This window comes from Castor canadensis, chromosome 9 (genome assembly GCF_047511655.1).
Source record: "Castor canadensis chromosome 9, mCasCan1.hap1v2, whole genome shotgun sequence".
NCBI classification, from domain to species: Eukaryota; Metazoa; Chordata; class Mammalia; order Rodentia; family Castoridae; genus Castor; species Castor canadensis.
In genome coordinates, this window is record NC_133394.1 from 77,238,784 (window position 1) to 77,310,872 (window position 72,089).

Genomic DNA, 72,089 nt, shown 5'->3' on the forward strand with positions numbered 1-72,089 from the left:
CTTTTCCTCTTTTTTATTTTAGAATCCATTGCAGGCTTCCAACCAAAACCTTTGAGGCTTATGACTTTTGGCTATGCTACATTTTACATGACCATAGGAACCTGATGACTGCATTTTAGAAAACAGTGTGATTTCACTGTAGCAGAATTTTTTACAAGTGCATAACTGATGATGGCTGGTAGAAAACTGATATCTTCTGGCAGTTTTCTGGTCCCTCCACACATAGCCACCAGTGCTCCTGGTTTTCATTTCATGAGCTGTGAATTTTGATCGCTCATATTTCTTGTTTCCTCACTATGTACATTTCTTTGAGAAAGGGACTTGAATCTGTAAGTCTGGATAGGAGAGGGTGGCTGGCTGGGCAGGATATGTAATATTAATACATTCTGGCCTTGCCAATCCAATTGCTGAAAAGTCAGGAGGGAAATAGAACTTTTGGAAAGACCACAGATAAATTGCAAATTGACTGTGAACCTTCTCAGAGTTTTGCACTTTTATTTTGTTCTTCCTCTTTTGGCATCTTTCTGCTTTGCTCTGGCATGTCCTTTTCTTTTTTGGATTTCTTTTCTAGGGCAATGGTTCTCAAACTTTTGATCACCCGGAGGACTGTGACAATACAGATTATGGCACTTTATTCCAGAACTTCTAATTCAGTAGATCTCAGGTGGGGGCTTGAGGATTTGCATTTCTAGCATATTCCCAGCTGAAGCCTATGCTACCAGCACAGGGCCACACTTTGAGAACCACTGGTCTGGAAACTGCTGCATCACTGTAATATTTTCATCATTCATTCACTTATTCAACATTTACTGAGCCATTACCTAGCCAAGCAGTACCTTAGAAATTGTATATCCTTCACAGATCCCAGATAGGCATTTAGTAGTTTTTATTTATTTTTAAATTTTGTTTTGGTGGTACTGGGGATTGAACTCAGGGTCTTGTACTTCCTAGGCAGATGCTCTACCACTTGAACCATACTCCCAGCCTTTTTGCTTTTAGTTTGTTTTTCAGATAGAGTCTCATACTTTTTGCCTGGGCTGTCCTTGAACTGAGATCCTCCTACCTCCACCTCTGAAGTAGCTGGGATTACAGGTATGACCACCAAGACTGGTCCAGTAGTCTTTAAATAAATGTTAAATGGCTTGGTTATCTATGAGTTCCCAAATCTCACTAGCACTCTTTAGCAGGAGTGAAACTGCACTGATTCACTGTTTCCTGTATAAGGCAAGACCAATGGCACCTCTCAATAAAGCAGTCACTTGCATCTCAGGGTACCAGGGCTTGTCACTGTCCTGCTTATAATCCTGTCAGTTCTGGTTACCACGTACAAGTCTCACTTATGATTGTTCTCTCTCCATACAGCTGCATAAGGGCAACTTGCCACTGTGCCTGCTGCTGCTGCCACCTTGTACGGGACCTGAAGGTAAGCCAATACCAGAAGTGCCTGGACAGTACTGGGGAGAAAGAGATGCTCCCACATCCTGCATCATGTCTCCTTACCCGAAAACCAGTGCATCTTGCTGGTGTCTCCACATGTCACAAGATAATATAGGAAAGTGTCTCTGGCAGTGTTTTCCTATAGTTCATCTTTTACAGTGTTTAAATCTATTAGGGCTGAGAGGTGGGAATGGGTGGGTGGCAGCAATGTGATATTAACACACTCTGTCTTTCCTAATCCTCTATCAGTTCATAAAGCACATGTTTATGGTTACATACCCCCGCAAGTTACCAGACGTGCCACACTTGTCTGAATCACCTCAGGGACATGACGGAGTTTCAGAACTTCTAGATACAAATAGAGGATTCTGACTTCTCTCTTCCTTATTCTGCTGCACTTGTGTTGTGTAATTCTAATGCACTTATAACATGCCAAATTTAATGTGGAATAGCCAGGGGGCCTTCCTCATTTTAAATCTAGCTCCAAAGCTTAGTTTCTTTCCTTAGTAAACAGAGAAAAGATAACTTGCAGCTTGGCACTAGTTTCCTTCAGGAAACCCAAGGATCGAGATGGCTTTGTCCAGTCTTCGCTCATCCTCAAAGGCATGAACTTCTGTTGCATGTGTTGTTCCATCTAAGCCCAAAATGACCGGTGACCAGTGAGTCTGTGCTGTTTTCTTCTCTGTCTGTGTAAGTGGGGGTTGGGGCAGCATAGTTAAGGCTCAGTGCCCACTTCTGAAATACAGAAGTTTAGTTATCTATATCTGCTGAAGGCTTTTAGTAAAAACTCAGGGTAACCTCCAATTTACCTAATCTTTTAAAAAAAATTCTCCAATAGCTAAGGCATTAGGACTTAGAACTATAGTGTAGTAAGACATGTTAATCTTTTTTGTTGTTAGTGGTAGTACTAGGGTTTGAACTCAGGACTTTTCACTTGCAAGGCAGGTGCTTCACCACTTCAGCCATGCCCCCAGAAGGTCTTAGAATGTTAAAACAAATGCTGATCTTTCTAATATTCATAAATCACCTAATTATTAAGGGTGAAATAACAAAAAGTAGCAAAAAGTTTGTTATTTCAAATACAAGTCTAATCAGCTGCTATGCATTTCCTGAGTCTGTTATATTATGGTCTGCTCATGCAAATATTGCTCAGTGTCTGCTCATGTGGCAGAAACATCTTGACTCAAAAACAACTTTAAAGAAATGGAATAAACGTTTCCAAGGAAATGAGGCTGAATGGGTTATTGTAGACTTCATATTGGGAGAGGGCAGTGAGCCTCACTGTGTTCTTAACCAGGATTAGTAGTAGACAGAGAACACCCAATACAATGAAATGGCAGGCATTGCATCCCCCGAATCATGCCTTCTTGGTGCTCTCTTAGTCACATGTGAGAGATCAAGCTATGGCATTCAGTGTTATTTCATAGATTTGCAAAGCTGCCACTAAGGAAATAGGTGTTTCTCCACTTAGATTAATTGTATAGATCAATAGGAAAGGCATCTTTTGGGGTGAGGATCACATGTCATATGAATGTACCCATGTTTCTGTAAAACAATGTAATATATGTAACCTTATTACATGCAGATTAAAAGACAGACAAAATATGAACCACTGTTTAAAGAATTATGAGCTCCTTAATACCAATGAAATACCTTTATGACAAAATTTTAAGTATTAGGGTAAGAGGTTTTCAGTGGCAGGACAGGGCAGTTTGGTGCTATCCTGGCCTGGTGACAGAATGAATAGTAATTGTGTGAGCAAATCCCATGTGGCAAGCAGTACAGAGTTTGTACATTATATAGTCATTGTGCTATAGTTCTAGAAGGGACATGGGTCCTAGAGATTAGGAGGGTGGTAAATCAGGGTTAGGGAGCCAGTGGAAGGGTCTGGTCAGCACAGAACCAGCAACAGGGTGTCCATCTGTAAATTGGCAATCTGCAACCAGCAAGGGTCAACTATAGCAAGGGAAAGTTTAATACTTGGCTTCCCAGCTAGTTGAAGTCCTTATATCTTCTTCTTCACTTTCCCAATGGCTTTCCAGTAGTGGAAAAACTTGAGCCCACAGAGGTAGCAAGTGACACACTTGATGTGAGTGGGGGAAATGAGGGTGGATAGGAAATTTGAAGCCCTGGAGTTGTTCCAGGCTGAAGGCAGAACAGAAACACTTGGAACTAAGAACTAGAAGTCTTGAAGAGTTTAGACTTCATTGCCAGTGAAAACCAAGATTTACCATTCAATTGTAAAAAGGTGTTAATTTGCTTCTGGAATTAGCCTTTTAATTCCCAGAACAGTGACGTATAACCCTGCACATCAGAGGCTTTTAAAAGTACGAATTCCTGGGCTCCACTCAGATCAACTAAATTAGAACTTTTGGAAAAGTGGATGGGCCTTGGGATCCACATACCTTTCTTTAACTTGCATCTCTTAATGACTAAAGCAATAGAACTCCTTTCCTACTCTGTCTTTACATAGATGCATAAAATGTGCAAGGTATAAACAATACATAAAATGAATATCTCATCACTTATCACCTCTTTCAGTTTTATTGAATGGTAAGATATATATGGAAATGTACACATATCGAAAATGTAAGGCTAGTGAATTGTCTCCAAATGAACATACTTTGGTAAAAGATGAAAGATTTATACAATCTGAAGAGAAACCAGAGTATAAAAATTTGAATGAAATGTATAATGATGCATTTTTTATTAATTATTTTTTGTTGGAACTAGGGTTTAAACTCAGGGCCTTGGGCTTGCTAGATAGGTGTTCTACCACTTGAGCCATACGCCCAGCCCCAAATAAACACACTTTAATCGGTGCTATATAAATGAGGAAATAGAGCTGAGCTTCCATCACTACTCCTGCTGCAGTGTATAAGAAGGTCCCTAGACAGTGCTAATGCGATGCACATTTGTCTCACTGTCTACTTTTTGACCTTATTTCCCTTGTAGGTTTTCTTTGTGATGGAGAGAAAATGCTTTAGGTGTGAAGTTTATTAGCCTCTCTGATCTAATAATTTTAATAACAATTGTTAATATTTGGAGTGCTATATGTATGCTTATAGACTATATTGTAAGTTACATTGTGCTAACAAGTTTTCGGACTCTTCATTCACTCACCAGTGAAGGAATTAAGCTTTGTTATTGCTAAAACTGAATTAAGCTTCTCTTGAGTTTCATGCTACCTGATAGCAGAAGCACTATCGTTGGTTTCAAGACAGATAGTGAGTGATAGGTGGCAAATGTTCCATGTTTTTGTAAAGAGGCGTGAATCTACCATATCAAGGGAAGTGGATTGGTATATTGGGAAGCCTGACGATGCTGAGGCAAAGATGGTGGCTGTGCCCACTGGACTCCTTGTGAAGCCCAAGTGAGAAGGAAGCTTGTTGGTTATCTTAAAAGCTGCCCTGGAGAACCAGCTGGAAGGATGAGGGAAGCTTAACAAAACAGTAGGCTGCCTGATTCCAATGGATGAGGAGACACCAGCTGCTTTGATAGTGGTGCCTTTGAAGTGACTATAACATACCCATCAGTTATAGTTTTACACATAGTACATACATACATATAGTTTACACATCCGTCATGCCCAGGGCGTTTCTAAGCCAATTAACACAGTGTCAAAGGAGTAGAAAGAACTTTTCTGCTATTACCACTAGTCTTACCCAGTACCCTTTCACCTTGGTGTAATTACAGCCAGACTCAACGTGGGTGAGTGGGTGAGAAATAGAGCCTCTAGATAAGAACAAAAGATTCCCACGTGGAGCTCCTCTTCCCCTTTTCAGTAGGTTTTGACTTGTTTTCTTTTTGTTTCAGGGCCTCGAGCATGGCAGGCAAGTGCTTTACCACTGAGCTGCACCCTAGCTCCTGGCTGTGCTTTTTGGGAGAGTGCTCACCAGGAGAGTAGAAATGATTTAACTTTAAAAGAAATTCAAAGGTGGGAGTATGCCTGTAATTCCAGCTACTCAGGAGGTGAAAATTAGAGCAAGGCCAGCCAGGGAAAAAGCATGCTACTTTTCAGAAAAAACATACTAAAAGAAAAATGACTGTAGGTATGAAAGAAGAGATAGAGGGCTTGCCTAGCAAGCATGGAGCCCTAGGACAAAACCCCAATAGTACCAGAAAAAAAATTCAAAAGTTTTGACTATTTTACAGAGTTAAATATGCTAATTAGTTTATATACCTGTGTGTACACATCTAGGACTAACATTGAGTCATGGTGCCAGCCTGAATTTTCATCCAAGGATGTTGAAAACAGTGAATTCCCCCAGAGCAGTGAGAAGGCATCCTGTGAGCCCCATTTACCCACTGTATGGGTTTTACCATTGTGTTGGCTACACCAATCATTCCACATGCTTGTTCCCAATACAGCCATGACAGCTTTGCCTTGATGCAGTGGGTTGAGAAGTGCAGTGAGGTGTGTGCATTGGGGGAGATAAAGACAAGCCAATTGACAATGGTTCCAAATGATCCTTCCATCAGCACAATTGCCTTTAGTTATCACAGAAAACCTACGTGATGAGAGCTAGTAACACTGCTATTAGAGATGGGGAAGCTGAGGTTGGGCAGGTACAATTACTTACCATAAGGAACCCCATCTAGCAAGCGAAGACCACCCCCAGCCAGGCTTTGTTCTTCCGCAGCCCATTCTTCATTCTCTAATCATCATATGCTTTAGTGTTGTGCACTAATCCCTATTGTGCTTACAAGAAGAGACAATCTATCGGTCTTACTCTAATAAGGAGACATTTTTTTTTTTATGGTACTGAGGTTTGAACTCAACGCTTTGTGCTTGCGAGGCTTGAGCCACACTTCCAGCCATTTTTGCTCTGGTTATGTTGGATATAGATTCTTACTTTTTGCCCAGGCTGGTCTGGTCTGTGATCCTCCTATTTTTTTTAAGCTTCCTGCCATCACTGGGATGACAGGTATGTGCCACCACGCCGAGCTTTTTTCCATTGAGATGGAGTCTTGCCAACTTTTTTTGCCTTGGCTGGCCTGGAGCTGCAATCCTCCTAATCCTAGCCTCCCTGGTAGCTTGGAATGACAGGTGCACACCAACGGTCAGCTTACTGGTTGCAATGAGGTCTCACTAACTTTTGCCCTGGCTGATTTTGAAGAATCTCAGCCTTCCAAGTAGCTAGGATTACAGGCGTGGACGACCCTGTTTAAGGGGCACCCGGTTTAAGGGGTCATTTTGATAACCAAAGTTACCAATTTGCATAACTCTTCACTGCTTCCTAAGCATTTCTCCACCACAAATATTTCTTTAAAAGGTGCTGGAAGAGGAGCCCAGTGTGGTGGGACATTCTTGTAATGGTAGCATACAAGAGGTTGAAGCAGGAGGATCATGAGTTCCAGGCCAGTCTGAGCTATGTAGTTTCAAAACACCAAAAAGAAAAAAAAAAAAAGTCTAGAGGATGCTTCTGCTTATTATAATCTGGCTTCTGCCAAAAACTTTAAATTTTGTGGGAGGGGTTACTGGGCATGGAACCTAGGGCCTCCTGCATGCTAGGCAAGTGTTCTATCACTAGCCACGCCCCCAGTCCTTAGTTTTAATTTTTAAAAAGACAGTTATTCTTTGAATTTGTGAAAAACATAAAATAGCTAGAACAAAGGAGCTCTTCTATGGTTTCCTTTCAAGAAATTCATATTTACTCTCTGGAAAATAATTCTGTGCTTGTAGAAGTGTGTGCTTTCACAATGTTGGAGAACAAAGAAAATGGCTTTGTGATTGTGGTACTCAAATTCTCAGAAAGTTCAGCTAAAATCTACAGGTACTCCTGTCAATACTGGAGTTCTCCTTCTCTTTCCACTGTGTGGCAGAACTTTTAAAGAGAAGGAAGGTCTGAGTTTAAGAGTGCTGGAATAACACTCCTATTGTAATTTTTGGCATTTTACCATTTGGAAGTTTATTTTCTCCTTTTATGTATATTCCAATTCCTTGCTCTGGTTTTGCAACATTAAATGTAGGATTTAAGGATTTTACACTGTATTCTAATCCCCCTGCCCCCCAGTATCACAACCTTCTTTTCTAATGGGGGTCACCCCGTCTCCCTTTGTGCCCTTCTGGCCTCCTGATTCCATATAGAGTAAGCCTAGTGAGACCCAAGGTCATCAGCTCCTGCCTTTGTGCTAGGACAGGCAAACAACCCAGGCCAATCGCTAACCTGGTTTTTAAAAACCTCCAATCAGAGAAGACCCACAACTGCTTTTTGTGCACTGGTGCCCTGTGCAACTGCACACTGGAAATGTCTTTCCCTAGCTCTGTGCATCCTTATCTCACTGTTCTATTTTCTTCCTCATGTGAACTAACCCTTTCTTAGTTTTCGCTGAACTTCTAGGCCTTCTCTTCCTAGAAATGGTGGAGGACGAATGTTCTCTGTGAACAGCCAAGATAGCAAGGTGAGTAGTACATCCTGGGACCAACGCTCTGTCGTCCAGCTAACACGGAATGGGCAGATGGGTGACGGCCTTCTTTATTTCGTAAGGTATTTATTCTGGAGCACCAAGCCACCAAGCTAAGTAAACACTAGATCCCTTTTAACTTCACAGGACTGACATTTCAGAGTTTGCAAACAGGACACTAGAGGGCTCCCAGGGGTTAAAAATAAGTGGGAAGTTGTTTAAATGGAAACTGATTCTGTACGGCATTTGCTTTTTCAGAATTTAAAATTAAGGATTATTTTTTTAAATCATCATTAAAAAAACCCTCACATGTCTGAAAAACTGTGAAGTGTCTAGTTTACAAATAACCATTTTACTTCACCATCAGTAGAAGGGAGCTTTTTAAAGCTGAGCTGAAATGTTTGAAATGTGGAACACTCTTGACCATGAAATATGTTGTACTTAAACGCCTCAGCCTTTAAAAGTTCTTTGCATTAGAGGCAGGGATTGCATTCTTGCTGGAGCCAAGCTCCCGGCTAGCTGTGTAAGTAAGGTTGCTCACAACTTTCTTCTTCTATTTAATAATGTGAAAGAATGAAACTGGAGATTCTTTTATTCTCTTTCACCTGACTTTGGTGGAAAGAAAAAGGAATAAAATGCAGCTGAATTTGTGGTGTGTGTGTGTGTGTGTGTGTGTGTGTGTGTGAGAGAGAGAGAGAGAGAGAGAGAGAGAGAGAGCGAGAGAGAGCGAGAGAGTGACAGAGACAGTGAAAGAGAGAATAAATGTAGCTGCTTTCAAGCTATATAGACATTTATGCCTTTATACTAAACTAAGTTAATGTAAGACAATGGGACATATTATAAAGACAACTCTGCAATATTAGATTAAGAAATTATGTTTCTGAATTTGAATGTTAATACTTGGTGCTTCTGCCCAATTAGTTAATGTAAAACGTGAGATAGCTACAAGATTTTAAAAACCATCTATTATTTGTCTTATTTCTGAATTGCAAAATGGAAAAGTCCAGATTGATCAAATTTTAATGCTTTGCTTCAGAATCAAATTAAATGACTCTAGCTATAAGTCATAAAAACTTCTTGGATTTTGTGGCTTCTTTTCAATACTTTAAACTGAATATTAAGCCTACAGATTTCTCTTGCTTTCATTTTTTAAACTTTGTATCAAATTCAGTGGTGCTATTTATGGAAGGAAAGGGTTACTTTTTTCATTCCTCTTCTAGAGGAACTGAAATGGTCTGAGATGGTGACTCAGTGAACTTTGTTTCCATTCACCCCCAGAATCAACCCTCATTTTTCCTTGGGAAGGCTGATAGTTTAAAAGGTTTGTTGTGGCTCTGTCAAAAACATTCCCAGCTTGTCACCAACTCTTCTCTTCTACTGCTACCCTCTGGAGACCACTTGGACTCCGAAACGGACAGGACAGAGAATTCAGGAAACCATGCATCATGTCAGCGGGGGCCGAGTGCAGACTTTAAGCTCTGTTCGGCATGTGCACGCCTCAGAGAAATGACCTGTCGGGACAAGCCTGGGCGACTTATAAACTGGTTCTTCTGCGCCCTGTGCGGCCCGCGGGCGCGGAAGCTCTGGAGCAGCCGGCGTCCCAGGACCCGGCGGAACCTGTTGCTGGGCACGGCCTGTGCGATCTACCTGGGCTTCCTGGTGAGCCAGGTGGGGAGAGCCTCTGTCCAGCACCCGCAGGCAGTTGACAAGGGGCCATCCCGCGGCCGGGACACCGCCGAGGCCCCCTTCCCAGAGATCCCTCTGGATGGGACTCTGGCCCCGCCCGAGACCCAGGGCAATGGGACCACCCTGCAACCCAACGTGGTGTACATTACCCTACGCTCCAAGCGCAGCAAGCCTGCCAATATCCGTGGCACGGTGAAACCCAAGCGCAGGAGGAAGCATGGGGTGGCAGCTGTGGGCCCTGGGCAGGAGGCAGTGGCTGGACCATCCCTTCAGCCTCAGGAAGCCGCAAAAGCAGCCGACGCTGAAGTGCCTGGGTACGTGCAGGGAGGACCCCTAGTCAAGGCTGGAGAGCGACCCTGGAGGTTGGTGCGAGGTCCTGGAGTTCGAGTGGCCAGTTCCCCCTTGCAGCTGCCCAGGGCCAGAGAGAGCAACATCAGGATCTACAGCGAGAGCGCCCCCTCGTGGCTGAGCAAAGATGACATCCGCAAGATGCGCCTGCTGGCAGACCAAGCGGTGGCCGGGCTCCAGCCAGTGTCCTCTAAGAGTGGTGCCCGCCTGCTGGTGATGGAGGGGAGCAGCGCTGGCTCTGTGCCCCGCTGTGGCCCTAGTCCCTGTGCGCTGCTCAAGCAGCCTTTGGACATGAGTGAGGTGTTTGCCTTCCACCTGGACAGGATCCTGGGGCTCAACAGGACCCTGCCATCTGTGAGCAGGAAATCAGAGTTCATCCAAGGTAACAGATTCACGCGCTCCCCTACTTGCAGCTGTTGGGGATTCGGGTTCATTTTCTCTTTCCCCTCACTCTCTTTTTCTAAATGATTTCTCTCCACCCACGTTTCACATTTGGACAGCAGCAGCATGTCTTTCCATATGCTTGGCAGTCTTTATTTTCCCAGCCTGGGAGGATGTGAAAGTTCCATGCAAGAGTAAGCCCACACTGTGTAATCTTTGCTGGCCATTTCCCTCGCTGCACTTCCCAGCGGCTTATTAAATCTAATTAAAGCCAATGGCAATTTGCATGATGAGGAAAGGAAGCCAGGGAGGAGACAGAACCTGCTGACAGGCAGGCATATTATTATAGGTTACTATGGCAGCAGAATTTCCTTCTTTGGAAATTTTTAAGATTAAGAGGGAAATAAGTTATCTTTCTTCAGCACACAGAATCTTTGTAAGAGGCCCATAACCAGACCATGTTACCTTTCTTTTTTTTTCCCTTCTACAATGAATCTAACCCCTAAAAACTTAAGCAAATAAAGAACACGGGCAAAGTAGTTGATGTGTTCAGTATGTATACTAACTTGCCATGTGACTTCTTCAAGCTTCATGACTGTGGCTTACTGTGTCAGATTTCCAAGGTCCTCTCTTGTTAGGAGACAAACGTTTTGGAAGGTTCTAAGAGGGTATGTAGCCAGTTACTGCCGGGCAAGGTGGTAGTGTGTGCCCATGCCACACAAAAACATTCTCTGAATGCTGAGGCTATGCCAAGGGCTGGAATCCAAAGTACAGTGAATGTGTTTGACTGCAGAATGATCCCAGAAGTTACAACTAGGAATTCAGGTTGCCCCAAGAGGATGTAAAGGACCTCAACGCGGTTTTACGCTCACAGAAGTTTTCCTCTTTCCTCATCCTCATAAAACTCAACATTTCAGTGAGGTTCCCTGGAGTGGAATCGATTAAAGGTCTTGGAATGTGGGAGGACGGAAGCACATTTCCATTGGCTTTGAGATTATAATTTAGTTTTGGATTGGCTCCTCTTTGAAATATTAGCGATTGACTTATTGGTATTCCTTCCTTATTCTGGTTCATGTCTAAGTGCTCCAGATTCACAGGTATGTTGTGATCATTCAGGTTCACATATTGGGCCAGTGCAAGAAAGCCTCCTGAACATTTAATTAACGTTGCTGAGTGCTCACTGTTTGCTAAGCAATGTACCAATCCACCCCTATAGTTCATCTATGCATGGGCTCCTGTAGTTCTCACAGCGATGCTTTGGGGTGGGTACTATTAGTATTTCAGTTTGGTAGATGAGAAAATTGAGGCTTATTCAGGCAAAGTAAATGGCCCAGCAAGTATCAGACCCTCAACTCTTGAGTTATTTTGCCATTAATTTTCACGTCATAAGGGCTCCAGGGAAGAGATGGTGAACTCTTGGAAATAGTTTGAGGAGGGGTATTCTGTACATCCTTTGAGCTTTCTTAGGATGCCCTTGGATGAAAGTTGAGAGAATGCTCCAAGTAGCGGTTGAGAGGGTGGGCTCTGGATCCGGACTCCCAAACGACCTGGAAATGTTGCAGTGTCTCTGTCTGCCTCAGTTTCCTTAGCTATAAAATGACAGTACTGTCCACCTCCTGAGGGAGTTGGCAGGTCATACAGGAAAACACTTAGTTCTTGGCACAAAGTAAAACCTCAGTAAGTAGTAGCTGTTATTGTTGCTGCAGTAAGCCCATGAAGGGCAAAGCCCATTGAGTTACTCACGTAGCTGTCAATCCTCAAAATCATTTTATTAAAAAAAAACAAAACTATGACTAAACTCCCAGTCTCCTGACTGTTTAAATAATCCTGTTGCCAGGATTCCTCTTAGATATTTAATTCTGTGCTCTGAGTTTCCAACATTGTTGAGAGTAAAGATTTAATTATAATCTCCATATGGCCCGAGTGTTGCTCTCTCCATCAGACCTCTGTGGTAATGGAAAGAAATCAAAAGGATCATAGTTGATAGAACTCAATGTGATGAATTAAATCTCTAAGATTATTTCTTGAGCAGTGCCAGACCTTCCGTTCTCTTTGATATCTTCTCCCATTTAGTTATGTGGTTATAAAGTCAAGCCAGTTTCCTCTAGAGCCTATGGAGTGATTCACGTGTAGGTGTGAACACTCTTTGCAATTTAATTCTATGTGTGTAGATTGTTATTGTGATGCAAAGTAAATAAACAGACCAGTTCTGGTCATGATATAGACAATCCTAGGTTCTCAGCATCTCTATCCGCCTGTTTCTTGACCTGCCTTTTTTTCTCCTGATTTCCATATAAGTGTGAATTTTCCTTCTCAGGCCCTACTATCAGGCTTAGCTTTATTCCAGCCTCTCTTGCCACCCAAGGAGACAATAGATATTATTCAGTTACCCCGAGCCTCTTTTGTGGCTTATTCTATTTCATCATATTACTTGCATCTGTGTTATAATTGTTTGTTTAATTAGCTCTTCCTTCTCCTCCTAGTTTCTAGGTCTGGCCAGAGACATTTTCTGTGTTCTTTGTCATTGTTTTTCTGGATCCTAGAGTCTGGCACATAGTAGGTACTCAATATATATGTTAAGTGAATGCAGGAATTCATTCCTTGCTTGTTTCACTGACTCTAAACAATAGATCTATATTTGTCTTCGCTTCCAGTATTCAGGATAAGTACCACCATTTTTAGTTCTAAATCCAAGTTGGGATTTCTTCTGGAGGATCTCATAAGAAGTTTATTGTGGAGGTAATGAAAAATGTTCATAGGAGCCTCCTTGTAGAGCAAATGGTAAGGTTACAGAGCCTATTATGCTGAGGACCATCAGTGTGTCTGCTGGCGTTATGCTGTATTATAATTCCACAATGGCTTTTCTGTAGGAAGAACAATAGAATTTGTCTTAGGTAAGTATTTCTTTGGTGATCTGGCTCAATTTTGGAGCAAATCTTTTAATATTGGGGAGTGTGGGTAGCCTGCAAACCCTGTAAGTAATATGTCCTAAATGTTGTTTTTGTTCTCTGACTTTTAACTAATGTTTCGGAAAATAAACTCATGTCTACTACAAAGAAGGTAGCTGGTCTGTATTGCAAGTCAAATGTATCTACTTGGATTATCTTAATCTTTCCAAGAATGCTGTGCAGGAGGTGTTTCTTTTAAAACAAAACCTCAGTTTAGAGATTAAAGAAAGCTAAGAAGACTGCCAAAGGTCACGCATTGAGAATGCATTCCTGAGCCTGTCAAGAATTAAGGAACTTGTTTTGTTTCTTCAAATTTCCATGTCTTCTCCATTTTCGTCACTCTGCTTCCCTCCCCAAATCCTGTTTTCTTTCTTCTTCTTCATAGCCGATAGCATATTTAGTTATTTCATGTAGTAATCACAGTGGCCAACGCTGACTCAATGGGAACGTTTTTTCTCAGGGGACAAGGACCTCTGTCATAGCTGAGAGTTGCTGACTGTTTTCTTTATACCAGGCACCATTCTGTTCTAAGAACTGTGTTTCCATGGTCTCATTAAGTCCCCATAAAAATTCTAGGAGGTACAACCAGGTGTCATAGAGCCTGGGGACTCTATGACAGGTCCAGATGTTTAATGGCTATAGAAGTTGAGGCGCAGGTAATTACGTACCTTGCTTCAAGACATACAAAATGCCTAGATAAAAAGGAGTGGATGAGATACAAATGGAGATGCAAAAGAGAGTCAAATGCTATCACCTGAAGGATTCACCTGCCCTCAGTCTCTCAGGTGAAGCTCTTATTTGGTTCAGTACGGGGTCCCTGTTTCAGATGCCTTTTGACTTACAATGGGGTTATGTCTCAATAAATATCATAAGTTGAGAATGCACCTAACACCCCGTCATGGTATAGCCCGTACAGTCTTACACATGATAAGGTAGCTTGCAGGAGCACTTGCATTAGCAAAACCATCTAGCACAAAACCTGATTTATAATAAAGACCCATGTGCACACACGGGAATTTGGTACACATGACGGGATGTGAAAATATAAAATATGATATCCAAAAAACACTGGCAACGCGGCCTGATTGTCTATCTTTGTGATTGTGTGGCTGACTTGCTGCTGGACATCACAGGAGAGCCTCACATGCAAGGAAGCTTAAAACTCAAAATACATAGGGCAGTTTCTACCGAATGCTTTTGCACCATACTAAAGTTGAAAAGCCGAGAGGTGAACTTATGGTAAATTCAGAACTGTCAGTATACAGCCAATATACTGAGTTTTTAAATGGATAAAACTGATGTGGGTGATAGAATCAGTGTAGTTGCTAGCTCAAGTTACTCTGGGACCAGTTCTTTGTTGTAAATGATCTTCCTTGAATACTAAAAGATGTGTTTGAAATTCACAGGCTTGCTAATATTGTACTGTATACCAGACCATTTTCTGGCAGCTGTTACTCCAAAGGTATCCTAGAAAATGAGAAGGGTGAGCTTGGGAAGAGCAAGGTTGTAACCAAGTAGGGAGTGACAGTGTCCCACAATACAAAATCCAGTGACTATCACTGTGCAGATTCTCATCCTGTGTGTATCTGCTTGGGAGGGGCAAACATAAAATGAAGCATCCAGGGTCCTTCCTCACATTTTTGTTGTAAGATTTAATTGTGAATTTATAGGAATAGAGTGGTGTGCACCACACAGGGACAGTTGCACTCCATAGCAATTCTACATAGCAGATATTACTGCTGTTTTAACCAGTGTAATTCTGAGGCTCAGTGAGGTTATGAAAATTTCCCTGAGTCACCTGGCTACTGAGCACTGGAACTGGAGTTTGTACCCAGTTCTGTCACTTACTAACACCTCCACATGTTGCTTCTGTTAACACACACCTTCACTCAAATCTAACGGCATAATTATTGGGAGATCAACAAAACTGTACAAATTGTAGTGTGGTGGTTTCACCATGCCAATATTCCTATTTAATTATTTTTTCAATTCAGCAACCTAACTTTGGTAATTTTTTACCCTAGGAAAATATTACTATACTACTCTGAACACCACTGCAAGTTTTTTTTTTTTTTTAATGCAAGCCAAAGCTCCAATATTTAACAGATTTTCTTATTTACTATGTATGCAAACATGACTGGACATTTTAGTTTGTTTTCTGCCTCTCTATCCTTAATAAGAGTCTCAGATCATTCCAGATGGCACCAGACACTGTGTGGTGCTGATAACATTTAAATGATCTTTTTGAACAAAATATTTTCAAGTACTTATGTAGGATAAGATAAAGCAGACTATGTTCATGTAAAAGTCAAGAGTGTAAGAAAAGAAAACCTGGTACCTCTCCGTGATCTTTGACTTGGTAGATTTTCCAAAGCTTCCCTCACAGCCCATGCAAAAATGTGAGTAGATCTCAAGGGACGAAATATTGGTAGCGTTTAGGCATCCTCCTATTTTTCATGCCCAGCATGGAAGATCCATTATGCTTGCTTTATTTTTAGGATGGTGCTCTATTGCCACAGAGCTGTCATACTGAATTAAGGTAGCCTATTTCCAGGGATTCTGTAGGCAGGCTGCTTACATGACAAAGTCCAGGCACCCCACAAACTTCCATTTATATTCATTGTAGATCCATGGCTGCCCACCTCTTCCAACTTGCCTCCCTTCTCTTACTGCAGAGTAGAGAAGTAAGTTCTGTGTTCCTGTCTTTTCAAGCCCACTCAAGCAGCACTGTGAGCTCTTGGGGACCCTGTAGCTGCCGGCCAGAGGGGTGGCAGCTCTGTGTTCCATAATCAGTATGGGCTGAGTCCTTAGGCCCAGAGGTTTGAGGATAGCACAGATGCCCTCACAACTTGGAAGCATACTGACTTCCAGTTCCTACAAATCTTTGACATTATCTGTAAACTTCCTTAAAATATTTATTTGGGAGTATACAATCATGTTTTATTTTGGAAAACCTGGATTGAAAGCACACTGTGTTCTGGATCAGAAAAGCCCTCAGGCTATTTCTCTAGCAAGCAAATTGAGCTGATCAGCTAAATGCTTGCATTCATTTGGGGAACAAAAGTGTATTGAGCCTGGGTTCTAAGCAGCTCTGCTGCAGTGTCTCTCTTTGAGTACTACATACCTTCCCGGGTCCACTGGGGGACCTAGCAACCTTTTCTAGGACTCTGGAATTTCTGCCTGATCTCACACATGACTGGGGTAGAAGGCACACAGAATGGTTGCCACAGTACTCAGTGTCAGGGATGCATCATGTATCTTAACCCCATGCAATCTGTTCCGGTCCATGGGATCACGTTTATCTTCGTTTTCTTTACCAAATATTTATCGAGCAGCTGCTATGTGTCAGCCATGCTTGTAGTCACTGGGGCCATGTCATCGGGTAATAGCTTTCAGAATCCCCGCTCCAGTGATATGGAACTGACATTGGTGGGTACAGTGAGTTCAGCGACCCGGAAGGAATCTTCTGTCACTGATTGCAGGCTTCCCTCAGCACTTTCTGAGCTCATGGCCACGAGCTCATGGGGACTGAAGCAGCTACAGCTGTAGGTTGGCCTAAGGACCCCATAGGTGTGGCAGAACTGGGCAGCCCTTTCTCCCTCAGCTAATGGGCACATATTCCTGTGTCAGTCCAGTTCACCTATAATCAGTCCAATTCAGTGACATTTACTTGTGTGGGTGCAGCCCAGTCCCAGTATGGGGGAAGATAGCGCAACCTCTAATTCAACTAGCTCTGTGGTTGGCAGTACAGACTCCCCAAGTTTGAATCTTGATTTTGTGACTTGCTGCTGGGTGACCTGGGGTAAGTTACTTAATCTCGTTGTACTTATTTTTTCACTACAGTAACAGGCATGATGATGATGATATAATAGTGATGATAACAGTACTTACTTCAGATTTGCCATGAGAATTGAGTTGATATGAAATATTTGTTACAGTGCTTCCTACTGCATAATAATACTCATATATACCACCTTTTATTTTATACAGTTTCTAAGCTGATTTAGCTCTTTGTGATGCGTTTCTTTAGAGTTTTTTAGTTTGTCTAGATTGATGTTTACTTGAACTAACTAAATAGGTACCTGAAATTTTCACTTGAAAAAAATCCTTGGCATCTATATTGGATAACAACAATCTGTCTCATTTGTGGAATACTAAGCTCTTTCTATTCATTATCTAATTAAGTTCCACACAGTTCCATACATTTGATATTCTTCTTCAGATTTCCTGTAGGGAAACTGAGGCTTAGAGAATAACAAGTGTCCTCCACAGGCCCCCAGGTAGTGTGTAGTGAGGCTGAGCTACAGACATGAGTTGGGGTGACCCAGTAGCCTCATTTTTCATCACTGTAACTTGCTATCCCTGTTATCTCTTCATACCACATGTTGGCCTCCCAGGCTGCAGCTTAGGCTTTCCCTGTTACTTAACCACCTGGATTGCAATCCTATCTTCTCTGCTGCCTGTTATTCCCTTTCCCTTGATTGTGACCTGAGGTTGGGATGCAAGAGGCAGTGGTGTTACCACATCCTTGTTTTCATTGCTCCTGTGTCACACAGAATTGTGGTTACTTGGGAGTGGATAGATGAGCAGCAACTGGACTGAATGAGGGCATTCAACCTTTGCACATCCCTGTCTGTTTCTCAACTTTCTCTCTAATCTTTCTCAGTTCCTTTACCCTGAAATGGAAACTGAAATTGCAGATTGCTAGGATGTCATGCTAATGACATGTTTATTCCGAGTCTATTGTTCATTTCTTACAACTTAAGGTCTGTACAAGAACACCTTGTTGGGGGAGGTTCTGAAAAATTTGTTCATTCATTCGTCAAACATTTTGAGTGCTTGGTTTGGTTTAGATATTGCTCAGGAGTTGAAGATGAAAAGATGACTAAGAACTTGTGTCCTAGGGTTCCTTCTTACCTTGTAAGAAGGTATGGTAAGTACCTCACTGGAGATGGCCCTGCAGACCCAGAAAGAGAGAGAGAGGTGGTGGGGGAGAGAAAGAGAGAGAGAATTTAGCCTAGAAATGTGTAAGTAGAGGTATGGATGGATATAGACATTACAAAACTTTTGGAAGAGGTCATACTAGAATTGGCTTTTTAAAGTCACTGTGTGTGGAGCAACAGACAGGATAGGCACAGGATGGGTAGAGAGGATAGACATAGGAGAAGCTTGTGAGGCAGAAGTGCTTAGAAAACAGAATAATTCGGAGACCCTGCAGATTAGGGTTTGGGGATGAAGTGAGATAAGTCTGTGTAAATGGACAGTGAGTATGTTCTATGTCAAGTAAGGAGCAAGGGCTTTATCTGGCAGATGATGGTGAGTAACCAAAGGGTTTGAAGGAAGGGAGTGGTACAGTGGCTTCTGCATTGTAAGTAGGTTACTCTGGCCAGGAATTTGGAGCTCCTACATTAATAAATAATCACTCAGGACTGGGTCACCCTAGTGTAACTAAGAATTCATCTGTACAGTGTGATTATGGAGCCTGGCACAGTTACCACATCATCCAAATTGCTCCAAGGTCAAATTTTATTCTTGTTTTTTTGAGTGGAACATGGAGATGGGAAGAGTCTGGGAGTTCCATTTATATAGCAGAAGGCTTCATGTAGTGAATGACTGGGGCAGACCTCGAAAGTAGAAGTTCCTGACCATTAGTCAAAGGTTCAGAACAAAGAAGAGCACTGTGTTTAAAGTACAGTTGATGATGTAGATTGCTTCGGTAACTCATCATGGAGAAAGTCACAAGATGTTCTTCCTTCCATCCTCAGCTTCACACTCACCTAACTCTTGAGGAGACATGGGATGATTTTAACTCAGTTTAACTTACAGAAGACCAGCTAGAAAGTGAAAAACAGTTGTATAAAAAAATACATTTACTTTCTGGTTAATGAAGTATATTCTAAATCACTTAAATAGTAATCGATTGCTTCTTTAATTTTACTTTTGATTGGTAATTATGTATACTTGAGGTGCACAGTGTGATATTTTGATATATTTTTTATATGGAATGATTAAATCAGGCTAATTAAATTCGTTATTCCACACATTTATCATCTTTGTGGTGAAAACATGAAAAATTTCTTTTAGCAATTTTGAAATATACAAGGCACTATTATTATTTATTATTGTCACCTAATCGTATTTCTCCTGTAAAACTGCACTTTTTTTTAGGATTGAACCCAGGGCCTCTCTTGATCCACACCCCAGCCTTTTTATTTTTATTATTTTTGAGATAGTGTCTTGCTAACTTTGCCTAGGCTGGCCTCAACTTTGTGATCTACCTGCTTCAACCTCCCTAGTAGCTGAGAATGCAGGTGTGCACCATTATACCCAGCTGCTTTCTAAATTTTGATCAACATTTTCCCTTTCTTTTTCTATCCCCTCTCCCAGACTCTGGTAACCATCACTCTGTTCTCTGCTTCTACAAGTTCAACATTGCTAGATTCTGCTCTGTACTCCTGTTTCATCCATGTGTCCCTGGTAACAGAATTTCCCCTCTTTTGTAGACTGAATAGTGTTGCATTGTGTCTACATATCACATTTTCCTTACCATCCATCTGATGATGGATACTTAGCTTCCTTCTGTAATGTGGCTATTGTGACTAGTGCTGCAACGAACATGGGAGAGCATACTGATTTCAATTCCTTTGGATATTTACCCAGCAGTGGGATTATTGGACCATATCTTTCACTGCTTTGCAGACCCTTCATACTATTTTCCATAATGACTACAATAATTTACATTCTCCTCAATCCTGTATGAAGTTTCCCTTTTCCTCACACTCTTGCCAACACTTATCATTCTTCTTTTTGATAATGGCCATTCTAAAAAGGTGTGAGGCCGTGTCTCACTGTGGTTTTAATTCGCATACAAATCCATTTCTAAGACAAGTCCTTATATGTAGGACGTGGTTGGCTACACAGAATCAATGCATATAGAACTGACAGAATCTTACCTCTCTACCCATCCTCCTTTTTGAAAAAGCCATAAACCTTATTTAGATTTATTCATTTTTAAGATTTCTGCTGCTATACTTTCACTGTGTTACTGGATTATCCCAGAGCCTGACAGGTAGATATGAAAGGTACTCTTTGTGCAGATTTGGGAACACAGTGCCTTAAGTCAAAATGGCTGAAGACTAGCCTCAGGTCCTACAGAGACCAGCGATGGCCTCAGAAATGAATCCACAATGGTCCCATAGCATCTAACCACCTTCTGGAGGTACAGCATTTCTTAATCCCTTTGTTTCATGCCTAGAGCTCAGTCTTCAGTTCTTCACCACTCCCTTTGAAATATTTGTTCACCTGGCAAACACACACGTGTGTTAGTCTGTTTCTACTGAACACTAAGACCTGTCAGATTCGGCTCTTGCCTGGGACCGGGGCCTTAGAAAGCCTCCATCTTTAGTACACATCACTCTAAATCCTTTCTATCCAAATCTCAGGAACCAAATAGTCCAGATAGTAAGGGGTACCTTTAAACACTAGTTTAATGAATAAAGTGAATTAATATCTAAAATCCTGAGCATATGTAAAATTTCGTCTAATTCTTCAAACTCAGTCCTCCTTGGAGGTCGTCACAACTTCTGCATCTTGTTCTTCCCTGTTTTCCTCATATTCATCCACTTCAAGCCAGGATATTTTACCTGCCTTTTCACCTCAGCCTAATGTATTTTAATGGCCCAAATCATACTGTGATGAGCACTGAAGAAAATTAGAGCAGAAGTAATTAATACCTAGACACTTGCTCCAATATCATTGGAACTGCATGAGCATTCGCAGTTGCCTTTGCATGGGAGAACTGCAGCATGAATGTGTTCTGTTAATGCCTTGCTGACAGTTGTGATGGAGTCCAAAAGAATCTGTTTCCTGCAACAAAGACGCTCCACAAACTTTGACCGGCCTTTGTTTCCACACAGAGTTTTGTAGAGTTGTTTTTAATGAAGGCCTCTGAGCTAGACTGTCACTTCTGTTGTGTCTTATTCACATGGAGTCTTGGAAGTTGGCCCATGTAATAGAAAGAACTTTTGATTGCAGAGCTCAGAATAATCTTATTTATTTTTGCTCAGTGACAAATACAGACTGACATTCACACTCTACCCAACATGCTTAGCATTCACCTATAGTTAAACAAAACTAGTTGGCTGTGGTTCAGAGTGAAGGGTACTTAATAAATCTAGACAAAGGAGATTTTGTAAAGCATGCATTCTTGGTTAATTTTCATGTTCATCTTCTCAGAAGAATGTCTTCTTTGTGCTTTTGAATAAAGAATGACTTGCTTAACCTCAAGATTCAGGAGAAATATTCAGATATTGGGGAAAAAACAAGTTTACTGGCAAGTCTTATTTTCTAATACAATTGTGTAACCTTTAATTCACATGAACACCCACATATCTTTTAAAACCTGCTTTCTCACCAGTCTGACAGAATTTTATCTTTTCACTGCTAAAATTTCTCTGGAGAGTAGAGTACTGCATCATTTTGATAAAGCAGAATGTGACGAGAGGAATGTCCCTCATTTCTGAAACACTTCAGGGTAAGTTGCTCCAACTGAGCGCCTGTGTTCAGAGGTTATTTTGTCTGCCATCACTTCTGATCTATCAAAGTTCATTTAATTCTTTTAAAAACCATATTTTATAAGAAGTGGGATTCTCCTCAGACTGGTAATCATTTCTCTGAGTTCTGGAGTCTCGGTGACTGCTATCACCATATGCAAGGCTGCACACACTCAGACGTGGCAAGAAGTCCTGGAAAGGAACCTGAAGGAGGCCCAGACACACACAGCTCAGTCTGAGCATGACACTTACTTGCTTTCCTCTGCTCTCTGGGAATCCTATTTCCTGTTACACATCCATGAATTTTTGTTTGGCAGGAAACAGTGTCTTTCCATAGTCAGCAGCCTTCAGAATATTTTGCTGGATGGCTATGGAGAAAACCACAGGATGCTAATTCAAAACCAGTTATACCTATCAGCTGAATGCCACTTTTTGCAATTTGAGGATAACATTTTAATTACTAGTGTAGAAAATGTGTCATTCAAACAGTTTGGTGATCTAAAATAGAGAAATGGTAGGGGAAAGACAGTAAGCTCATAGCCTTGTATGGGTTACTATCTGTGGGCCAAAGATGGCCCCTAGCAGTCTGCGAACTACAATTTTAAATGGTCGACACTTGAAAGTCACATGAAATCCAAATTTCAGTGCTCATAATAAAATTTTATTGGGACAGTGTTGACCAACTGTTATTATCTGCAACTGCTTTTATACCACAGTGACGACATGGAACGACAGTTGCATGGTTAAATGTCTGTGATGGAGGCGTTATGGCTTTATAGCATCACAACCACAGTGGTGGTACTTAAATGTTTATGATACAATTATGGCAAATTACATATACAAGATGATCCTGAAGAGTTTTTATTTGTATAATTTTTTGCTTTGTTCTGATAGAAATGCAAGCTCCATGAATGAAAGCAAAAAAAAAGGAAAAGAAATTGACATTTATTTATTTATGCATTTAGCTTCAGGTTCTAGCTTGTACATAGTACATGGTTGCTAGGCAATTAAGGTCAGCTGAAGACTGATGCACTGTGTGATCTTTTTATTATCTGTGTCCTAATCGTCATTGCCAAACACTTCTGGAGCATGTGTTTACGTTAGGCACCAGGTTGAGAGTTTTATTTATTTGTTTGTTTTTATATTTTTCTCTCTTTACTAACTGATACATGAAAACATAAAAATTTTGCATGTTAACTGGTGTGCTATGTGATGTTTTGATATATTTGGACATTGTGTAATGTTTAAATCGAGTTCAACACATATGTCTGCTGTTGCACAGTAGGGTGACCACAGATAAGTCACTTACTGCATGCTTCCATGCATGCTTACTGCATGTTTTCATTGTAAAGATAAGAGTTTGAGGAGAGAATTTTGAGTGCATGACCTTATTTAATCCTAGCAGTGTCAGTTTGGGAAGGTAGTACACAGGATCATGCCCGTTTTACAGAGGAACAAAGAAAGGTTTAGAACTTGTCTATTGTTACTAAGCTGAGCAATGCAACCAGAATTCAAAAGGTCATGTTGGGTTCCATAATCCAAACTCTAACCATAAGTGAGAGTAGTCTTTTCTTAGATTTCTAAAGCCATTTACATATTCAGCTGAGAATAAAAGGGATAAGAAAATACTGGAGGCAAACGTACAAATAACGAACTAATTACTGGGGTATTGATGATTTTGCTTTTTTTAGCTATATGTTTTTATGCTTTTACACTGTTTCCTAAAATGAGAGAATTTACTTTTAATTAGTTTTACAATAAGAAACAAATGTTTCTAAGGGAATGGGAATATAACCCAGGAGGTTTTGATTGCTTTTGTAGAATAATTTCTTTGTTTCTCTAAGGGCCTGTGTGAATTGCCAAGGAAGCAGTGATGTCTTGTCTGTCCCCTGCATTGACTTGTGTCATTGAATTCAGTATTAGGTGCCAACCCCCTTTTAATATTTCCTAGTCCTGAGAGTGCAAACTTTGGCCCAAGACACTGATCGGTAGCTTCTTGGTGTTTATCTTCAGATGTCTGAAGCACATGTCTTTGGAAGCTGTGTGGTGTTTCTGTTCAAATCTGGCTCACCACATGATAGACTGGTTTGTACCTGGATTTATTTCCTTTCTTTTTAATCGTCATAGTATGGGGATATACACATTTATTATGATCTTATATCTAAGAAAATAATCAGGTCCCAGCAATTTCAGATCATTTAGTAAAGAAAAAAGAAATAGAAAGGAGGGAGTTAATGGTACAAATAAAGTTCTTTGGTGCTGGTTCATGCTGCTTTCCCTATTTTTCTATTAATTGTGTGTCAGTGACTATGGCATATTTTGCATAACCCACAGGACTTCCCACTTGCCCTGGTTCGCATTGCAAGGTGAAAGAGAGAACAAAACTGGAATGAAGGTGATTAGTGTGATTAAATGAATGTCATTAAAATTATCAGGGTTAGTGTGACACCAGACTCGAGAATGGTTAGGACGGATAACTGTTTCCTATAGATAAGAGATCCATAAGGAGGCTAGCAAGAGCGGTGGTGAAATAAAGGTTTCTAGAAACACTGAAGAAGGCTGTGGGTTGAGAACATCTGAGCCTTTTTACAAGGGCTTTTAAAAATTCCTGGGACATGTCTGGACATTCCAGTTGTAATTTCAGAGGCCTGTATTGTTCAGACTTGCTCAGAATGAGTTAAGTGGGCCTTTCAGATCTTTGTAATTTAGTTGGATTGTTTTTTCAAGAGCATCACACCAGTTTTTGAGTTATAAGCAAGGCTGTTCAGCACCATCTCTCTGTGCTTTTATTTGGCAGAAATGGGGGCTTGAGAGGGATGTTATTGGTTTTAAGCCTGAAGTGTTGTTCAATGGGTCACATCATGGTTTTCCTGTTCAGGATGACTTCACTCAGGCTTATCACTCTTTATACAGTTTAGCAATAAAAGAAATTGCATTTCTAAACTATCAAGAGTAAGTGACACAAAAACAACTTGAGTGACAGATTTTAAAAGTATCTATACACACATGCTGTTGAAGAAGTGACGTTTTACTTAAATATACTTTGTGAGATAGTGATCCATTCCCACAAGCACTGTTGTGCTTACATGGTCTCTATCTGAAAAAGGAAAAAACAAAAGTCTTGCGCTGGTTTCCTTCTTTGGAGACTACAGTGATTGGTGTAAACCATACAATTTCTCTTTGAAATTTGTGACTTCTAAAAATTCTTTTTCTTCCTGACAGCCTAATGTGGCCTCAGAAAATCAGACAGTTGTTATTACAAATAGAGAGCAGCTCCACTCAGACGTTGAATAGACAATTATAAATGTCTGGATTCTTTCCTTTTTTGTGGTGACTGCTTTTAGATGTGGAATGAAACCACATTAACTAGAGGACGTTGTTACTCGTGGTTAGTAGCCTATTCCTGCCACAACTATAAAGTGCCTTGTTTAAAACAGTTTTTTCATTGTCTACAGTAATTTCTACTTTGTAAGACTTATAGCAGAAACTGTCACTTAGGGATTAAAACTTCAAAAGACAAGAGGACCATGAAATGTGGTTAATCAGTCTCTCACATCAGACAGTGGGGCTGTGACGGAGTGACTGAGCAGCCCACGGCACATGTGGAGTATGCAGCAATTGCACGCTGAAAACGCTTGTTTTTCTGATTCTGTAGATGGCCGCCCGTGTCCTGTCATTCTCTGGGACTCATCTTTAGCTCCAGCAAGCAATGATACCCACTCTTCGGTTAAGATCACCTGGGGAACTTATCAGCAATTGTTGAAACAGAGGTGCTGGCTGAATGGCCGAGTCCCCAAACCTGAGTGGGGCTGCACTGCAGTACATCACCATGAGTGGTCCAAGATGGCTCTCTTTGATTTTTTGTTACAGGTAAGTTTATGAGGTCAAGTAAGTCATTATCTAAGATTGACCTGGGAGTTTTGTAAGCACAGTCCTAAGGAATTTTCAGCACCTGGAGTTTTTATGAAGCCAGAGTTTAAGTTCTACAATGTTGTATTTGGCAGGTATAGTATGCATGCTGTAAAATCTTATATTCTTTGGGAAGTAATCATAAATGTGTTTCAGTCTTTTTATTAGTTTCTGAAGAAGTAATTTTGTCCCGCCTGTTGTGGTCATGCCCATCAGTTTATTGAGCTATGGGGCATTGTCTTATCCTAGAGGATAAGTTAGAGGTGGAGCTCGGATTCTATGGCACTTGTTTTTGGTTAAGATTTGTCTTCCTTCCATCATCCTGCACGGTTTTTTAATGGTCACTTGGCCCTATACCTTACAGCTGTCATTTTCCTTATTTTCTTTTGCATTTTTTATTAAGATAAGTCATTGAACAGTAATAAATGTTCACCAGCTGCATAACTGAGCGACTCTTGATATCTTATATGCTTCCTGTGACTCTCCTGATAAAGGTCTCACGACTCTCTCCACGTCCTCATTCTGATTAGTGTCTTTCCCTTCCCCCGTTTTTGAAAAACTGGCTTTCTGTTACTGTATTGTGAAGTACTATCTTGTGGAAATTTAGCTCTGTTTTTAGGAGATTTGCAAAACCTTCTTTTGCTGTTAGTTCTTTTCTTGTATGTGTGACTAGCAGGAACTAGAAAGGGACAAAAATGTAGGGAGAAAACCAGCTTAGTTGAGAGTCACAGTCTAGGGAATAGAGTTACAATGAGGGAGAGGAATGACCATGGTGTTGGTGGTACAGAGTGGTCAGAGAGGACTGAGCTATGGTACACACAATTTGAGTGAGGGAGGAGGCAGTCAGCAGTCACCAGACATTGCCTCTGTGAAGAGGGTTCCAAGAGTTGAATTAAGAAGCTTCCACTGGCTTTGTGCATTGCTTATGCACATCTCATTCTTCTGTTTAATTAGCATATTTGCTTTATGAGGTAGATGCCTTCCTTCCAATTTACATCTAGGGAAACTGAGGCATGGGGAAGTTATTACCAAGAAGTATGAAAATCTGAGCAATTACTGTACTTGCAGGTTAACAAGTTAAGACTGCCACAGACAGACAGGTAGCAAAAGACACAAAGTTACTGGGTCAGAGACACATGACTTTATTACTTGTGACATAGCAAGTACACTTCATGCTCCCTTGCTCCTCTTGTTTCATTGGGAGGATACATTTAATTCTGGAACATTCAATTGCATCTCATCCTGCCTTACAATGATCATCATTTTCCTCTCCATTGCAGGAAGCTCCAATTATTATTCAACCAATGGAAATGTCTGCTGTGCATTATGCTGTAAAAAACAACCACAGAAGTAGCAAAGTAGTATAAGATGATTATCCCCACTACCAAATTCCAAGTTTATAAAAAAGTACTTAGTTAGGAAAATACAAGATATGAAACAAAAGATAGGTCCATTTAAGAATGGTTGGCTGAATACAAGTTCTAATTGTTCTGAGGTCAAAAGGGAAAGAATGCTGTGCTTGAAGTAGTGAAGGAAGAAAAGCTTGAGTTGGTGTTCAGGCTATGAAAGAGAGAGGACAGGGAAAAGCACGAGGAAGATTACGGAACAAACAAACAATGTTCACATGGTAATTAAGACATCCTATGCCACATAAGGCAGAGAGGTGGTGTAAGGGAGTATTGGTGCTTCTTGCCTCTAAGATACATGATGAAACACAAAGGAAGATATGTGTTGACTGTGCATTTACCTTGACTGAGCCAGAACAAATTCCAGCTGAGCCACAGTTTCCTTCTGAGAGAATCAGAAGCTTTTATCACGTTGTCTGTGGTCTTGAGGATAGGTCTGGGCATGTGAAATCACTACTGAGTTTTCAGCAGAGATATGGACTTCAAATACCTTGAAATAATAATGTGAATAATCTGACATTCATAGAACACTTGCCTTATGCCAGGCACTGTTCTAGGTATTTTGATGCTAAGATAATAGCTCATTTGCTCCTTCTATCAATGCTATGAAGTAGGTACTATCATTATTTCTATTTTAGAGATGAGGAAACTAAGGCAAAGAGAAATTAGGTAACTTGGCCAGGGCCACAGGAGTAATGTGCTATATTGCCTGGATTAAAACTCAGGAGTTCTGGCTTAAGAATCAAATTTCTAAGCAATGCTGCCTTTTGTTCATTATATGAAGTGTAGTCCTATCATCATCCAGTTTTCCCAGTCAAAAATTTGGGAGCCATCTAAGAGCTTTGGTGATACTCCCACACCCATAAAGTGACCAAAATCTTGGTATCTCTCAATTCCACCTTCTTGTAGGTAGAGCTTGTACCCCTGTCTTAGTTTAGTTTTTATCCTTTCTTAGCTGGATGACTCCTTCCAATCCACTCAAACCATGTGAGCAGACATCCAGCACCTGCAAGGCATGGTTCCATGGGTAGATCAGTTTTTGTAGGGTACCCTGTTGCTCCCTCTGTTTGGGGTAAGGAAGTCTTTCTCCTTCTTGGTAATCCATGAGGATCTTTTTCTTATTGACTGTTGAAAGCTTTTTATGTATTATAAACGTTAGCCTTTATCAAGTCTGTTTTCTGTGTTAGTCTACTTTTCATGATAATAAATTTATAAAGAAAAAAGGGTTATTTTGATTCTTAGTTTTCATATTTCAGGCCATGGCTGATTGGCCTGTAGCTTTGGGCCTGTGTCAGGGTGGTGCAGCATGGCAGAAGTGTGTGATGGAGCAGAACCACTTGCTTGTGCCATGCCAGGGAGTGAAAGAGAGAAAGAGGAAGAGATCAGGGTTCCATAGTCCCTTTGCGTTCACACCACCAATGACCCAAAGACCTGCCACTAAACCCACCTTTTAAAGATTCTTGGTTTCCCAATGGCGCCACCCTGGGGACCAAGCCTTTAACACATGGACCTTTAGGAGAAATTTGAGATTCAAACTATAGCAATGTCTCAAGTAATTTTTCTTAATTTGTTGTTTTACTCTTGACTTTGCTTATGGTAGATTTATTCCAGAGGAGGTTTACATTTTTATTTAAGATACATCTTGACTGATTTTTTTACTTCCTGTATTTAACATCATAAAATGTTTATAAAAGACATTAAGTGAAAGAGTTTGTGGAACAAACAAAGAATAAACAACTTAGGATATTTTTCATGAGTATCATAGTAAAGACTCACTGATTTTTATATGAGTCTATCTTTTTCTGATCTGTGACACTGGAAATTTTGTTTCGAAATCAGAAATAAGCCTTATTTAAGTGGTGGTCAGGAATGTGTTGGATAGGTTTTGTGAACAATCTTAGGCAAGTTATTCCTGAAGCAATCTAAAAATCACTTGCTCTATGATGCTGAAGCAAGGACAAGGGAATACAGAACACAGTTGTTAATTTCTGTATACAGCATTCTTTTTGTTTCACCCATCTAACAAATCTACATTCACAAAGGCTTTGCCATTTTACTGGCTCTGTAAAATGCAAAAGAGGCACAACTAATCTTTTCTTCTTCAAGCGTGGGGGTATAAACCGGCATAGACCAAAATTTGTCGCCATTAGGATGACAAAGAGAAGTATTCTAGAGAACATTTGAGGTTCTAAGATTTGGATAAAATAACAGGAACAAATTCAGGATATGGAATACTTAGAAACACTGTGCATGGCTGTTAGGAACTGAGTCTGTGAATTCAGTCTACAAAATACAAAACCCAACTCTGCTGCTAGCAATTTCTCAATCCTGAGAATAAGGACTTTGCTTTGCTTTGGTTTCCAGCTGTAAAATAAGACAATTGCAATGCATAGACAGAAGGCTGATGAGAGAGCCAAATGTTTTTATACATACAAAGCATTTAGAATGATGCCTGGTATGTAAGAATGCCAATAAGTATTAGTTATTAATTAAGCAAATTAAACATGCAGAAAAAAGGAGAAGATAAAAAAGACTTAAATAAACTAATTTTACATTATTTTTATTAATTAAATTCTGAGACATTCCCAAATTGTTTCATTTCTTTGTTCTCTTCTGGGCTTTCATACTTATATTGTAAGACATAGCCTTTAAGAGTTAGTTGTTTTTGACTTGTCTGTCTTCTTCGATAAACTGAATTTCTCCAGGACAAGTCACTGTCTTATTAGGTTTTGTAACCTTTCTGTTAGCAGCAGAAATGTCTGAAAATGTCACAGGTATTCAGGGCATTGATTTTTGTTTAAAGAAAATTATTTATTTATAATAACATGTTAGATTCAAAGTGTGAAACTAGAACTGTTAAAAGTGGAAAAAAATAAAAGTGTATTAGTAATATAGAAATAACTAATTTTGTTAAGGGAATAAAGTTAGAAGTTTAGAAAATAAAATAAACAAAAAGAAAATATTTAGTATTTTTCTTGTTTGATGAAGTCCTTCATGTACTTATATTTTCAATAATATTTATTCAATGAGAAATTAATAGATGTTTACATAGAGGGGGATCAAAAAAGTTGTCTGTGGGAGATCCTTGCTTCTACTATAAGCAGCAACAAAATTACTCATATTTCTTTCCACTTTAATTTAGCAGTCTTTTTTGAGCTCTTGTCTGTTCTGCACATTGAATAGGTTTAGTGCTGGTGATAAAAAGTCGAAAGAGGCCATCCTTCTATCTGCAAAAGTTACATAATTTATATAAGAGGGAGATAATCATAGCAGAATGTGTTAAGCACCATTATGATTAAGTTAACTTCAAAATTCTACAGAAAGAAGAATTGTTGTGGAATTGAAAGTCACAGAGAATGTGACATTTAATCTAAAAATGGAAGAACCTGCAAAAATCAGTTGAGAACAAGGAACAGGAGGAGAGTTTAAGAGAGAAGGACACTTGCAAAAAGCTGCAAGTATGAAAGAGTTCATTTGATGGTAAAAATGATAGTTACAGAAACTTCCCATTTGGAAAGGTAGTTTTCTGTCAGATGACTGTGAGTAATGAACTTATGTTCACAAATTCAACAAGCAACCACCGTATGAACTGGCCTCAATAACTGTCTCTGCAGTTAGCTCTTCCCTCTTCTATTCCGGCTCTTAGAATTGTCTCCTAACCCTAATGAATTCCAGTAAGAGGTGTAAGTCTTTGACCTATTCCCTCCTGCTTTTATCTTGTGTGTTATTTTTTTTCCACTAAAGATGTGATAAAGTAAAAACAAAAATTTCAACCAATATCTTCTAAATAAGAAGAAACTTAGTACTTTTTATGAAAAGGATATTTGATTGTTTAGGAACAGGCTACATTATTAGGTAAAGGAAGATTTAGAGTCTGGCTCCCTTGATAGTACTTGAGAGTCTCCCAAACTCACCCCCCCCCCCTTTTTTTCCCCTACTGCTCAGTGATCAAGGGTCTTACACACAGATTTCAGGAGCCAGTGAGGAAGAACAGACCTAGGCTCTATCAGCAAGAGTCTTAGTGTTCCAGGGTCTGGGACACTGGGATTTCAAATAACTTGGGTCAATTTTATTATTTTACAGAATTAGAACACTGCCGATCTAAATGACCTCTGGTTATATATATATTTTTGCAAGGGTTTATTTTAGCATAACAGGATATAGTAGGGAAAAGTGGGGAAAGAAGAAAAACATTTTCTACTTTTTCACATTTGTTTGCTAGCAAACGATGAGGGAAGATGTGGCCAGATGTCTTGGCTCCAAACAGCAAAGGTCTGGGATTAGCTTTAGCAGTATTGGCTAGAGTGATGAATTGGCTGGGATCTAGTGAGCAGAGAGGGCTGAGGATCAGCAGCTTAAAGAACAATATATTTTTGCCTTTTATTGTTTGTTGAGACATTTTTCTGATTTCTTTTTTTGGAACAAATCAGAAAATTGGAGTGATTTGCTTGGTTACAGGGAGTCACTAAGGTAAAGGTATGGGGACTGTGTGATTCTAGGCATGCAAAAATAACAATCTCCAAACCTTGTAGGTATGGACACACCAAGCACTGACATGTATCATCGTTGGTATAGAATTTTTAATTGTATAAAACTAAGTTTTCCCTTTGTCATAAGTGCAATTCAAGAGAAATTATTTTGATATTGATGATGATACTTAAAACAATTAATGATGCTACTTAGTAAGGTCACCATGTTAGCTTGTTTAAAGAGGGATCATGAGACTTAATAAAATTATCTTGTGGCATTACAATTTCTTTCTTCTTGGTTCTGCTTGTATAACTGAGTGAATTAGCCAGAAACCTTGGTAGATATAAAAGAACTGTGTGATTACTTACAGAGGAAGGAACAGAGTTTTGCTTTAGAGAAAATGATATAAATGAAATGGCTAAATCATGCTAAAATATGATTTTTATTAAAGAAGGCTTGGATTATTTTAATATTAGTTCCAAGAAGGCTTGCCTTCTTTCGTTTCATTGAGACAGGTTCTCTTTGCAGTTGCACAGCTCAGGCTGGCATGGAACTCATGATCCTCCTGGTTCAGCCTCCTGAGTGCTGGAATTACAGTCATGTACCATCAGGCCCAGCTATTACTGTTTATTCAATTATTTCATTATAATGTGCTCAATTTGTGACATTTTATTTTTAAACAAGTCATCCTATTTGAGTAGAGAGCACTAAGAGTATAATTTTTATGCATGTGGAGCTAAACAGTGCTTTAAATAGCAACTGGTCACTTCAGCTTCTCCAACTTGCTGTTTAGAGCAAATATGTCAAGTTATCCTCTAACAATTTGCCCTCTTGACTTATCTATTTCTGCTCATGACATTACTATTTTAAAATCTGCCAGGTCTGAATATTTGGAGCCATCTTTTAATCTTGGTGCCTCATAGTGAAGCAGCAGCAAACTTTGACAGTCCCTCAGAATCACTCCCATCACCTTCCCCTTCATTCTTATTACCTTAAGCAGACTGCTGCCAATACAGGTTGGGAGGAAGGCTGATCTCCTTCTTCTAGTCTCCCCCAGCTCCCATTTCAGATTCAAATCACTGCTTCATTGATCTTTCCTACATCCCTTTAAATCATGCCTCCTGTTCCTCCCTTTCAAAATCTCTAAAGACTTCCATTGATTGGAAAATAAAGTTTAAATATCTTACTGCATTATAAGTTATTATAGAAAATGGGGAGTGTAGCTAAGTGGTAGAACATGTGCCTAGCATACACAAAGCCCTGAATTCAATTCCCAGCACCAGAAAAAATATGGAAAAAATTAAATACATACAAAAGTAGGCTGCATATTATAATAAACCCATAAGTATCTGTCACCCATCTTCAACAGTACCAGATCATGACAAGTTTCCTTTCCTCTTTATCCATATTTCCTATGTTCACATTAATTTGCAGCAAATTAATGAGATTTCATTTGTAAATATTTTAGTGTCACTTGAAGATGAAATACATGAACATGTTACTGTGTACATATACAAGAAAATTTAGCAGTAATTCTACTCCTGTGGTCAAATTTTTAACTTTTTCATAAACATTATACATATATATTATCTATATATATGCTATATATTTATCTATCTATCTATCAATCTATCATCTATCTATCCCTATCTATATGTATTCAGTTTGTTTGAAGCAGGAATCAAATTAAGCCCATGCCTTGTGGTTAGTTGGTAAGTCTTTTAATCTCCAGACTCTATTTCCATGTCTTCTTGCCCCTTTTCATTTGCTTGTTGAAGAATGCAGACCATTTGTTTTGAAGAGTTCCCCCTCGGGATTTTGCTGGTTGCTCTTCAATGGTGACAGGTTTGTCCTTTGGTCTGTATAAGTACATTGATGCTGAATTTAGAGACTTAATCAGATGTTGCTCTGATTGATTTTTTTTTTTTTTTGTGGTACTGGGGTTTGAACTCAGGGCTTCATGTACACTAGGCAGGTACTTTACCTCTTGAGTCACTCTGCCAGCCCTTTGATTGATTTTTATCAAGACTTCTATATAGATAGTGCTATGTTCTTTTATTGGGACCCTCTTAACATCTAGTTAGTAATTTTGTGATATTAATAGCTACTAATGCTCACATTGATCATCAGTGCACTGAACACTTACTATTTTCTTTTTCTCTTTTTCCTCCCTCCCCACAGTGGTCCTGGAGATTGAACTCAGGGCCTTATAAAGCTCCCAGCTTGATTACTTTCCTCTTTGTTTTTTTTTGTTGTTGTTTATTTGTTTCAATATTGAGGTTTGAACTCAAGGCCTCACACTTGCTAGGCAGGCATTCTACCACTTGAGCCAGTCCATCAGTGCTTTTTTGTGTTGGGTATTTTGGAGATAAGGTCTTCAGAACTATTTGCCAGGGCTGAATCAGAACGATTGAACTGCAATCCTTCTGATCTCTGCCTCCTGATTAGCTAGGATTACAGGTGTGAGCTGTGGGTGCCTGGCTTGATTTCCTCTTACCTCCTGTTTGGCTATCCAGTGGTACAGTTTAGATGAAAAAATTATCACCATTGTTTTTTTTTTTTAATATTTTTTGGCAGTACTGAGGATTGAAATCAGGTCTGTACCACATGAGCCAGTCTACCAGGTGGCATTGCTTTTAAGAAACTTCATCACCTGATCTTCTAACTTCCTTCTTGTCTATGAGCATTCTCTCTTACAGTATGTGTTTGCGTGTGTGTGTTGTAGATTGGTCTATTCATTGCCAATCAAAGGTGCCAGCATGTCTGATTGCCACTCTTACTCCTGGCCTCTGTGCCAGCAGCACACAGCTTGCCCATCACTCCAGGTCCAGGGCAGCTTTCCTTTCTGCAAAGCCTATAGGGGCTAGCTTAACTGGATGAAGTCCTCTCTCTCCTGAACATTTAACAGAATTAAAAAGAAATTATTCTATTAAATTATAGAGAAAAGACAAAATGCTATTTACGTAAAACAGATTTGCGTTCAAATCCCAGCTAATTTAATAGTATAGAGTTCAAAATCTCTCAGAGCTTTTGTTTTTTTTTTTTCTCCTTCATCTCCTTTTCCTTCCTCCATCTCCCTCCCCCACCCCGGCTGCTTCTCCTTTTCTTCTTCTTTGAGCTAGAGATTGAATCCAGGGCCTTATGCATGGTATGCATGCACTCTGCCCCTGAGTTACACCTTCAACTCCTATTTATTAATGTTTTAATGAAAGAATAATATCACAGTTCCTGCATGTTTGTTATGAGACAGAATAATATGCTTGTCATAATACTGGCAGACATCAGGTAGTTGACATGTCAGCATGGTCATCACACATTATCACTCTACCCATCATAATTTAAGTGTTCAACAGGTATTTATATGTGGACATTCTGAACACCTCAATACCACAAGCCCTTAATGGCAGACTCATGCAGGTCTTTCCTTGAGTTTTCTGCTCGTTACAGCAGTTTGTGCTATAAGAAACCATGAGACCGTATCAGGCCTGTTCCCTTGATAGGCCACTCAGGTCTGATTAGGCCAGGGCCATTATTTGTGTATTGACAGAGAACTGCAGAGAAGACTACCTGACAATCTGTGAACTGTGGGATTCTCATCCTACAGAATTTGTGAGTCCATCCAGATTCCATTGTCATGTCCTGTCATAAATAAAAATCCCAAAACACAAAGACTAACAAAACAGATACCACATTTCCTCCTTTCAGAATTGTCCTGTTGATATTTTTGTGTATTTGTTTTCAGTCTTCACTTAAAAGATATAAAACCAGTTGAAGTCCCTTTTGACTTGTTCCCTTTCCTCACACCCTTCTCCTGTGGGTTCTCCCCATAGGTAAACCCTCGCATGAAAGCAGTATGCCTTTTCAGCCAGCTGAAAAATCATTTTACATACATAGGAGCATGAATCCATGCATAATAAGTGGATATTTGTGTGCTTTTGAAACTTACCTTCTGTAAATCAATTGACTACTCACATTTTTCCGCAATTCCTAACTTCTGTAACTTTAAACAATTAGGGAAGTGGAGAGTCTAGCCAAGAAAGATGCCTGAGACTGGAAGCAGAATTGTAATATGACAGAGCATATGTTCTTCACTTCTGGCCATTTTAACATCATATAAAAGGCTTTGCTTGGCTTTGTAGATGTTTTGTTTGAATACTTTGCTTTAGAATCATTTATTCTTTTTTTCCTGTTAGCATACTTTGGTAGTTTTTATTTCACTTTATAAACAAAACCAGGAATTATAGACATACAGGAAACTGCTTAAAGGATTTGATTAAATTTGAATTGAGGAATTTCTATGCTCTATTCAGACAGTTCCCACACAATCTGTGGGCCTCTGTAGTCATTTGAGGTTGGTGACTTGCCTCTCATCAAGTGTCATTTCTGTGCTTGGAAGTGAGTGTCCCCTTGTTACTCAGTGGGGTTTCTTCCCAGGTGTCTCCTTGGTGGATCACCAAATCTATGTCCGCTTTAAGCAGTCATGGAACACATTCCTTCTCTATTCCTTTCAACTCAGATGTCTGTAAAACCTCTGACCTCAGGTGTCTATAAAATCTCTCTCTGCACAGGTTGACCTGCTTCCCTCTGGGAGTGAGGCCTTCTCACCTTGAGAGGTGAGAAAACCAACATTAGAATTCTGTGGGTTTATCCTCCATAAGTCAGAAGGCTTCCTGTTTATGGACCTTAAGTGGAACCTACTTCTGGTGCTAAAAGACTCAAGAATATGACAGGATGGAAAAGTGAACGCAAGACTCTCTCCTTCAGTCTTTGGCAGATCACATTTCTCACTTACAGACTTACAGCTATTTATTTAGTTTTTCATATTGGAAACGTTGGAGAGAAAGTGGTTTAGTCACATGGACTGTAATCTCCACAGAGGTCTAATTTATGAGCTATCTGGACTCTGTGATCAGAATGTATTTCTTCTCTGGAGGCTAGCTTCCCTCCTACACCCCCTTTTTTTGAGACAAGGTCTTACTCTGTAGTCCAGGCTGGACTGGAGCTCATGATCCTGTTGTCTCAGCCTCCTTAGTGCTGGGATTACAGGTGTGTGCCACCACGCCTTGTTCACCACTTCCTTTTAAGAGTGATCTATGTCTCAAAGCATATCGCCCCCATTAAGGAGCATACAGTTCCTTAGGTGTCTGATTCCTTTAGAATTTTATATATTCTTTTTGTTTTAAATATTGAAAAGTATTTTAACTAATAATTAATTGTATAGATGCAGTGTGGAATTTTGATACATGTGTACAGTGTATAATTATCAGTTGGGTAACTGGCATATTTATTATCTCAAACATTTATCTTTTTTTGTGTTAGGACTATTAAAAATCCTCTCTACTAGATCTTTCTAGATCTAGTTGTTGTCAACCACAGTTACTCTACTTTGCTACAGAACATTCCTCCTATACAGTTGCACCCCTGTACCTGTTAATCATCTCTCTCCTCTCTTCCTCAACCTCTCCCTGCCTCAGGCAAACACCAGTCTACTCTCTACTTCAGTTACAGCATTTCTTTTAGCTTCTATGTGAGAACATGTATTTGCCTTTCTGTGCCTGGCTTAATTTACTTACCATGGTGTTTCTCCAGTTCTATCCACATTGCCAAAAGTGACAATGTTCATTTTTTTTTATGGCTGACTAATCTTCCATTGTGAATATATATCACATTTTCTTTATCCATTGTAAGAAGGTGTCTACTGATGGACACCTAAGTTAATTCCATGTCTTGGCTACTGTACACAGTGCTGCAATGAACATGGAGTGCAGCTATCTCTTTGACATGCTGATTTCCTTTCTTTTGGATGTATACCTAGTAATGGGGTTACTGGATCATATGGTACTAGAACTTTATATTTTTTTTGTCTTACTCTTTAGCATTGACTCTTAGAAATTCCTGGCATTGATTGTTCTAAAGCCTTATCTACATAAACTGTAGACTAGAAAATTGGTTGACTTAGTCTGAGTTAAAAGGAGAAATGTCTGGTCAAATATGTTATAGTCCTAACCTTATTTTTCTAAGCAACAACCAATTGAGCATCTCTTGGTCAATTTTAATTGTATTATTAATCAAAAGTACAGTCTATTATTTGCTTATTTATAATTTTTGCTTATTTCCACCTTTTGCCATGATTTTTTTAGACTGTGCTGAAATTGACCAGTTGCATAGTTAGTATGTTTCAATCATAAGCCTAGTTATACACATAGCTGCTGGAGAGACTTGATAAAGCCTGTGTGAGTCCATATGCAACCACTTGAGATTCAAAAATTGCTTAACACATTATATGACTAGCTTTTGGAATGGTCTTCCTTACTAACCCTGTGCCTTTCTGGAAGGCAGCTGTCCTCACCACTCTACCACTTTCTGAAACCAACTTGACTAGCATGTTCCAGGAAAACAGGAGGTCTATGCATTGGACCAATGGGTGAGTCTGCCAGGAAGCAAATCAAAACCCTGGAGTTTCATTCAGCCTGCAGAATATCTGCCTGCCCTCTCAGGTATTCCGAAGGAAACCCAGTCATAATATATATATGTAAATATATATATATATGTGTGTGTATATACATATATAGTTACATACACACACACACACACACACACACACACACACACACACACACACACACACATATATATGTATGTATGTAATTATTTAAAAAGTTTGATGGCTCATTATTGGTCAATGATGGTGTAAACTCAGAGAAGGTTAAGGGCTACTTGGGAGCTGGTTCACCAGTGCAAGTGGGATAAAGATTCTGTTAGTCTCATGCGCTTCTCGACCACATTTAGGTTTTTTTTTTTTTATGGACATATGAGACTTCAAAGAGTTATTGCTGTTATATGGTCAGATCGAATAGAACTGGGGACAGTGGTCTCTGTGAGCTTTTCAGGGAGTCTCTGAGGTCATAAGCTTTTTCTTGCTGTTTTCACTGTGTTGATATTTGCACTACTCTGTGAGTCTGTTGATGCCTTTGCATGAATGGAGGCAGGCATCAAACCACCAGTGGCCACCACAGTCTTTGGTTTACTGCATTCACAGGGAAAAACTCACAATGTAAGTGCTAGGTTTTCTTAAGCATATCATTGATGAAGCAATTTTGTTAAATGTCTACCTGTAAATGCATTTCAATTTAATATCCTGGGTGACAAGACGAGAAGGACACAAAAGGCAATCATATGTATTGCATCTCACTGCACAATTATATTGATGAAAAGCTCTGATGCAGTAGTTTGAGATGAGAGATCAAATACCACATTGATTTGAAACAACCATTCTTCTCTCATTTTTGGGGGGAAACATAACAATTTCCTTTAGCTCGCGTTATGTATTTTAACATGTAATAAGTTATTTTAAATGAATTTAGGGCTCGCTGAGAGGCTCAAGAGCACCTACCTAGCAAGCATGAGGCTCTGAGTTCAAACCCCAGTGCTGCAAAAAAAACCCCAAAAAACCAAAACCCATATATAGCATAAAATTAATTTGGTACAAAACTGTTTGAAACTCTCAGCTTTCATTTTGATATGCTAAATATCCTTCATAAATGAAGACCGTTTTTGAGGGTCCACAGTTTTTAAGAGTGCCAAAGGGTCCTGGAATCAAAAAGCTTGAAAACCTCAGAAATAAAGTCCCTTTTGTCTGTATCTTATTAGAACTTGAAAGGTTTTACATTTCTGTGATTCTAATATTTTGCAATTTTAACATTTTGGGATTTTTATGATAAGGAGTAGGAGAAACATGGGAGTCTGGCTTAGAGATCTTTTCCTAGGTAACTCTACAATGAGTGAGCTCATTGTAGGTGAGCTGAGCCAAGCCCAGGGTTTATTCTCTCATTTTTTTCAACACTTATTAAGCACATGTACTTTACTAGGCATGACACAGGTCAGAGGAAATGTGACACAAGTCACACTTAGAGCGCGAGGCCATGATATCCTGAAAGTCAGAGCTTGGCTTGCTGCCCGGGAGGCCTTGTGCTAAGTCAAGCAGGGGGCCGTGGGTTGCATGGCAGCCACTTGGGCTACCTTCTTAGGCAGGTTACGTATATTCTTTGAACTTTTTCTTTGTAACATGGCAAAAGAAAATGATGCATACCATTTTAGATTATTTTAATGATTGGAAATTTTATAATGTAAAGTGCTTTACCTGTGTTCTGAATTTTGTTTTTCTTTCTTTGGCAGTAATGAGGCTTAAACCCAGCATCTCTTGCTTGACTGGGCAGATGCTCTACCACTTGAGCCATGCCTCCTGTCCTTTTTGTTTTTAGTTATTTTTAGGGTCCACAATCCTCTGGATCTTTGCTTCTTGAGTTGCTGGGATTACAGGCATGAGTCACCACTCCCAGCGTGTTCTGAAAAATTTTAGCTGGTTACATAAAGGCTTTATTTACAGAAACAAGGACTATAGCAACAAATACATCTCAGAATCGGAAATTCTGTATGTATGTGTAAAAATAATTTTTTGATAAAAAAGTTAATTCAAGAAAGCAACATTTATTTTTTAATGACCAAAAAAATCACCTCGTCAAAATTAATTTACTTTTAAAAAGAGAAGTGCGTTCTATTTAAAAACCTGAGTCTAGATAATTCTTGGATCTGTTATGTTCCATTCCATTAACCATAACCAGTGTTGCATTTTAGCATAGCCACTTAGAGTTTATTTTTGTCAATCTCCTTTTCAAAAAATTCATATTATAGGGAGAAATAAAATTGATAGAAATTCTATATAAATACTAAACATTAATATACGTTAAATTAGGCAAAGACACATTTTCAGTGACAATATTCCTTCAGATGTGAATGAACAAGATTTTAGCTTACTTATAATCCTATTTAATGATGCAAATTAAAATGATTTCATTCCATTAAGGAAAGTATTTTAAGAAAAATTTCTTAGCTTGTTTTTATTTCATCCCCATTTTAGATTTCTTTGTTTAATACAAATGCGTTCTATAAATCAGAATTTCATGAAATGTAAAATGATTGCTTTGCTTACAGTGTGCTTTTAAGATCTTCACAGGAAGGTGGGTGTGTCTTTGATAGAGGTTATTTTCATGCAATTCTGCTTGTTCAAATTATAGAACGTGAATTTTCTTTCTCTAAAAATAGACTGTCCCTTGCTTGGTGACTCACCCAGAGTCTGCGGCACAGTGATGCTTGGCTTCTGTTATCCAGAGGTGTGGAGGATGGATTTTAAACATTGCATCTATAAAAACAGATTCAAATGCATGTAGCATTAACTTGTTTTTGTTCTTCCACAAAGGAATACTTCGGTGTCTTTACTTATGATTCAATAATATGGAAGAGACTGGGGATTCTTCCTTAAATTGATGTACATTGAGAGCAATTTATCTTTAAATGCGGCGTTCTATAGAGCACAGGGAGCCTGTGTTGTTAGATGTATATAAGGGAGGTCATTTTTACAGTTCTCATCATTTGTCAGTTGCTCTGCTAGTCACATTTGCATGCTTACTGAGTTAACAGGTACCTGTTGTCATGGCAGCATGAAACAAAAATGAAATCCATTGTCTCATAAGGTGAGAGCTCTCAAGTGACACAGGTGCAGGTGGGAGAACACTGCGGGATTTTGCTTTGTATAGTTCCCAAAGTAAGAGGCTGTGCCTGAATTTCCAAGACTATGGGAACTGTGGTGTCTGTCCAAGGTTGACTGTTCTCCACGCTCTGGGGTACCTTTACAGACACATTAGGCTACAGGGATTCAACTCGGATTCCATTTGTAAATTGCACCCACACTCTGGTTTACATAAGACAAACACATGTGGAAGGTTTTTCCTACACGAGGAAATAGCTGATAAATAAGCCCATTTTTTTTTTTTTTTGTATCTCTCTGTGTCTGGGGTGATGCTGAGATTAATAGTGATTCTGACACTTTTTGCTTTTTTTGAAATAATTGGGGTAATTGTTGAAAATGGAACTGTTTTTCTGCATGCATTTTTAAAAGTAAATGAGAAATCCCCAGTGAAGTAATTTGGATTCAGCAGAATATGCCAGAAAATTAATAATTAGGGAAAATAATTTCCTTTTGTTATTTCTGTCACATCTGCCTGCTGCATGTTTATCAAATGCTTTTTACTTGAGAGGCATGGTGGTAGATTCAGTGTGAGATATGAGAATTAGTGATCTATGGTTAATGAAATCAAATCTCATAAAGAAAATGACAACTGCAGGCAGTTCCACTGTTTTCTTGGTCCCCCACCCTTTCCACTTTTTCCACTTCATTCACTGGGCATGGCTTTAAAATTCCATATCTTGACAGGCCACCTTCATTTTATTTATTTGATTCTTCTCAACACAAGACAGTGCTTTGAAGGAGCTTTGTAAAAACCAAATACAAAGTGAGTACCAACTTTCAGCAGAGTTCATTCAATAACACATTTGTTGAGTGCCTATTATATGCTAGGTATGCATAAATTATTATGCTGAATTGCTAAATTCCACCAACTACACATTTTACTGAATATTTAAACTTTCTTAAAAGTTGTTTTCTTTCTAAAGGTTCAGTTTACAAGTGGTAAAAATAAATACTTTGAAAAGAGATAGTGAGTCTCTCAAGGTACAAACCTACCAAACTGGAAACACATGCATCTACTGTGCACCTGTGCAGACATGCTCACACAGACCATTAAAGAGGACAGGGAAAGCAGAGGTGGGAAAATGTGCAGGTTCATCTAATTTAACTAAAATGATTGACAGAACATTTGTATCCTGGGCCTTTGCTAGTTGCATCAAAAAGACTCTCATTTTGCTCTCTTCATCCTCTAAGTACTTTCTGCTTCCAGGAGAAAAAATGAGGAAGCTTAAAGACACACTATTTTAAAATTTGACTTGTAGACCTGATACCAATTCACCTTTTGCTGTGACTACCTGTCTGCTCGCCCCTCACTCTCCAGCAATGGCTCCTTGTTCTGCATGGTGCATAGTGTAGTCAAGGACTGGGCCACATGGTGGGACAAATGCAAACTGCCAGTAAGCATTTGAAAACTTTGGTAGTATTTGGTGGAGTAATTTTGTTTGCTGAATTGAAAAAAAAATTGTCAGGCATTTTGTATTTTTAAAATTTTCATTCTTCTAATTTTAATTTTTATTATTTTAAAAAATAAAACAGGAGTCCATATGAAAATCACATGTCTAGTGTACTCCTTGTTTCTTCACAGATGTCTTTGGGTTTTCTACCTTCATGCCTTTGCCTGTTTCCAGCAAATACTACCCTGCTCTTAAAAACCTACGTAACACTTTCTCCTTCACGAGTTTTTCCCTAAAGTTCTGCACGGAAGTTCTTTGTATTTCTGCTAAAACTGTGTAACCAATATTGATTGATTGCAGTATCATTTAACATTCTTTGCAAATGTACTTGTGACTTTTGCCTTATGGCCCTGGGGACTTCACCTACCAGGTCCAATTGGAGGATGAAAGCCGGGACCTTAATGTCATGGACATCTTTGGTTGGAGTCCTGACTGTCTATGTGAGCTAGAAGACCTGGGGGAAGTTGGCAAACTTCTTTGTGCCTCAGCTTCCTCACTTATCAAATGGGACTACTGGTAGCACCTATCTCTTAGTTACTATAAGGATTGAATGGAATGTGAGTAGAGCAGTAAGTGCACGATTCCTGGCATACAGTGAACACTCAACATATGGATATTATTATTATTTTTGTTATTAATATTAACAGCATATTTAGTCTATTTTTTATTGTGTTTGTTCAGGTGTTGTCTGAAATCAGTTTAATCACATTGCTTCAAGGAAAAAGAAAATAAGAAGAAACTAACCCAAAAGGGTGGTTGTGTGGAAAGTCATTGGCTTTCTGCAGATTTCTGATGAGTCTTGGAGAGTCAAGTCAGTGCCGCAGAGGTGCCCTTGCTCGGTGCTGTAAGCAAAACATGAGTCACTTACAAGATACTTTTTTCCTACAGGCAAAACTTACACTACAAAAGGAAAATGAAATTTAAAAAAAGTTTAGAAGGAAATATATCTAAAAATATCTCATCACCAAAAAAAAAAAAATTGGCTGTAACACCTGGATTTTTTTTAGCATAATTTTAGTTAGGTAAACATTGAAAAGATGTATTTTCCTAAAAAAGGAAAGAGTGCTTTTTATGGGAAATGGTTGGCAATCCTCTTCAAATTCAGAAGATTGGTTTTGCAAAAAAAGATTTTCCTTGTTTTAAAGAAGAAGATGTGAATTCAAACAAGTAGTAGTGGTAATTAACACTCACAGTTGCCTAACTGACAAATTTATCCCTAACAGCCTTCTTTGTAGGATAATTACCCAAGAACACAGACAAATAGATGTGAACTACAGTGCTCAATCTTAAATGAAATGATTGTTTTAATGCATGTACTAAACAAAGATTTTAAAACCATATTATGGATTCATAGCTATGCAGGATATAGTTTACTAGGCTTTAAAAATTGGCAAGCTGTGTTAAAAATAAGCAGAAATCTGTTCAATTGTATAATTAAATCACCTGTCAAGGAAAATGACATTGAATTTAAAGGAGTGGATTATAGTTTTGTGGTGAAATTATTTTTGGTTTGTTGAATGGGAATTTGGAAGACTAAACAAAATTCTGAGAAGAGCTAGAGGGCATGATTTAAAAGGTACACAAGCCCTTGCTAGACAAGAGCAATAACACAAAGACATAATTACTGTAGTTGGAGGATAAGGAACTGGAGTAAAACAGGCTACTTGAGGCCTGATAGTCTGATTCTGCATCTCTAAGTGCACACACACACACACACACACACACACACACACGATATATGACATTATACTGAAATCTTCATGTAGCTGTGACTCAAATGAGTAGTAATGTTTTCTAGAAGAGCAGTTGAACTGAACACACACACCAGTACTCAATAATAATGTCTGTTAGACTTGTGTGGCTAACATAGTCTGTCAGGGAAGGGGTGAACTCATCGACTGTCAAATGATTCAAAATTAGATCAGACAGAGCACTTTAAAAATACATGGAAGGAAACAATCTTATGTTGGTAATGCAAAAAAAGATGACTTTCATCAGTGTTTTCCACACATGCAACTTTTCATGCTTTTTTGTAGTTTAAAAATAGAAAACTATAATATTTATAGAAGTGATGAAAGTTAGGGCCTAAGCTCTAAGAGCTTATTATCTGACACTAATTTATTTAATATGCATGGCTTTTACTATAGCTTGGATCTTTTTATCATGTTGCCAATCAAATGCAGTCTCTTTTATATAATTTGATGTGTTTTTGCATTCAAAGTCCATGTAGGTTCTGCACAAAATGAATAAAATTTTTTGAGGGGAAAGGACTCAATAAATTTTCCAAATAGTTTATTTTTTATGCTTTTTCATTTTATCTGTCTATTCACCCTGCAGTGATTCCCTTGTTCACTGTTGGGCAGCCCTTCTGTGCTCATGGTAGTAACTTCTGTCCCTTTGAAACAGTCATTTAACTTTGCCTTACCATCACCAACTTTCAGAAATGGGCAAATCTTTCTACTTTCTGCATGTAAATGAATTTTGTATTGGTTAGCATATTTCTAGAGTAGAGACTGGGATCTTTTTGATAAATCATTTGTTATACTTCTTTCTCTATAGATGAACCTCCTGGGACCAGCCCTGACAGAGCCTTCCCTTTGTCTAAACTCTCTGAGCTGTGCCAGTGCTTGGTTGCTTACTGATCGACTCCACCATGTGTGACCAGCTTTACATGGACTTCAGAGAAAATTGCTCTCTGTTAGCATTTCTTAAGTTACTGTTCTTAAAACATGCTACTTGATACAAAGTTGAACATGTAGAAAACAGGAAGGTCATTTGTCCAGTTCTTGAAGTTTGCTGTGGTAACAAGGAAGAGTTAAATGATACCTCATTTTCCTTTGTAAATAGTGAAGGTGGGGAGGTGCTGGCCTTAGGGGCATTTATTTTGGTGTCCAGGTCTCTGATAGGATGTAGATGTTCAGTAATGTAGGTGTTGGATGAAGGATTGAATGACCATTTCAAAGTAGGCTAAATTTTGGCACTGCTGCTTTTTTTGAGTAACTGAGCCCCACGGGTACTGAAAAAACACAGGAGGAGTGGAAGTATCTGTCCAGGCATCTATTAAACTATGAGCATGTATATAATCTGTACACATGCTAGCTTCAAACCACTCAACATACTGGGGGGCGATCATGGAGATTTGGATGCAAACAAGAGTTATGTCTATATCCTAACTTTGCTACTTACTAATATTCTATGCAGGAAAGTTACTAAACTTCTGAGAGATTTGGTTTGTCTTCATATAAAGTAGATCCATATACTCTTTGCCTTGGAAGCTTGTTTTTTTATTTCATAGAATGTGTATGTTTTTCTCAACAATGATGATAACAGTCTTTTTTTTTTCTTAGTATGATGTTAGTTAGCTTTCCTTTAGCAATTACCTGAAATAATCAGATTATAAAGAGATTTGTTTTGGCTCACAGTTTTGGAGGTGTCAGTCCCTGGTTGATCTAGTTGATTTGGGCTGGTGACAGGGCAGCACACCAGGGCAGGTATGTATAGTGGAGAAAACTGCTCATCTCACAGTAACTGAAAAACAACAGAGTGAGAAAGAGGAAGGATCAAGTACTAAATATTCCCTTCGAGGACATACCCCCAATTACCTAAGACCTCCTACTAGACATCACCTTTTAGGCTTCTAGCACTTCCCATTAGTACCAAGAGGGGGAATTAGTCTTTGATTCATGGAGCTATGGGGGACATTTAAGACTCAAACCATAGTGAGTATCTCCAAATATGCATTCCTATCCCACCAGTAAACAAAGAGTCAGTGATTTGAAGGAATATATGCAAGGTTGCAGGGCTAACAAGCCAGAGCAGAGATTTGGCATTAAACTTATCTAATTCATGAACCAACCTTTTATTTCACTCTGATTATTAAATATCATTTTTTCTTGCCTCATAGAAATGTAAGTACACACTTTTCTAATTAACTTGATTATCATCTTCTATGGGGTGGTAGTCCTGTTCCCTATAATTAAGCACCAAAAGCCTCCATGGTTTTGTTTTTGTGCTCTTTCAGTCAGAATCTAGCCATAGCCTCCATGTAAGAGGTGATTTAATTTTAATTATTGGATATCACAGCTTTCCAATAGATTTCTTTTATATATTATTTCTGGTTAGCTTTGGTACTACTGAAGTCCAATGCAGGAGACTTTTAGGGGCAACAAGGTGATTAGATCCTGTATCAACCCACAAGAGGGAGAAAGCAAGATGGCTCCCTGGATATATAAAAGTACAATGGTGTCTTTTCTTTCCTGAATGGAGTCAGAAATTCTGCTGGCCATGTGTCCGTATGTGATGCCAGTGGGAACTTTGAATATTAGGGTGGAGGTGCCTAACTTGGATGACCTGACTTTGGAGCTATTACAGAAGCTGGAAATGCTTAGAACCATGGCTGAGTCAGAAGACTGTGGACCTTGGATTTATTTTAAAAGTTGCCTTTAATTAAATGAGCCTGGCCCACACAGAGTCTGGCAAGTCAGCTATTGAGAAAGCACCAGCTCTTCAGAAATCTTATGACTTTCCCAAACTGTCTTTTACTCAGCAAATTGGATTTTGTTTTTGTTTTCCTTTTCCAGATTTATAATCGTTTAGATACAAATTGCTGTGGATTCAGACCACGCAAGGAAGATACCTGTGCACGCAATGGATTGAGGCCAAACTGTGATGAACCAAATTCTGTGGCTCTAGCACACATTGTCCAGCGAAAGCATGATCCAAGACATTTGGTCTTTATAGACAATAAGGGCTTCTTTGACAGAAGTGAAGATAACTTAAACTTCAAACTGTTGGAGGGCATCAAAGAGTAAGTTTTATGATGGATTTACAGCCTCAGGATGTTTACATATTCTATGTCTGATAGACTTAACTCTTGAAAGGAAGTGTGAATGTGAATCTGGGAATAGAGATGCAGGGAAGGGAAATAAACCCAGAAGGTAGCCAGGGCATCAATCAACAGCCCAGGCTACCTACAAAGCTTACACAATATTTTAAATCCATGTGGTTAGGTTGGGAAAACAGGGAGAGGAAGAGCAGATATGAGAGGGGGCAGAGGCTCTGTTATTAGGGTATAGGATAGAATGTGGGAGGATCCTTACAGATAGGATGTCCAAATTCATAATAAACTCAAGTGACTTTTATGGACACAGTGGAAAAAGACAGTGAATCTGGTGACCAGGGCACAGTGTTAAAGGACAACTGGCCGGTTAGGTCAGACAGGAGGGCTTTTGAGCACTTCCAGGAGGCAGATTATGGGGGAAAAGAAGTCATGCTGTACTCAGGACTGACCAAGAATTCAGGGGAAACCTCAAAAATTTGGGGACATCTGGCAGAACTCAGAAAGGATACAGAAAGAGAGGACGATTGTGAAACTCAAGAAGGAGTTCTGTGTTGCAGAGGCTAAAGTGCAATGCATATTCATGGCACACTTGCTCTTGCATTCATTTGGAGATAGAGAAGACTAAGACACTCAGTAGCAGTGGGAGCTAGCTATAAAGTCTGAGCTGCTATTCAAACTCAGTTAGAGAAACTGTGGTTCAATTTCAAGCTTCACTTCATACCAAGTGTAGATTCCCTTCATATGCTTCCTACCTTAGTTGGAAATTAGATTATCTAAGAAACTGGGATAGGATGGGGACTTAAAAATACAGGGGTGCTTTAGTAAGATAGCAAACCAACTCTGTGAAACTAAGTGAGGGTAGAACTACACTGTTCCAAACCCAAGCCCATTATTTTTTCTTATAATAACCTGTGGCATTCATGCTCTGTTACTGTTACTCCTGGTAATAGGGCTGAGGGTGTACTCAGTGGTAGTACACTTGCCTAGTATGAGTGAGGCCCTGGGTTCCATCCCTAGCAACAAAACTAGAAACTAAACCAGGAAAACACAAACAAGCATAAAATTCTTAATAACAATACTCTGAAGCATATTTCAGTTGTTCTTCCTAAACTCTAGGACTTGGTAATGTGGATTTTATTTTTTACCTTAAAAGCAACACGTGTCCTCTGAGCTTCATGAATTCTAAGTTCATGAGTTTCTGGCCTGCCCTGTTGAGACCTGTTCTTTACATCTCTTTGTGGATTGAAGGTGGAGTATGGGGCAGATCTTTAAATGTCTAAGCTAGGGGAAATTTATGCATAGGAAAATTTACACTCCGAAGACATCACTTACTGAATTGAAATTACGGGGCCTGAAATTTTCTCTTAGAATTGAGTGTGCATGGAGCATACAGTCCATCCATTTCAAACACTTATGTACATATGAATACTCTTATTTAGTCTCTCAAAGAAGATTAAACTTTAAGTGCATTATGAGAAATAGCAGATTTATGGCTAAACCTTCCTTGAATATATAATTCCCACATTGAAAAGCAAAGACAAGTATGTTGCTAATTCCAGATTTATGGACTGAATATTCCTATTACTGTAACGCAAAGACCAGTAACGTTTTTGTCTTCTTTTATGAGAAGGATTGGTCACTAAAGAGACTAATGGTTTTAACTCTTTCATCTCATATATTCTGCCACATCTAAATTAGTTGAAGGGCTGTAGAACTCACATCATAGATTATCAATACTTGATTAATACTATAGCCCACAAGATGACATGATACGTGTCTTTAGGGAACTCAGAGCACTTTACAAAAATTATTTAATTCTGCATTTCTATGTCTAGCCCTGTGGCTGTCGGCGTTTTAGCAGTAGTAGGACTGTTAGGGTCCCTGGACCCCTTCATCTCTGTGTCCCTGCTGTGGCCCATCAAAATGTGGAAAGGTGCTTAGAAGGCCTGAAATTTCTGATAAGAGGTGTTCCTTAAATAAGCACATAATTCTTGCTGTAGTTTTTGAAGTATAACTGAATTTATTTGAAAAAATGCTAGTAAACACTGATATTTGAACAGTGCTTTCACCAGTATTTTAATGAGTGTTGGGAGAGACCAAACTATGGATTTAGAAGAATATCACCGGAGATTTTTGAACTAGAAAGTTTGCGAAGGTCTTCAGATACTGTATATGTTACACTCTTGGCTTTCTACTTCCTACATGAAGAGAAGCAAGTACAACGTACTCTCTCAAGGTAATTCAGCAAGAACCCTTCCAAACTGACCTTAAGTTCTCCAGAGAGATACCATTCATGGAATGCCCCAGCTCTAAAAGTTGTGTTTCTGTAAGTTTATTTAAAACTAATCAGTATTCCCTTATTGTAAGAAGTATCTGAGATAATCATTTTATAAAATGGAAAGCTTCATTGTGGCTCACATCTTTGAAGCATTCAGCCCATGACCAAGTGGCTCTGTTGCTTTGGGTCAGTGGCAGCCCAGTGTGTCATGGAGGTTGTGCTCAGAGAAGGAGTCCTGTTCACTGCATGGTCAGGAATGGAAAGAGAGAAGAGGAGGCAGGGTTGGGGTCTCACTATCTCCTTCAAGGACACACCCCAAAGACCTAAAACCCCCTACGAGGCCTCACTTCTTACCATCTCTCAATAGGGACAGTAAAGGGCTAAGCCTTTAACACGTGCGCCATTGGGGGAACATTCAACATCCAAACTACAGCGAGATTTGACATTACATTTAAATAAAATGGTTCCAAGTCATCAGAATTCCAGAAGTGTAATCTGAATCAAAGACAATTCATTCTCTAATTTGGCATTTTCAAATGATTCTTTTCTCATTTCACTATATACATGTGGGATTATTTCATTTTAAACTCAATTGCATAACTTCTGCTCAGGGAGTTATTTACTAAAACTGTCAGCATTTTGTTTCTTACATTTCTTTGCACAAAACCCCACCTTGATGCTTACGAGGACACTTTTCTAGGTGACAGGTTAAAGGGAGCTCTGTGGGTGGGTGAAATGGGTTTAAGACCAAGGGAAGTGTTTTGCTGATATAACAGAATCCTAATTCTGGCCTCTTTTTATCTGCATATAATGACATTAACTAAGATGTTAGCATGTCAAGCTCTAAATAGTTTAGAAAACTCAGTTCACTTGAAGCACATTCTCTAGTATATTATCATTAAAAGAAGTGTTATCTTGGCAGTGATAAAAATGTTTTGGTTCTCAAACATTTGATAGTGTGATTTATGACAGATTAATGAGGGGCAGAGCAACTGAGGAAGGAATAATTTTTCCAAGCAATTACTAAGAATGAAATATCATGTTGTTTTTTCAGGTTTCCTGAATCTGCAGTTTCTGTTTTGAAGAGCCAGCACTTACGGCAGAAACTCCTTCAGTCTCTCTTTCTTGATAAAGTTTACTGGGAAAGTCAAGGAGGTAGACAAGGAATTGAAAAGCTTATCGATGTCATAGAACAGAGAGCCAAAATTCTTATCACCTACATCAATGCACATGGGACCAAAGTAGTACCTATGAATGAATGACAAGTGGATCTTATGGCTAGATTGATAGATACAGTCATACATTTTCTGTTTGTTTTAAAACTAACAACATTAACCTCAATTCCTTCTAGGAATGAGGCATTATAGATGAATACATAAAATAAATAATTTAACCAAATATATATGATGGACCTGTGCACTGTATGCAGATTTTAAAAAGTTTTTTAAAAGATACTGCTCAAAAATGCTTGTTTGTATTTTTGTCTAAGGTCATGACATCTGTGTCTCAACATCTTTAATACAAAATACTATTGATTATAATTCTAACTAGCTTTGAAAACATTTGTTGTGTTATTTAATAAGCAGTATAAGCCAGAGGTAACAAGTCATTTATACCATATTTTATATCATGTCACAGGTCTGTACTAATGGAAATGTTTATTGATAGTCTGTTGCTAATGTTTAAAGCAGCAGCCTCCTCACTGCCCAGAAGCAGTTCTACATTGGAAAACTGAGGCATATGATCAGAAAGAAAATCAGAGCCTCTAAATATACTCTAAATAAAAATGGTGGATTAATTGCAAAGCTGCCAGTATGTTTTCTATAGTGTTTATAATCAGTCATCTCTGAGCAGCAAGAATCATATATTCCACTCTGCTTTAGAAAGTTATTTTATTGTCAACATAGAAACATCCACATCTAGCAGCTGATACATTAGTCAGCTTTGCTCTCTCAATTTTGATCCAGTTTATGACTAGTGGTTTAGAAATCAAACTATTCTAAGTTATGAAGTTACCTATTTGAAAATGTACTTTAGAGTATCTCCTTTTAATTGATTTTAAAAAATTTGTCATTTTACAAAGAATATACTATTTCTGTATATTTTATTAATATACTAGATTTGTATTCAGTGTACTTAGATTAAATCTGATTTAACTGCTATTACTCAGATATTGACTCTAAGCCCAGATATTGACTGTTTAAATATATTGTCTCACTCTTTCCAATATGAAACACACAAACAAAGCAAATTAAAACCTGCCTCTGATCAAGTCTTCTCAATGAGGACACATGATCTGAACCAAAACAATGAATTTGGTCAGTAAGTCTCAAATTATCCCCCCAAACATGAAAGGACTTGGAAATAGAGTACTTATGTTTCAGGATTTTATGTTCCTGGAAGATATCCAAGATAACCAGGTAATAGGTTCTCATATAGAGGTTTCAAATCTAGAATGAACCTTCATTTTTCTCCCACCCTCATCTGCCTTATCCCTTGTTTAAAAGCCAATTCACTGTTTAGGCATGGTGGTGCATGCCTGTCACCCAGCACTCCAGAGGTTGAGGCAGGAGGATGTTGAGTCTGGGCTAGCCTGCGCTAGTCTCATTGTCCACTCACTCCAAAAAAAGTTTTATTTACTGACTTTTTCCTTTCCTTAAAAGTTTAAAAATACAAATTATGAATTTTTATAATACATCTGTCCTCTCCTCAGTTTTGTTATTGCTGAAGTGTTCTGGTCAAGGATGACCAAATATCAGTATGTATTAAAACTATCAATGACTTTACAATGCAGGCTAGATTTGAAAAGAAATACATATCTAGAGTCTAATTTATTGAAATGTATAGAGCAAGTTGACAGAATTCCATGTTAGGTAGAAGACAAGATGGACCAAGAAGAGACGGATCATTTGATTATCTAATTATAACCTATTCAGGCTTACATTTAAGAACTAATATTTAGCATCCTTACTTGTCACCCTGGTCCTTGGAAAGTTGATCTTTTGAATAGTTGTCTCTTCAGTTTCCCCTCTGTGGCTCTGGGTGTCTCCTCTGCATCCACAAATTCATAGTATTTGTTGACTACCACTTTTACCTGTTGTCTCTGAGTTTTCTCTCTTAAATCTTCCTCTTAATGAAAACTTGGTGCAGTGAAGGATTGGAAACCCAATTCTAAATTGAACTCCTGACTTGAATTACCATTTTGGAGAGTTTCCTCATGCCTTGTCTTATCACGGTGACGTACTTGCATTTAATATTCTTCTTCCCCTAGAATTCACCATCTTAATTCAAGTTTGTGTTATCAGTGATGGGAATTCCAGACTTTTTCAAAGCTAGCTTTAATGTGGTCTTAAGCTATCTTGTTTTAGGGCATCCTGGTCCTCCCATGTGTGGTTCTGAGTGTATTTGCCTCCAGTTACTCCAAATGCTTAATACTACGTGAAAATCCCAGGGACACACGTTTTAGCTACATTTGCCTTTTAACATGTAGTTTATTTTGTAATCAGTGAATAATTCATGATGTACTATTTTTGAATAATGGATAACAAGGGCTAAGCTTTTAATTCTAATAAGTAACACTTTTTTTCTTTTCTCATATTAAAACAATGCAAATACTTTGTGCATTTCAAATGCTGTGATGTGGTTCACATAAGCACATTATGTAGTTTATTTATAATGTTATGACAAATTTAAAAAAGGACAATTTACCTTGGCAGACATACAAGAAGTTATTCTTGTGTGAAGCTACTTTCTTTAAGCTGAAGATATGAAAATGAATATGTACCTTAAAAATCTGTAATAAAATGTTAGAAATTAAAGATGTGTTTTTTGTAGATGGGTTCTTTTTTTGTATATATGTTAGTTTTCAAAGCTAAATATAGAAGAATGTTTGTTACTTTATCCATGAAAAAAGGCACAATTGAATAGTCAGGACGTCTACTGGCTTGTGTCTGTGTGTGTATGTATTATTTGATGATATCACTGATCACTAAGCTTTCTCTTGGTGACCATATAGCACTGTATTATGAGGTTGGTATGCAAATTATTTAACAGATACCATATATTTTAAAAGAAGATTTAAGTTTTGGTTCACTTTCTTTGCTTGGTATGAGTCTTAAAATATGTTTAAAGTTTTTTTCATAGCATTTATATTTAGGAAGATTATTAGGCACCTGGGGAGCTTATCAAAGTGTAAAATATCTTAGACACATCCTTAAAATATTTATAATCTCTGGACTTGTGGAATAGCCTACTTATTCTATCATGCTTTAAAATATGCATTACATTTCATTTAATGAATAAAATACCTAGATATAGATTCATTTAAACACTGTCTTATGAAGTTCTAATGTTTATTTCAGCATAGAATGAGTTAAGGCACATTTAGAGTGCTAGTCTGAAAAAGATATGGAAATTGTACATGGATCACATAAAAATAATAAAGATCTTTTTCAAATGGTACAATTAAAAATCAAGCCAGGCCCAGGTGAGCTCTAACTACTTGAGATGCTGAGGCAGGAGGCTCACTTGGTCCAGTCAGTTGCAGATCAGCCTGGGGAGAATAGTGAGACTCATCTCCAAAGCAAAAAAAGGTAGATGATCAGGCACTTCCATCCAGGCTGTCTCTTCATTGATGTTTTGTAGCTTGGTGTGGTGGTGTGCACCCATAATTCCAGTACTAGGGAGGCTGCAGTGGGAGGATCATGAATTTGAAGCCAACCTGAGCTACATAGTGAGATGCTGACTCAAAGATGACAACAAAATAAAGAAAACAAAATAGAACACTGAGAGCTTTCATTTATGACAGATCATTTGGCTTGTCAGAAAAATTATTTGAAAGTTAGAAATATCCCAAAGATATTTTTGAGTGTTCTTTCAATACAAGACTGGACTGAAGTATTTCTATTGAATAGACTGTTTAACAATATTGTAAGGCAGAGGTTAAGTTACAGACTTTTGCTCCATAGAGATATAAATAATTTCTTTCTGGTAGAATGAATAGCCATAATATTTACAACTTATTACCCTGTGGACATTAACCAATTTTATATCTAGTCCAACAATCTTATCATAATATCGCCTTGTAAATATTTAGCTTTTGAACTAATAGTTTTACCATCTTACTGTTTCCTTCATTAATTATTTGAATAAAATCTTTGACCTATATTTATATTAGCATAGGAATCTACTTTACTATTTTGAAAATATTGCTATAATAAACTTCTAACTGCAGAGTCGTATAATTTTATCTGAGAGTCATTATTTTAAATTTTTGAAAATTTTACTTAACCAAACTCTTAAAGCACAGTTATATAATTTTACAACTGTGTGGTGCCATGGAATCAGCATCTTGCCTGACACCCTTTGTGGGATAAAGAAACAGATCTGATGGACATCCTTTTGTGGAACTTTTCCCTCCAGGGTTTCCGATCTCCTGCGTTAAGGTTGTTTGTTCAAGGGGATTGGACTTTGAGCACATGATAAAGTGAGAGCACACAAGGGAGGGGTGAGGATAGGTAAGACACCTAAAAAATTAGCTAGCATTTGTTGCCCTTAACGCAGAGAAACTAAAGCAGATACCTTAAAAGCAACTGAGGCCAATAGGAAAAGGGGAACAGGTACTAGAGAAAAGGTTAGATCAAAAAGAATTAACCTAGAAGGTAACACCCACGCACAGGAAATTAATGTGAGTCAATGCCCTGTATAGCTATCCTTATCTCAACCAGCAAAACCCCTTGTTCCTTCCTATTATTGCTTATACTCTCTCTACAACAAAATTAGAGATAAGGGCAAAATAGTTTCTGCCAGGTAGCAAGAGGGTGGGGGGGAGAGGGAGGGGGCAGAGGTAGGGGGGGTAAGGAAAGGGGTGGGGAAAGGGGGGAGAAATGACCCAAACATTGTATGCACATATGAATAAAAAAAATAAAAGATTGTTTGCTTCCCAGTGTAATTAAGAGGATGGGAAATTACGTTATGTTAAAAGAATTTGTATGTTTTGTATATTTAAAAATTGAAAGCTTAGATCTTAGGAGAATTAGCTTGTGAATTATTTCTTTCACCATTGAAAGTCAAGGAGTCATTTACTTAGCAATGTTTTACCATTTTTAGCCCATATCATCAGTCCCCAATCCACTGCTATTTCCTTATTCAATATAGCATGAAATTCTTAAGGATTTATTTTCATTTAATCCTTTATTAAAAATTATTGGTTAACTGATTTATTTTCTTTGATTTACAAAAGATGCTAGTGACTGTTCAATAGTGTTTACAGTATAAGAGAAGCTAAGTTAATGTATAGTATTAAAAGAAGTTACTTGATTATTGTTAGTCAATTACTGGGCATTACCATAATGATTCCACATTTTACAAAACAATTTCCTAAACAAATGATGATTTTTTCCAATGAATTTATGTCTGACATTTCTGCAAAGAAGTGTAACTTTCGTACTGTTCCTTTTGCCTTTCTGCGGAGTGAGTGTCCCTAGTTTTTCTTTTTTTCACCTTTTGCCCCCTTTCCCATTCTCACACAGCTGTCTTATGTCAAAATATGGCATCTTCCCTACTTTTTAAGCCTTTTAGTCCCCTGGGATAAAGCTTGCTGTAAGAAAGGTCTGACTCAGAGTTGCTGGCAGACCTTGTTTCAGAACCTAAAAATGTACATGGTAAGTGAATGAAGTCACAAAAATCCTTTCTTACAAGGGCATTGCTTAAGTTAGCTCAATATTATTCTACAGTGCAGAAAGGGTGGTACCCTTTGACCCTCTTGTATTTATTTTGTTGATAAAACCATGCGTAATTCTGTGCACATTGAGAACTCTCTATGCATCTTCCTTCTAAAAACATGATCTGTATTTGTTGACAGTACTTGTCTAAAGTTTTTGTGGCAAAGAGTTAAAAAATAAAGAAAGCCTCCTTGTTGGTGACTCTAATCACATGCTGCAGAAGAGCTTGCTGTGCTGTGTTTCAAAAGACAAAATGGGCTTTAGAGACTGGGGCCAGTCCCCAAATGAGACTGAAACAGCTGTGATTTTGCAGGAGCTGCCAACAGCGTCTTTAGCTCCAGGACACCAGACATTATTTGGTTTATAAAGTACCCTACGTTCCTGGCTTTACTTCTGTTTAAGAGAATAAGAGTTTGTGTTCTTATTTCTTATCCTTATTTCAGGCTCCCAGGAATATTTAAAATTGAAGTCAACTTTTTGTAACTTTGTAGTATCTTAACAACAAACTAAGATCCAGAGATTTTTCTAACTGTGTGAGAACACATTGTGATGAAGTTTGCAAGATTCAGGTCTTTTTAAAGAGAACAATGGAATAATTGATACCTTCTACTAGCAGGGCTCGATGTTGCTGTCTTTTAATCAAGGTAACATGATGGTTAAAACATAAGACGTCCCTAGAGTTAGGTGGCTATTGTGACAATGCTATTTGTAGCCAATACTGTATCCTTTCTTTTGTCTCACTCTCTTGTGTCATTTCCTTTGTTGGTTGCAGCATCCAAAGTATTGTCTCCAGTAGAGGGGATAATGCTGTTTAAAAAAGAGTGACATGGCAGAATCCAGAGTAGCAAATTCATAATTAAAGTAATTCATAAACAAACTTTGACTTTAGGCCAGGCTTTCTCAAACTCAGTGCTAGAGACATTTTGGACCAGATAAGTCTTATTTTAAAATTTCTTTTGTAGTCCTGGGGTTTTAACTAAGGGTCTACACCTTGAGCCACTCTATCAACCCTTTTTGTGAACGTTTTTTTTGAGTTAGGGGCTTGCCAGGGCTGGCTTTGAACTGCTATCCTCCTGATTTCTGCCTCCCGAGTAACTAGGATTCAGGTAAGTCTTTGTCATAGGCAGATATCCCATCTATTGTGGGTTATTTAACAACATCCCCACCCTCTACCCGTCTAGCTGGCAGTAGCTCCAACCCCTCCAGATGTGACAAGGAAAAAGGTCTCCAAACATTGCAGATTCCACCTGGGAGACAGAATTCTCCTCCAGCTGAGAACCTGTGCCTTAGCCCACTGAGTCTTCATAAAAGGCCAACCTGATCTTCCCCTTTTGTCCTCTCACATTTAACTCAGGCAGATTTTTTCCGTGGAGTTCCTTATTTTGAGTTACCATATTGTATGACATTAATAAGAGTCCTGCGAGATCTGACAGCTTAACAAAATGAACCATTGAGAGAAACCATTTCCGAGTCAGGAGGAAGAGACATCCTGGGCTCTGAAAGAAAATTCTTAGGAGAAGAATAAATCTGGGAGCAGAAGACAGATTAGGTTTCAGCGTTAAAATTTTGGAATGGTTTGTGGTTGTTGATAAAAGTGCCTACAGATCTGTGCTTTTCCAGGCTCTGTCACAGGAGTCAAGCTCCGTATTCCTTGAGAAGACTCCAGGAATATAAAGACGTTCAGGGTTCCCAGAGCCCTGTGAGAACCTTCTTTGAAAGAGGGTCAAAGAAGTGGAGGGTGTTTTCTACCAGCTACAGAGGAAGAGGAGCAGCAAAATGCACAGGAGTAGAATTGCTCAGGCAGGATAGAGTTAGCAGGATGCAGTGTAGGGCCAATAGGCTGGACAGAAAGAATCACAGTGGTACATGGCAGGGAGGTTAGAACATCATCAGGATAAGTGCATTAGTCAGCTTTCTGTCTCTACTAGGAAACACTTGGAGCAATTAACTTACAAAGAGGAAAGGTTTACTTTGGCTTATAACTCTGGAGGTTCCAGGCCAAGATCAAGTGGTACCCATGACTTTGGGCTTCTGGTAAGGCTGGTGCATCATGGCGGGAGTACAGAGCAATTCCACCTACATCAGGATCAAGGAAGCAAAATAAAGGAAGAGGAGAGACCAGGGTCTCACAATCTCCTCCAAGGGCTTGTTCTTAATAACCTGAAGACCTCGCATTGAATCCCACCTCCTAAAGGTTCCACCCCTTCCCAATAGCACCCCTCTGGGAATCATGCTTTCAACACCTGGATCTTTCTGGAACACGTATCCAAACCATAGAAGCAGGCCAAGCAACACTTGCAGTAACAAAATGCCATCAAATCTCTGTGACTTCACACGACAAAGGTAGACTTCTTTTGGCAAATGTCCATTATAGGTTGGCAGGAAGGTTTTGTTCCTTGTAAACATTTAGCTGCCCAAGCACATGGAGTAGCTTGGCTGTTTCTGTTTTTATGCTTGAGTACAAAAAAGTTCTGGGGTCTTGCATTTTCACAATTGGACAGAAGTAGCCTGTGAAGGAGAAAAACTAGAGACACTTGGTCAATAGCATTATTAACTGAATTACATGGTAAAAGCCACAGGTGGTGTCTCTGATTATATTTACGAATACATAACCTAAACTTCTTACTGTTTTTTCAATAACCTTTTTCTTCTGGGACTCCTCTACCCTCACCCCATGCTCACTAGATCACTGCTCTGGTTCTAGGCTGCTGTTATATACATGTGACTTAAGTTGGAAAATCAGTCTCTTTATTCAGTTCTGCCTCTTGCTTTAATTGATTGGCTCAGAATTGGACACCTGACTTAAGTGAACCAATCAGAATACTTTCCTCAGAATTTTAAAGCTAAATAGGAGTAATAGAAGCCAGGACTGAAGATGAAAGCAATAATATGCTATGTTCCACAGGCCTTATCCATGCATTCTTCTACATGAGCTGGAGACAGTTAATCAGATTGAGAGAGAGAGAGAGAGAGAGAGAGAGAGAGAGAGAGAGAGAGAGAGAGAGAGAAGAAATACAGAAACCGAAACCCATGGAGCATCTGATGGGAAAGACAGAGGAACCTCCTGGCTTTTGAGTTCTTTGTATTCATTATTTTGGAGTTGTTTGCCAATTCTTTTTTTCCATGAAATGGCTATGTATCCTTTCACAGCTAACCTTTTCCAAGTTAATCTAGGCTGGTTGTTTTACTGATACTTGTAATGAATGGTGAATCTGATTGGTTTCTAGAGAAGTTAAATCTTTTTCTAATTCATTGGTTTTAGAAAACACATCCAGGATTTTCTTCTTTTCACAAGTTATCTTCTACAATATTCACCATTACTTTCACATTGTTAGCTTTCCTAATATTGACCTTGTGATTCCCACAGTGTGGTGGGTACTGTAGTTCGATTTTTAAATGGATTTCCTGCCTACCTTCAGTTATAGCTTCCCCATTCCTGAAGTCTTTGTTTTCCTTTATGCATCTCATTGTTGAATGGCTTCATCACTAAGTGATTTTTGTACATATGTCCACGGGTTCCAACTCACTGGGCCTTACTCACTTGTAAGCAGCACTCTGCTATCTCTTTATATAAATGACAGTCTGGCTGATACAAACTTTGGAGCACATATTCTTGTTTCATCTGCACTTCATAGACATTACAACACTGTTTTCTAGTATTGAACACCACAAAAAAAAATTTCAGAGGTTGCCCTGAACTTTTTTTCCTCTTCTAACTATTTAAGGTGATTTGTTTTTCCAGTTTGTGAAACTATTAAAATTGAATTAACAGTAATTAAAATTACAAGTTCATCTCCCCAGTCACACTTGCAATATGTCAAATGCTTAGTAGCCATGTGTGTTTGATAAGTCCTGTGGACTTCATCAGATAGCACAGCTATAAAACATTTCCACATTGTAGAAAGGTTGATTGGCCAGTGCTGCTCTGGTGCACAGGTGTCTGTGTTGTTTTTGTGGGGGATGGAATGTGCATTTTCTGTGCCCAGCAACAGTTGCCATTTCCCTCTTTCCTTCTTTCATTCCCCTATCTCTTGTCTACCAGGCAGCATATCTAGGCTAAGGTTTTGCTCTCCAAACAATAGGACAAGACCTCTCCACAGACACCAAAGCAGCCTTTCTATCCTGTTCCTCCATTGGCAGAGCTGGAGCCCTACCATCACTCTCCTCCTACCTCTAGCCTTTGAAGGACCAAGGGTAGGTGTCTTAGAGCCCTGTCATTTATTTTAAAACAAATTTACTGGTGCTTATTGGAGAATATGGAGATGCTTGTTTTTGTCTTTCTGCTGTCAGGAATTTATGACACCTGGCTGGCAGTCTCGGTTTCTGGTTTTGGTGGTAGCCATTTTATGGTGTTATACTGGATGCGTCATTCTTCCTGAGGCATGTTTTTGTCCTCTTTTATTCACTTTAATGGTTTCCACCAAATAATGTTATGCTTTTTTATTCATGTCCTGTTTTATTGAGTGGCTACGCTAAATTTTTCAGAAAGGTAGCCACGTGTGATTAAAGTAGTGTTAGAGTAGACTGGAGTGTGTGTTGTGGCAAAGGGTTGGAAGTGCAGAGTTAATTCAGGAAGCTCTGGCAATTCCTTGGGAGCCAGGAAGGGTGAAGGATGGGTCTAGTGTGGTGTTTTTCATATATCATTGCAAGCCACTGATTCTTTAAGATTCACAGAACATTTACTAACTTCTGAGATAAATATTGCTGTGGGAGAAAACGTTAAAAATATTCTAGAAACATTGTTAAGCAGCCTGCTTCATCTTTTAGATACATTTTCTTCAGGTGTCACAGCCGAGGTCTCTATAGAGACTTACCTAAACCAGAGAAGGATGTATCACTAAGAAAGATTCAGAAGAACACACACACACCAAATCCAAATCAGGAGTTAGACCCACCCTTCCTTCCTTCTTTCTGTCCTTCCTTCCTTCCTTCCATCCTTCCTTCTGTCCTTCCTTCCTTCCGTCCTTCCTTCTGTCCTTCCTTCCTTCCTTCCTTCTTTCCTTTCTTTGTAATGAGCAGGCTGATTTCACAGTTGATTATAACAAAATTGCTGAATGACTATTATTAAGACTGATAAGTTTAGATTGAGATACTCCAAACCATGAGATGCAATTCTTACCTCAGGGTTTTCTGGCTCAAGTAGCTCTCAGCTGGATGAAAGAATTCACTTACTAATTTGGTTCCTCTAAAGCTTTATTTGTTTATTCATATAATGAATGTTTATTGAGTGCCAATTAAATGTTAGAATAACTTTAGTTCCTGGGATATAGCAGGAAGCAAGGAGCAAGAACACTTATCTTTAGCTTCTTCCTTTCTCCCAGTTGTTGTCTGTATACCTGTGGCATAAGAGAAATTAGGAGCTTTCACCAAAAGCTCTGCATATACAAGACAGACTAATTTTATATAAGGTTCCTTTATTGTGCCCTTCCTATTCTTCAAATGTTCCTGTTTTTTATTAAACATTAATTTTCTTACATCTTTTTGTATACCATCAGAATCTCCTGAGTAATAACATTCACATAGCTGTAGCCAAGACATTTTATCTTCAGGAGTTGTGTGTTTTGTACAGTTTTACATTCTGGGCTTTTTCCCATTTTGTCATTGATAGGGAAAGCTTACCCTATAAATCATGACACAGATTACAAAAAGAAGGAGTTTGGATTTTTGCCAATCTTGGTGGTATACTTTCAAATCAAGGAAATGTTCTTAAAAAATCAATATTTAAATAGCATATTTGGCAAAGTGTTCGTCCCTGAATGAGCAGCTGATATTTTTTGAAGAGGAAGACTAATGGGAACCACACAGCAAAGTTCAAGAAGCCATCCTCTGTGAACTGGGGCCCCTTTGCAACATAATCCCCTTTGGGCCTCCAACATCCAGACCTCTGCCTCCATTACAGCAACCCCCTTTCCTTCTCTTACACTTCATCTCTGAGTGCATTGAAGGATTGCGACCTCCATCTCATTCTTTTTTCTGGAAGCCTCTTCAGCATAGCTCCTAGTTATTGCATCAACTTCTCTGCAATGTCTGACTGTTCAATCTTTGTAAAACTACTGGTGCTTTTTTCTTTTTTTCACTGGTACTGATTTCTCTTCTCTGCTAGGACACAGTGACATGGACTTTGATATTCTGATCACTTCCTTTAGTGCTCTGGCAGAATTTTCCCATGTCCCACTGCTCTCAAGCATATTCATAGCTTTGTTTCTGTACCTAGGAAAATGAGTTTTTTTTACCAATCCCTCCAGGAACTTCTTCCTGTTGTTGTCTTCCCACTCTTTAGAGTTTCTTATATAAGTGTTAAATGACATTAAATCAATGAAAAGAGCAAAGGCCGAATAATGAAAAGCTGATGCAATTGAAAATTTGGGCACACCAGGAAACTGGTCAGCTTCTTTGGGCTCATCTGGTGTACACTTTGCACGTACATGTTGAAAATGATTGCTTCTGCATGTGATGACAGATATCCTGCCTCAATAATGACTCCTTGAGTAGACTCTCACTATAGGGAAGCATGCCCTGCAAAGATATTATTTGCTTTTCAAAATTTATCAACAAGTTATAACTGTACATATTTATAGGGTACAAAGTAAAGTAATGATTATATTTTATAATATGGTATGGCCAAAATAAGCTAACTAACTCATGCATCACATCAAATTTTATTCTTCACAATAACTCTACCTGACAAATGAAAAAAATGGAAGCATGGATAAGTTTCTAATTTTCAGGAAGTGACTGTGCTGGTTTGCATATAAACCCATCATCACTATGCTTATGACAAGTAGGTCACACATGCTTCCCTAGTCCATTGGTAATGTCTCCACTCTGTCACAGCTGAATTCCCTGAAAGATTTGTATTCCTTGCACACAGTGAGATAAATTACAGAAACCACTGCCAGGTGTGTCACTGGGAAACTGAGTAATAGACATCCAAGAGAGTGAATTGCACGCATCTGCAAATCTCTTGTATGTCTGGGTCTGCTTGAGTATGTCAAAGGGTGATGACCACATTTCCCTCTTCTAGTACCTAATGTTTAACAGGGTTTTCATGTTAGGCCAAGAGTTTGAGCTTCATGATTCATAGAGACAAAAAGAGCTTCAGCTCTCAATTGCAATTCTAAACCATCTGTCACAGTGCTGAGATGCACAGAACTAGGTCACATGTAAAATAAATACCTCTTTCTGTTCCAAGCTTCAATGAGCATTTTTTTTGGATGCATTTGGATTCCTCAGGTAAGAAAATGACAGTGTAAAACCATTCTTTACATTTGATGTTGTGAGTGTGAACAAAGGGCTGTGGGGCTCCTGTAGTGTGAAAGCTGGCAAAGTCCACAGAACAAAAGAGGGCAAAGCCCCTTAAAATCACAGCATTCCACTTCATTTTACTTTGTGTTGTTAGGTCAGAAGTCAAATTTGCTAGTTTGCAAGTAGATATAATGGCTAGCAGAGCTTTGGTCAACTGATTAGTTGGTATGTTTAAAACAAGAGATTGGCAAAAACAAAGAACAGATTTAAAGTCATATAAAATCAGGTCTGTACTGGGAAAGAATTCTGACTTCCATTTAGAGTCATAAAACACTTATTTTCATGGCTGAAAGTGATGCTTTAATAAATCTGATACTATTGCTTTGATTGGGATGTTTTGGTAATATTCTTATTAGCAAAGAGTAGAAGTGACAACACTTTTAGGAATCATCCTGAGTCCCCAGGACACATTCATATCCAATGGCTATTTGCTTGGCTTTTCTAAAAATGCACAACCTCTATATTGAGGATTGGAGAAGATTGAGAGGTAAAAATATGCATATCTCTTCTTCAGGCAGCCCAGTTTTTAAAGAATTGTGTGGCTCTCCACTCATTTTGAGCAGGAAGCAGAATCAAGGTTTACAGTCCAGGGGACATTTGAGTTCACGTTGTGACACAAAAAGGAACATGAAAGACCTGACCTCCATCCAGTTCTCTGTGGGGAAGAGTGCCTTTTCAGAACACAATGCTCTTTCTTATAAAGCCAAGAGAGTCTGTGAAGTTCACACTGCCATCACATAGAAGGGAACCATTTCTCAAGGGATGGTTACTACAAAAGCCACTTTACAGGAGGTAATTGTTAGAAAACAAACCACCATAAATTGTATCTACAGAAACATACCCTTGTGTAGTAATTATTTTTACTAGTGTATCTTCAAATTTCCTTAAAAAAAACTTGAACATCATGGTTTTCAGTGAGGAGGAGCAGAATACTTAAGTTGTAAAAATTTCAACAATGAATACCAAAGACCCGAATTCTGGTCAATGGAAAAAAGACCAAGAAATAAATAGATTACTCTGAACAAATAGGGAAAAGAAATTGGCAAATCATTCAGGACTAGAGAAGTCAGTATGCTAAACATCTCTGGGAGAGAGAAATTTTCCATGTCATAGCTACATAAAAGTTTCAACAATTCCAATGTTTCTTTTATCAAATTAGAATGGGCATGGTGGAGCATGCCTATAACCTCAGCTACTTGGAAGGTGAAGATAAGAGAGCTGCAGTTTGAGGGCCAGCCCAGGCAAAGTTAGTATGAGACCCTAGTCTGAAAAACAAACTAAAAAAGCAAAAGAGTTGAGGGTATGGCTCAAATGGCAGCAAGCAGGAGGCCCTGAGTTCAATCCCCAGTACTACAAAGAAAGAAAGAAAGAAGCAAATAAACAAAGAGAAGCATCAAGGTTTATGGACCCAGTAAATAGGAAAATTAATTATTCAATCCAAAAATAATTGCAAGCAGACTATGATGGTAATGTGGATAATGTTTTTTAAGATTAATATATAACAGAAAAAGAGACCATAAAAAAGGGCAAGATGGGAATTCTTAAACTAATTATTAGAATAAGTGAAATAACAAGCCCAATGGAAATCAAGCAATTGGCTATTACTGGAAGGAAGTTAAGAATGTGAAAGTCAGAGCTGAGGAAATATCACACATTATAGAGAAATAGGTGGCTATTGTCAAAAAGAACTTGAAGATAACCTGTTTATTAATGAAAATAGAGGGAAATGGCAATGCATACCTGTCAGGAACTCCAAAAGGACAGAACAGAAAGAAGGGAGATGCAGTAGAAAGAAGAATGGCAGTAACTGGGGAGACAATGCCTGCAATTTCCAAAATCAACCAAAGACAAATTGAAGTGCTGAACAAGGAGAGTTGCCTGGAGAAATCAGAATGTGAGGTGCCCAGAACATGGACTAGGCTCTGGTTTTCACTTATGAACTTATTTAGAAGGTGGAGCTAGCTACAAATGTTTCTAATCTTCTAACAGGCTTCTGAATCCTGAGTAATTGTGAAGAAGAGATCGCTCCTGGAGACAAGCTTGGGAACTCTCCTCTGTATTGGCTATAATGAGGGGTGGGGAACAAAATTGGAAACAAGTCTACGGCATTATATGCTTGTGAGTTATGCAGGCATCACGGTGAATGGAGAAATTAAAGAGGAGGTTAGGTAAAATTGATTCCTGAGGATTCTAGCATTCTCACTAACAATAGTATTATCCTTAAACTCTTGGGAGTCTCCTCTGAGCATAGAAAAGATATTGGATTGGCTGATCTCTCTCTCTCTCTCTCTCTCTCTCTCTCTCTCTCTTTTCCTGATAGTACTGGGGTTTGAACTCAGGGCTTTGAGTTTGCTAGACAAGTGCTCAACCACTTCAGCCATGCCTCTTGCACCTTCTTTTCTAATTATTTTTCAGATAGAGTCTTTAATTTTTGCCCAGGGCTAACCTAGAACTGAGATCCCCCTACCTATAGCTTCTAGAGTAGCTGGGATTACTGGCATATACCACCATGCCTGGCTGGCTGATCTCTTAACATCACGTAGTGTGCATTTTGGCAGCTTCACAAGATCTTAGTTGAGCACATAGAGGCCATGGAGTAGTTGCTGATTAAGCGACTGATAGATCAGAAGTAGAGGAACCTGCACTAGCCAGACAAAACAAGAGAAAAAGGAATAATGTGAAAATGTCAAGCTGAAGAAAAGATTCTACATTTTGTAGTTTAATGGTCAATGCTAGACTTGAACATTTTCCTTGATTTCTGACAGGGTTTTTCTGCCTTAGGTGATGACCCTTAGAGTAAAACCAGATCACAGAATTCTACAAACTAATCAGATAATCAGGCTCAAATGGAAACTTGGCTTCAACAATTCTTAACATAACTTAGAACTTCTTCAACAGGTTTGGTGTAGAGTCACGGATTGAATTGTGTCCTCTTCAAAAATGTAATTCAGTCCCTTTCAAAAGATGGACTGAAATTGAAAGATTGAAATTGCCCTGGGCAACTGTAAATGTGATACTATTTGGAAATAGGGTCTATGTAGATTTAGTCAAGTTAAGATGAGTTCTTTAGGATAGACCTTAAGAAGAGGGAAATTGGACCCAGAGGCTGACACTTGGGAAGACCCAGGTGAAGATGGAGTCAGAGTTGACTTATGACATCTCAAGCCAAAGAGTTCCAAGGATGGATGGTTATCACCAGAAGCTACAAGGGAGCATGGAACAAGTCCTACCTGGAAGGAATCAATTCTGATTCACCTGGATTTCAGACTCCTTACCTCCAGAACTGAAAGAGAAGACATTCCTACTGTTTTAAGCCACGCAGTGTATACGTGGTGATTTGTGACAGAAGCCTTAGGAGACTAATACAGGAAGAAAACTTCCTGTAAGTCATTTTATGTTAGATGATGGACCAAAACCACATCTTAGAAATAGAAATCAGCTCAAGTAATCAACTAAATATTTCTTCTTAAATTGCACATCGTAACGTGGAACTAAATGTTCTCAGTGACTACCAGCAAGGGAGTCTGCTCATCTGCTCCTGCACTTAGAGCTTTCACAACTGTGAACAATGTCAGCAATTTGTGAACTTTGTAAGACACTCTAGTTTCACTCTTCTAGTGAAAATGATTACAAGGGTAACAATTTCAAAGTTAAAAGATATAAATCATTATGCATGTGATGTGTGTATGTGTACATGTGTGTGTGTGTTTGTGAAGGTAAATTAGGACAAGTCTCAAAGAGCTCTTCTGAGGCCCCCCACTCTGGCTTATTACACCAATCTGTATTGGCCATTATATAAATAGGTCCCTGCTATCTCTTTCACTTTCTCCTCCCCCATTTAAGTCAGGGGGAGTTTTTGAGGGATTTAATCTATCTAAATTGATTAATATCACTCATTTAGATCGATTAGCCATATTCCTTCCTCCTTCATAGGAAGAATCAACCAGGTGTTATATGCTACGTGTAGGCACTGTGCCAGACACTTTGGCACATCTTCTGTCTTCCAGGAATTTAAAATGCAATATGCCGTAGGCATCAAAGTAGCAACCTTGGAGCCTGGCATCCTTAGTTTTAATCTTTTCCTTACTCAGAACTTTTTGCTAAATCGCTGGGCAAATCACCTCCCGCACTTTGCTTTCTTATGTATAAAAGGTGGATGACAGAGCAACATTTCAGTTTGGTGGGAGGAGTAAGTTTTGCGATCTCTGGTAAGGTCAGGTGACTATAGACAATAATAATGCCTTGTCTATCTTAAAATAACTAAGAGTAAATTTCAAAAGCCTCATCATAAAAAATGATAAGTAAGTGATGTCATAGATTTGTAAATTAGCTTGATTTAACCCTTGTGTGTTGTATACACATATAAATAATCAAATTTTATTATGTAGATGTATGCAATTATGAATTGTCAATTCAAATATTTTTTTTGGTAGTACTGGGTTTTGAACTCAGGGCCTCATGATTACTAGACATGCATCACCACTAGAGCCACTCCACCAGCTCAGGACAATATTATTTTTAAAGATGAGAATAGTGTTTGTAATTACCATCATATTAAGGGAGTGGTTTATGTTTGTATTAACTGGAGTTTTTCCCAAGAAAGAGAATCAGTAGGCTATTTTACATATATTATACTATTAAGAGAGATATATGAGAAATTATTGTAAATATATTTTGCAAGTTTTACTATATTTGTTAATTCATTGATTTAATATAAGGAATTGGCTCACACAGTTAGAGAAGATTCTTGGGAGTGAATGCTTAAAAGCCCATGTATCACGCTGAAACACATACACCTTAGTGCACGCTAGACTTTGCTATTTTAATCTTGAAACTAAGAAAGAACTGGTGTCATGAGCCAAGCAAGGAACGCTCCTCAGTGAGCTGTGTAGAGAAAGCAATGTATCCAATTTTATCTTTTTCCAATTGAGTGGAAAAATATCTTTTCCACTCAAAAAAATTTCTTTTCTTAAAACTTTGCATTTGACTGAATGTTTTAAAAAAGAGTTCTGTAAATGTCAGTCTCCTTGCTTAAAAGTAAACACAACGGTAATATTAAAGCCCCCAGAAGTGGTGGAGGTAAGGGTAATAATGACCTCCTACAGAGATCTGGATCCTATCTCCAGATACCTTACCTGGCAAAAAGGACCCTGCAGGTGTGATGAGTTAAGGATGTGACATGGAGACAATGCCCTGGATTGTCTAGGTGAGCAGTCTAACTACACGAGTGCTTGGAAGCAGAGGGCATTCCCCTGTGTGGTCAGAGGCAAACCTGCTGACTGGGAAAACGGAGTAAGGCCACATTCCTGGCCAGGGACTGTGGGGGCTCTTAGAAGATGGAAGACACAAGGAAATGGATTCTTTCCCAAAGCAGTCCCAAAGAACGGACTGCATCTCTGCTCTTGTCTTGATTTTATTCCCGGAGACCTGTGTCAGACTTCTGACCCACTTAACTATAAATAACAAATTTGTGTTGCTGTAAAACTCTAAATTCGTGGCAACTTGTAACAGCAGCAATAGAAAACAGTTATTGCACATTATCAAAGCAAGATAAGGAGAGGACATTTTTTACCTCTTCTCAGCTCTGTCTCTTTGCTTTGTTACTTTGTTTCTTTACCTGTTATTTTTTAAAGGTGGGGAAATTTTCCTGTTCTGCCTAAGATATAGTAACAGTGATCGAAAATATTCTTTTGCCTGATAAAAATCAAAAAAGAAAAAAAAAAAGAGAAACCAGACAATATGTAAAAACAGTTCCCAAGACACAGGGGATGAAGGATAGGGACCCCTGAAGGAAACGAATGAAGTGAGTCCTGTTTTTTCCCAGTTGATGAACTTCAGGCTGTAGCACAGGGCTGGGGAGTCCAAGTGAAGCCCATTAGAAGCCTGGAGTTGAGGGATTGGAGCTGAAGATCTGGGGGTTCAAGGAGACTGGACCCTAGAACGGAGTGCTGGTGAGAAGAGAGCTGCAGTTATTGCCCTGCAGGCTGCACGTGGCTCCCTGACTGTGCAGCAGTCTATCCTAGGGGAAGGAAACAAGCCTCCGAAAGAATTCCAGGCAATAGTGCCTGGCATTTACACAGTTGGAAATAGTTCCACCAGCCAAGCTGGAAAACTCATAATTCAGGGAGGATCCTGCTTGACAAGTAGGAAATTATTAGCCCTAGATGGAGTACCTCTAAAAATCAAGAAGGGCCAGAGAAAGAAGTTTAAATTATTTCCATGGAATTTAACTGAATCCTAGAATAAAATATCAAAAAGGTACAATTCATACTGTTTGTTATCAAATTGAAAATTGCCAGGCATGTAAATAAGTTGGAAGATACAATGCATAATGAAGAGGGTATTGGAACTGACCCACAACTGACAAAGATGTCGTAATTAGCACAAGAACATAGCAAAGTGGTTATAACCATATTTCATATGTTCATTGTGCTCAGAAAGTCAATTCAAGTTTTCTGAGGTGGAAACTAAACATCTGACATGGTGTAGAGTGGATGGAATTAATAGCAGATTAGACATTGCAGAAGAAAAAAAATTACTGAACTTGTAGATATAGAAGTAGAAGCTATTCAAAATTGAAAACAGAGAGAAGTTTTAAATGAAAAGCATCTGTAAGTTGAATGGAAATTTTAAGCAGTTTTATGTGCATGTAATTCAACTTCCTGATGGAGACAAATGGAGGGGCAGAGAAATATTTGAAATATTGAAAACACAATGGACCATATTTTTTAAACTTGATGAAAACTTTAATGCCACAGATCAGGGTGAGTTCATCAAGAACCTATAAGAATTTTAAGCATTTATGGGTCGAAATAACAGAGTTTCAAAATACATGAAGTTAAACCTGATACAATTGCAGTGTGCAAAAAAAATATTATAATGAAAAAATTCTCAACAATAGTCATAAATTTCAGTACTCCTGTCTAAGTAAATTATCAAACAAGTTGTTGTAGTTTGAATGTTAAATGTCTTCCAAAGGCCCATGTATTAAAGACAGGAAGGCATTACAGGGAGGGGTGTGGAACCTTTAAAAGGTGGGGTCTAGTGGAGGGGTTAAGTCATTGAGAGTATGTCCTTCAAGGAGTTGTCAGACTCTGTTCTTGTCTCTCTTTTTCATACCTTGGCCATGAGATGAACCAGTTTTTCTCCACCATGAGTTCCTGCCTTGATGTACGGCCTCACCACAAGCCCCAGTGCAATGGGGCAGAAACAAACAAATCCGAAACTTCTAAACCATTTCTGTTTATAAGTTATTATCTCAGTAATGGAAAACTGACTAGCACACAGGTACAAAGTCAGCAAGGATAGAGACAACAACAAAACTATCATTTAGTTTGACGTATTTGACATTTACATAATCTCCCATCCACAACAGAAGAACATGTACATGGAATATTTACAATGTACATAGTAAAAAACCATAGTTTTGTCATAAAACAAGTCTCATCATGTATAAAGTGATTCATATACACATTACCAAGCCATGGGTTGAAGAAGAATAAAAGTGGAAATTAGAAAGCATTTTGAACTGAATGAATTAAGACAATAAATACAGAAATTCATGTGATGCCTTTAAGCAGTATTTGGGCGAGGCTTACGACAGTGAACACCTGAAAAAAAGGATCACAATAGTGACCTCAGTTTTTACCTTAAGAGATTAAAAAGAACAAATTCAGCCCAAAAGAAGCTAAGGAAAATAAACCATAGAGACCAAAATGTTTATCAATAATACAAAAAAACAATGAAAAGAGAAAAATCAATGAACCCAAAAGTTGGTTTTCAAAGAAAACCAATTAAATAATGAAACTCTAGCATCCTGATTAAGCAAACAAGAGAGAAAACAAAAATTGCTTCTCTTGGGATGAGGTAGCTGGCCTCACTGCAGATTAAATAGCTATTAAAGAATAAAAAGGAGGTATCATGTCTACAAATTTGAGAACTTTGATGAGGTAAATGAATTATTTGAAAGATATAAGATACTATAAAGCTCACTGAAGAAAAAAATGAACTAAAAAGCCCTATATCCATTGAAGTGTTAGAATTTGCAGCCACTTTTTTCTGACAAAGTCTAGGCTCAATTGTTTCAATGATGAATTGTATCAACATTTAAGGAAAAAATATCAATTGTACACAAACTCTTCCATAAAAAGCAAACAGTAGAGAATATGTGTCAACTTCTTTGAGACCATCATTGCTCTCATACAAATATAAGAAAGAGAAATTATGATGAAAGATAATGGCAGAATAATAATCTTTACAAGCATAGACATGGCATGCCTAAACAAAGTTTTAGCAATCACATCTAACAATGTGTGAAGATAATACCGCATCACAAGGAAGTTGGTTTATCACAGGATGGAGG

General features: G+C 38.7%; 1 protein-coding gene across 3 annotated transcripts; it reads left to right on the forward strand.

Annotated features, from left to right (window-relative positions):
• Positions 1–7,512: 7,512 nt before the first annotated feature.
• On the forward strand, positions 7,513–53,518 carry Gask1b (golgi associated kinase 1B). Of its 3 annotated transcripts, none has more exons than XM_074041745.1 (5): positions 7,513–7,842; positions 9,124–10,261; positions 25,416–25,630; positions 47,163–47,389; positions 49,631–50,707. In XM_074041745.1, the coding sequence occupies exons 1-5, from the start codon at positions 7,813–7,815 to the stop codon at positions 49,797–49,799; spliced, it is 1,779 nt and encodes a 592-aa protein (XP_073897846.1). In that variant the 5' UTR covers positions 7,513–7,812; the 3' UTR covers positions 49,800–50,707. The 3 variants fall into 3 exon arrangements, with proteins under 3 accessions (XP_073897846.1, XP_020041505.2, XP_073897847.1); XM_020185916.2 differs by lacking the exon at positions 49,631–50,707 and adding an exon at positions 50,755–53,518 and having other exon boundaries at positions 7,644–7,842; XM_074041746.1 differs by lacking the exons at positions 7,513–7,842; positions 49,631–50,707 and adding exons at positions 8,224–8,368; positions 50,755–53,518.
• The last annotated feature ends 18,571 nt before the right edge of the window (positions 53,519–72,089 follow it).

What these genes read in the sequence shown, in the direction of transcription:
- Gask1b (XM_020185916.2), top strand. Translation starts at nt 7,813, where the DNA reads ATGTTCTCTGTGAACAGCCAAGATAGCAAG. An exon ending in TGAACAGCCAAGATAGCAAG is followed by an intron (nt 7,843 to 9,123) that starts GTGAGTAGTACA and finishes ATTCACCCCCAG; the next exon opens with AATCAACCCTCATTTTTCCT. An exon ending in GAAATCAGAGTTCATCCAAG is followed by an intron (nt 10,262 to 25,415) that starts GTAACAGATTCA and finishes CTGATTCTGTAG; the next exon opens with ATGGCCGCCCGTGTCCTGTC.